This window comes from Lolium rigidum, chromosome 2 (assembly GCF_022539505.1).
Source record: "Lolium rigidum isolate FL_2022 chromosome 2, APGP_CSIRO_Lrig_0.1, whole genome shotgun sequence".
Taxonomy (NCBI): Eukaryota; Viridiplantae; Streptophyta; class Magnoliopsida; order Poales; family Poaceae; genus Lolium; species Lolium rigidum.
Genome location: NC_061509.1, coordinates 254,784,357 through 254,856,445, shown reverse-complemented (window position 1 = coordinate 254,856,445; position 72,089 = coordinate 254,784,357). Strand labels below are relative to the sequence as shown.

General features: G+C 42.0%; 1 long non-coding RNA gene across 2 annotated transcripts; it reads left to right on the top strand.

Moving 5' to 3' along the window:
• Window positions 1-45,742: 45,742 nt before the first annotated feature.
• LOC124693285 lies at window positions 45,743-50,893 on the top strand. 2 transcript variants are annotated; one of them, XR_006999949.1, is made up of 2 exons: window positions 45,743-45,848; window positions 46,416-50,893. It is a non-coding gene; the product is annotated as an uncharacterized LOC124693285 (long non-coding RNA). The 2 variants fall into 2 exon arrangements; XR_006999948.1 differs by having other exon boundaries at window positions 45,743-45,875.
• Window positions 50,894-72,089: the final 21,196 nt, after the last annotated feature.

Here is a 72,089-nt window from a genome sequence, read left to right as displayed (position 1 = left end):
TGATAAAGATACTCAAATGACATGAGCAAGTGATGAACTTGCCTTTCTTGGCTCGCAAGATTATGCGGACAAGGTCTTCGATACGTAATAACTCCAAATTCTGAAATAGCATCATCGTCCGGTAAGGACGATGTTTAAAAGATTGGCAAGGATGCAATAATGCATAAGTATGAGATGCAATTGCTCTAAGCGTGACTTAACCCCGATGATTTAGGATCAGTGAGTTGTAATGATTGGTTCAGGGTGTGTTGCACTTTTAGAGTGATTCACATACCAGGTTCTTATTCAGGTGTGATTACTTGGTATTATAAACTGGTAGATAATAAAGCATAATAATCCATTGAGTACACAAAGAATGATAATTGGCATAATGTTAACAAGTAAAGAATAGTGGTCAGTTTTAGTACTATATGGCATGGTTAATGATTGATTATCATATACTATAAAAGAATAACTTTTGAAGAACATGTACTTTGATAAAGAACAAGTATGGTAATTAGGTTGGTGGGTTGCTATAATTTATTCTGGTTCCAAGTAGTTTTTGGAGTAAGTATAAGATGGATCACAACATAGTTGGATTCATCAGCAACTAGGCTTGATTGGTTTTACTTAAGTATGAGCAACTTAAGCAATTAGTTATACATGGTTGTTATTATGGTGGGTTCATCTTGATGGTGATAGCTAGGTAGGGTTTATAGGTTCTTATAAGCAGGGTTGATGATGGTTCTCGGTTTACTTCAAAAGAATAACCGTTGAAGAACATACTTCTTAAATAATAAGAAGTATATCAATTAGGTTGAGATTGTTTAGGTTTGCTATTTAATTCCCTAAGTAAAGAATGGTTGGTTCTTAGATGGGATGGTTCCTAAGTATTTCACACTAGTAGGGTTTAGTGGAGTATGGTTAGGTAATGCAAGATAATAAGCATGGTTGCTATTTGGGTTCATGACAATGGTGTGATGCTAAGTATGGATAATTAAAGGTGAGGGTTTTGGTAATGGAAGCTAGGGTTTAGATTTGGTTGATCCTACTTGATCAACTAGGTTGAATAGGTATGCATACATTAAATTATTGATAATAGGACTCCTAGATTTTATGTGAACATAGCAAGTATTAATTTGCTAATTATGGTTCTATGAATCAAGAGGAAGTACATGATCTCATGTTATATCTAGTGTTTAGGTTTTGGAAACCATTTAGGGTTCACACATAAAATGGTGGAACTAGGGTTTCATAATAGAATTAGGGTTTTAGTGTTCACATGGAATTATGAAACCATAAGGTTATTTAAAATGGAACTAGGTTTCATAATTACTATTTAGTTCTTAGGTTAAGAACTTCATTATCAAGTTGAAATTATTAATAACTTTGAAATAAAAATAATATTGGATTTGACATTTTATTATTTTTAATGAATTAATAATTAAGAGAATTAATAATTAGGTTTAAATCCTTCTAATAAGGATTTAACAAAATAATAATTAAAGAAAATATTTTATAATGTTTTATTCAACTTCTTACTGGTTTTTATTTATTTTAGAAATTTTTCTTAATTTATGATTTTTAATTGCATTAGGAATAAAAAGAAAAGGCTTAATTATTAAGTTTAAAACAATTAAATTTTTATTAAAAATAAAAGTTTCATATTATATTTTTATTGGATAGAGTTTACTTTTCTAAGTATTTTGATGTCTTATTTATATTTTTCTGAGCTATAACGGATTTTCTATAATTTGGCAAAGTTGCAAGTATTTTCTGGAATTTATAAATGACTAGAATTGCTAAATGTACCCAGACTACTCCTACTCACTACCACTGACCGGTGGACCAACGTCCTCGTTAGGTGCCATGTGGGCTTGACTGGGTCAAAATCGGGTTCATGTCCAGAGAGCTACTGGGCGGCAGGGGATTCGGCATTCGCCGACGATTTCAGTCACGCGAGGTTGGGAGGCTATATGGGTATGACTCAGGGCATCGTGAGGAACATTTTGAGGGTGGCGCCGCCGTTGTTGGGTCGCCGGAACTCGATCGGCGGTGAGGGGCGGCGGTGGTGCTCACAGGTTAGGTGATGCGGAGGTGCTACGGCGTCTAATCGGGCAAAGAGATGCTTCCAGAAGACTCAGAAGCTCACCAGGAATGCGACGGTGGGGTCGGCGAAGCTCGGGGAAGTCCGGCTTGCCGGAATTTGCTGTCGCCGGTGTTGGAGAAGATGAACTCGCCGGCGATGATTCTGACCGCGGCGGCTCGATTCCTCTTGCAGGAAGAACAAGTCGACCATGGCGATTCCAAAGGTAGTCACGGCGAGGCTCGGGGTGATCTCTGTCGACGGCGAGGTTGAACGGCCGGTGACTAGGGTTTCAGTATCGGGAAGAAAATCAAGCAGAGGGGAGAAGAAATTGAGCTAGGGTTCGTCCTGGGATTTATATAGGCGCTTGGACGATCCTCGTCACATCGTCGTTCAAGGAGGAGGCGCCAGCGAGAGGGAGAAGCAGAGCACGTTGTCGTTCTGTCCTCCATGCCGAAGGAGAGGATGAGGACGATCCCCCTCTCGTTGATATTTCAACGAAGGGGTATGGGCTGTTGTTGGGCTGGTGCTTGGGCCGCGCTAGTGAGCTTGTGCTGGGCTATCGAGGTGGGCTGTGACGGCCAGGTGAGCCAGGTAAGGCTCCTTTCTCTCTTTTTCTTTTTATTTTTGTTTTTATTTTTCTGTTTTTATAATTTCTGGTTTGAACTTAATTTGATTTCATTTCATTTTGTAGGTGTTTAACAACTGGAATTTCATGAGGACTAATAAGAAGAACATTTTAATACTGAATTGTTTTTGAATGAGCAATTAATATATATGAACCTTTATTGCAATTTTAGTTAAGCGTGATTTTATGCTCACATTTGAGTTTCCATTTTTCTTGTGAATCCAATCTGTTTGGAAGTATTGGGGTTGATACTTTCAACTTAAAGTATTTCAGAGGTTGTATTAGGACTTGATTTCTATTTGAGAAATTGGTTGTTCACATATGATTTTATGTGAGCATTAAATCTATTAGGGTTTTATGATTTCCATTACAAGCCCCTTGTAAAGTTAACACTATTATTATTATTGAAAGGATCTAGGGTAGGTATTGTTCCATCATGGTTGTTCTTGGCTACCAAGATAAATAGTTGATCACTACACATATGGTTTTAACCATATAATGTAGCACAAGGTTTTTCTTATGTTGAAGAGTTGAAGCATAAGATTTTAATTAGTGAGCAATTCTAGGGTTATAAGCATATTCACCTAATGGCACATGGTTTGGAATTTTAATTGTGGCTTAGTTCATATTATGATCACCATAGTGATACATAAACTAGGGTTGAGGTTTAATTCTAGGTTATCGAGATGAAATGGCACCATATTGCATGTGCTAAGGTTAATCTCCCCTAACCATGATAAGGTGGTGGCTTTATTAACATTTTATGTCCTCCTTTAGTTACTAAGATATTGAGAATTAGTTTTAATTTAATTCCACTATGGTTATCCTTAATCCATTGTTAAAGTAACTAAAGTAGATATGGTTCTTTTTATAGTTAACTTTGGTTCTAATGATGAATAGTTTCTCATCATATAAAGTATAGAGTTTGATTCTACAGGTTTTCTTGTGGTTCTTAAGTGGAGAATAGGTGGAATGTAAATGTGGTAGGATTCTACTTATGATCACTAAGTGATTCACAAGTTCAGGTTGGGATCTAAGCCTAGGGTTTCTTACTAGTTACCTCCCTATGATTTCATGTGGTGAATGATAACTAGTTATCCTATTAGGGTTTAACTTATTCTCACATATCTCAAGAGCATGATCATGGATTAGGCATGATCAACTTGTTCTTAATATCACTATCTCAAGTTCTTAGGGTTTATGATCATCACTCAATTTATAATGATCAAGGTTTGGCTTCCTAAGGATCTCTCATTAAATTGGGTTCTCACTCCCATGATCAAACATTGTCTTGGTCAACTGAGCATAATATCTCCCTTATAGTTTCTTGGGTGGACATGGCTACGGTTGTCTCTATAGATTATATCCCAGGAGAATGCCTGAGATATTATGTTAGGGTTCTACTTAATCAATGATGATATAATCATCTGGTTATAAGAGTAGTTCTCTCCCTCAAATCCAGGTGTTGCCTCAACTAAGAACTTGAGTGTAACACCATAGCTTGACTTCTCTCTTATAGAGGAATGGTTTATTCTAGAGTTTATGGTGTACTTAATATTTCCTTAGGTATCTAGTCTAGGACTCCACTTGTCGAGCTTAATTGGTTTAGTCTCTTCCTCACCTTATCAGTTCATGGATATGGTATTATTCCATGTGATAATAGGTATCTCACCACTCCAAGATGGAATGGTTGTTCCTAATGCTTTAGTTCAATGGTGGTCCTTGATTTTTAAATAGGTCAAGCTTGGGTTGATATGAATGTTCTCTCTCATTTGGGAAGGACTTCAATGCTAACCTAAGGTTATTCTCCAAAGATAATGATGTGGTCGCCAATATCCATGGTTAACATAAATGGGTTCTCTCTCTAGGAAATGTCTTGAATAATATCCTAGGGTTCCTCTTAAAGATGATGATTTGAATACTTGGATGTATATCCAAGGTTTAGCTCAAAGCTTGGCATTGCTTCTCTAAGAATTAACATAGAACTCTCACCACTCTAGGTTTGTATAATAATATGTAATAGAGAAGAATATATATTTCTTAGTTGGAACTCCTTGTCTTGCTTCCAATATTAAAGTAGAATGTATACCATGAGGTTCATGGTAGGATCATAGATTAGTTTGAGACATGGAGAAGATAAGTGAAGAATAGTTTCTCCAATTATTGTTTCTTGATTTCCAAATAGTTGTATGTTCATATGTTATGGCAATGAATTCCATGTTATGATCTTTAATAAGATCAAGTAGTTGATCCATGATTAATAAGTTCTTGTGTTGATTTTAATTCCATTTGATCTAACCCCTTAGATCAAATCATCTCTACCCAAAACAAGGTTTTAGTGAAGTCACATTGAGGTTTATAACGCTTGACTTGATGAGCTACTTCAATTCCACCAAGGTCAAGTGAAACTTCGATATCTTGGATTGTTTTACTTTAAAGCGCGAAAATTCCCCAGATTTTCTATGCATGAATGCAATGCACACATCTGTTTCCTCTATTTTTGTAACCCCAATACCTGGGATATTACAGTCTCTACCCCTTAAACTAAACTTCGTCCTCGAAGTTTGAACTCTCTCACGTTTCGGAGTGTGATTCTGACTTATGCAGACTACGACTTTTCTCGAACTCCGTGGTGATATCACGGGATATAATTGAATATATCCCTTGTCCAGATTCTTCCTGGAATCCATTAGGGTTTGTCTCTGAACATTAGTTTCTTACTCCAGTTCTATGATTTTGCTCTGGAATCTAATAATACTTGTCTCTGAACTATGGCTTCTAACTTTAATTAGTCTTTCAACTCTATAAGCTTGTTTCCTTTCTCATTGAAGATTCAATGATTGGGACTTATTCTGATGCTACTAGTCTCAACTGAAGACTAATTTAACAACATACTCCTAATTGGTAAATAGGTCTTTGTTTTCCCTTACTACTAAAAGTACAATAATGGTACTTAGTAAAGTACTTACCATGGAAATGATCATGATGGTTTATTCCTCTAAGAATGTATTAGACTTATTTAGTCCATCCAATCATGGTTTATAGTTGATAAATATAACTATTTTGGGTTCTTTAGGTTCCATGAAAGGAATCTTTCAAATAGACTTTAGTTTTGGTATAGTCAATCTCCTTCAGTCTTTGGCCTTCTCGAGCTGTATTTGGTCTACGGTATTTTCTTCGTCCAACTTCGTTTACCTAAGTTTACTTGAGCTATCGTACTTCTGAGTAAATATTACTCACTTTCTCAAGTTATAGTCCACTTCTTACTTCCTCGAGGTATGAACCTCGGCTTCGGGTCTGACATCCTCCTGAAAGTAGTGTCAACAATCTTATGAAAATAAGATCGAACTTCCTCTCAGTTCAGACCTTCTTCTACTATCTTGCTCAAAATATTGAGTCATTGTACATCCAACTCAATCTTTACTCTACCCCTTAGAGTTTTCTTATGTTATTCCACTCCTTTTCTTCCAACCATTGGACTTATGGTTAGAATACTGGTCTGGGTCTAACTTATGGTTTATACTTTTCTAAAAGTCTCACGAAGAATGTTTGTGATATATCCACTCAATTGTGGACATTCAATGTGAATCCTTCGACTAAATGATTATAGGTTATTGTTATTTAGCTAACAAAATTTTGTTTGTTCACAACTTCTTGGTATGAATACTCCAATGGTGGACTACTGGGTACCAATTGTGGCTATTTGTTATCTAAAAATGGATTCTATTATAGGTTTTGATCAATTGGATGAGACATCTTTTACTCTATCTTCCAGTATTGATCCTATACCAATTGTGGTCTTCTCATATCAACCATGGTCTTCTTATATCTGCTATGGTTTCATAGGTCATCTTCCTTCCTTCAGAGTTTATTGTTGCAAGAAAATCACTAGCTGACACTATGAATATAGTCTCCTAAGTGATTTCCCATGCATTTCCTCTTCTGTATTTATTATGGATCTGCTTGAGCTTCACCATAATCACCAAATTTCTCACCTTCATGCTTCTTCCGTACTAAAGTACTCCTCTGTTGAGGCTAAGCATGAGTTTTGGGTTGGTACTTCCTTCTGAATATTGTGCTTGCTTCCCACAACTTTGTTTTCTTTATCCGATGAACCTTCCTCTTGTCTTCAGAATCTTTAGAATTCGTCACTTCCTCACACGAATACCATTACCCTCTAGATCTATAGCATCAAGTAAGAACTTGATATTGCAACATGCCTTTGCATATCAAAGTCAAACTTCATGTATGGATCTAGTCAAACAATGAAAATCCAATAAAATTCCAAGAAGATTCAGCTTTGTGTTTATAATACACATCATCATAAGCCTGAATATACTAGTTGAGTAAGACATCTCGAAACATCAGGCTGAGATGTGTAGTATATAACACCACATAATATAGGTTTATATCGTGATACTTAGCACGAATATATGGGAGCTACTATTTGTCTTAACATTTACCTGAATTGCACAATTGCAATGAGATAACTTGAAACAAAGTGGCCTAGGATAGCTAATGTTAACCTAATTTTCTTTGGAATTATTAACTTAGCTTCCTTTTTATTGAGGACTATCACACATGATATGTCTAGTTTCTAACATTGCTACTCTAAACACATAACTATGGAAATATAGTTCATATACTTCCATATGTTCTTACCATATAACTAGGGTTCTGATGTTCTTGACACAGTTCCCATGGTATTGGAACACAAATCTTACTCTATTGTTTCGCGTCTAGCTTCTTATCAAACTCCTCCTAAGTATTTATGATATTCTAGTCCATCACATAACGATTCTCAGGTGAATCATATATGATTTCTATCTCTACCATGTAAGTAGGCATATTTTATTCCTATCTTTCTTCCTTACTTCCCATGATTGACTAATCATGGTCTATACTACCTCACATAACTCAGAGTTATCACTTACTATTAATTGTTTCACACGTCTCGATAATTTTACTTACTTATTACTTATCTGGGTCTATATCTTCTATTAGGATATCTTAATTATCTTCATCACTTGATATTACTCCTATTGCATATCTGAGTAATTCTTATTTAACTATAACATGTGTTGGTACACATCTTCCAATAGGATATCTTCCTTATGGTTGTATCCTCTCTTTGGACTATCATGTGTTGTATACCAACTATGGTCTACTCATCTATTGTTTTAAGGACTGAATGGTATGCTACATACTTGGGATTAGCTAACTAACTTTACTTAGGAAAGTTTGACTTAAGTGTGTCAGGATTATTCTCAAGTGAATATCCATCTCAAGTCATAAGAAGATTTGGTTTAACTAAGACAACTTCCTATAGACACTACCAATCCGATAGGTCTCCTTTAAAGGGTTTTAATCCTAAGGTCAAAGCATTTTCTCTGATACCAACTGTGGTGACCCGGCATACCACTGCATGGTGTAGTATGCAAGTCTGATATAACACCAATGAAACACTGTTCCACTAGTATTATATCGCTCAGAGTGGTACAACAGAAACATATGCGGGTCCAAGGTATGTCTATAGAATTACAACAATGACTCCGTTACATAAGATCATCACAGCCTCCTACTTTACCATGAGGTAAAACTCGCAAATAAACTCCAGAAGAACGACTCGTAGTCTAGTCTTATCACGAACTCTATTTGTAGAGTATTTCAATAGCTATAGAGGCTATGAATAGATTCTAGCTAAATAGGAGCTAGGTTTAGGAAACTAGTTCCTTTCTATTGCTAAGCTAGGTTTGATCCTTGTAGTGTTTGACTCTTCTGTCAGGTTCCCGTCCCTTGAAGTATTTGTTGATCCCTCGGTCTTCGAGTTGCACTGTAGATCCTCCTTCGATGCCTCCATATCTAAGCAGGGGATTTAAGATTGGGATGAGTACGAGCGTACTCAACAAGTTCATTATAGGAAAGAGGTGTTTAATGCACTAGCTACGGCATTAGACCAGAAAGTCTAATACCAATGCAAGTTTTCATAACCATTTCTTCAAAAGGTTGCTTTTATTCGGAAAAACTATGTCCGTCGGCCTTCACCGGTTTACTAGAACTTCATGGAGCTCCTTTCCGGCCGCGTTCGCAGCTCCATATCCCGAACAGGGAGTGACGAGTCACGGTTCTTTACACTCGCAGAGGTGTGTTGCTTTACCCATAAGAGATCTTAACCTTGGTGCCAACCAAGCTGCGCAGCTTGTCCACACTTCCTATGGTGTGAGGCCCGGTATAAGGTCTAGCCAATCATGTTCCTCCGCTACCTCGAACACCCACCCTTTGTTGCATGCCCCGACCCCGGGTCCACGCCGGTCCCATTATTCCCGTAGATTTCAAGGTGGACCCCGACCACGACGACGATGCTCGGGCTCTACCATACACTCCTACGCCGGTAGCCGCAACCCATCATAGACCGCAATACCGTGGGGACTTAGGACTCCCCAGCCTCACCGCTTGCTCCTTCGGGCGACAAGTGTACTACGGACAATGCCGTGGGGACTTAGGACTCCCCAGCCTCACCGCTTGCCCCCTTGGATTACAAGTGTACTACGGTAAAGCGCATCCGTTGATGAACGAGAGGTGGAAACACTTTTTACTATTCCGTCCCACTCTGGATCTTATGGTTAACACGGGTATAACGGCACAAGAATCACTGGACGACATTTGTTGTTTAATCCTAGATGGATATAAACCCTTGCAATGGAACCTCCACCATATCAACACAATCTATGTTTCCATTGCCCACCACATAGTCATATTCATAGTTATGAAAATAGTGGTTTTGGTTTTTATGTAATAGTGATAATCATAGTACTTTGCAAGTAATTTGATAAAGATACTCAAATGACATGAGCAAGTGATGAACTTGCCTTTCTTGACTGCAAGATTATGCAGACAAGGTCTTCGATACGTAATAACTCCAAATTCTGAAATAGCATCATCATCCGGTAAGGATGATGTTTAAAAGATTGGCAAGGATGCAATAATGCATAAGTATGAGATGCAATCGCTCTAAGCGTGACTTAACCCCGATGATTTAGGATCAGTGAGTTGTAATGATTGGTTCAGGTTGTGTTGCACTTTTAGAGTGATTCACATACCAGGTTCTTATTCAGGTGTGATTACTTGGTATTATAAACTGGTAGATAATAAAGCATAATAATCCATTGAGTACACAAAGAATGATAATTGGCATAATGTTAACAAGTAAAGAATAGTGGTCAGTTTTAGTACTATATGGCATGGTTAATGATTGATTATCATATACTTTAAAAGAATAACTTTTGAAGAACATGTACTTTGATAAAGAACAAGTATGGTAATTAGGTTGGTGGGGTGCTATAATTTATTCACGGTTCCAAGTAGTTTTTGGAGTAAGTATAAGATGGATCACAACATAGTTGGATTCATCAGCAACTAGGATTGATTGGTTTTACTTAAGTATGAGCAACTTAAGCAATTAGTTATACATGGTTGTTATTATGGTGGGTTCATCTTGATGGTGATAGCTAGGTAGGGTTTATAGGTTCTTATAAGCAGGGTTGATGATGGTTCTCGATTTACTTCAAAAGAATAACTGTTGAAGAACATACTTCTTAAATAATAAGAAGTATATCAATTAGGTTGAGATTGTTTAGGTTTGCTATTTAATTCCCTAAGTAAAGAATGGTTGGTTCTTAGATGGGATGGTTCCTAAGTATTTCACACTAGTAGGGTTTAGTGGAGTATGGTTAGGTAATGCAAGATAATAAGCATGGTTGCTATTTGGGTTCATCACAATGGTGTGATGCTAAGTATGGATAATTAAAGATGAGGGTTTTGGTAATGGAAGCTAGGGTTTAGATTTGGTTGATCCTACTTGATCAACTAGGTTGAATAGGTATGCATACATTAAATTATTGATGATAGGACTCCTAGATTTTATGTGAACATAGCAAGTATTAATTTGCTAATTATGGTTCTATGAATCAAGAGGAAGTACATGATCTCATGTTATATCTAGTGTTTAGGTTTTGGAAACCATTTAGGGTTCACACATAAAATGGTGGAACTAGGGTTTCATAATAGAATTAGGGTTTTAGTGTTCACATGGAATTATGAAACCATAAGGTTATTTAAAATGGAACTAGGTTTCATAATTACTATTTAGTTCTTAGGTTAAGAACTTCATTATCAAGTTGAAATTATTAATAACTTTGAAATAAAAATAATATTGGATTTGACATTTTATTATTTTTAATGAATTAATAATTAAGAGAATTATTAATTAGGTTTAAATCCTTCTAATAAGGATTTAACAAAATAATAATTAAAGAAAATATTTTATAATGTTTTATTCAACTTCTTACTGGTTTTTATTTATTTTAGAAATTTTTCTTAATTTATGATTTTTAATTGCATTAGGAATAAAAAGAAAAGGCTTAATTATTAAGTTTAAAACAATTAAATTTTTATTAAAAATAAAAGTTTCATATTATATTTTTATTGGATAGAGTTTACTTTTCTAAGAATTTTGATGTCTTATTTATATTTTTCTGAGCTATAACGGATTTTCTATAATTTGGCAAAGTTGCAAGTATTTTCTGGAATTTATAAATGACTAGAATTGCTAAATGTACCCAGACTACTCCTACTCACTACCACTGACCGGTGGACCAACGTCCTCGTTAGGTGCCATGTGGGCTTGACTAGGTCAAAATCGGGTTCATGTCCAGAGAGCTACTGGGCGGCAGGGGATTCGGCATTCGCCGACGATTTCAGTCACGCGAGGTTGGGAGGCTATATGGGAGAAGCAGAGCACGTTGTCGTGCTGTCCTCCATGCCGAAGGAGAGGATGAGGACGATCCCCCTCTCATTGATATTTCAACGAAGGGGTATGGGCTGTTGTTGGGCTGGTGCTTGGGCCACGCTAGTGAGCTTGTGCTGGGCTATCGAGGTGGGCTGTGACGGCCAGGTGAGCCAGGTAAGGCTCCTTTCTCTCTTTTTCTTTTTATTTTTGTTTTTCTTTTTCTGTTTTTATAATTTCTGGTTTGAACTTAATTTGATTTCATTTCATTTTGCAGGTGTTTAACAACTGGAATTTCATGAGGACTAATAAGAAGAACATTTTAATACTGAATTGTTTTTGAATGAGCAATTAATATATATGAACCTTTATTGCAATTTTAGTTAAGCATGATTTTATGCTCACATTTGAGTTTCCATTTTTCTTGTGAATCCAATCTGTTTGGAAGTATTGGGGTTGATACTTTCAACTTAAAGTATTTCAGAGGTTGTATTAGGACTTGATTTCTATTTGAGAAATTGGTTGTTCACATATGATTTTATGTGAGCATTAAATCTATTAGGGTTTTATGATTTCCATTACAAGCCCCTTGTAAAGTTAACACTATTATTATTATTGAAAGGATCTAGGGTAGGTATTGTTCCATCATGGTTGTTCTTGGCTACCAAGATAAATAGTTGATCACTACACATATGGTTTTAACCATATAATGTAGCACAAGGTTTTTCTTATGTTGAAGAATTGAAGCATAAGATTTTAATTAGTGAGCAATTCTAGGGTTATAAGCATATTCACCTAATGGCACATGGTTTGGAATTTTAATTGTGGCTTAGTTCATATTATGATCACCATAGTGATACATAAACTAGGGTTGAGGTTTAATTCTAGGTTATCGAGATGAAATGGCATCATATTGCATGTGCTAAGGTTAATCTCCCCTAACCATGATAAGGTGGTGGCTTTATTAACATTTTATGTCCTCCTTTAGTTACTAAGATATTGAGAATTAGTTTTAATTTAATTCCACTATGGTTATCCTTAATCCATTGTTAAAGTAACTAAAGTAGATATGGTTCTTTTTATAGTTAACTTTGGTTCTAATGATGAATAGTTTCCCATCATATAAAGTATAGAGTTTGATTCTACGAGGTTTTCTTGTGGTTCTTAAGTGGAGAATAGGTGGAATGTAAATGTGGTAGGATTCTACTTATGATCACTAAGTGATTCACAAGTTCGAGGTTGGGATCTAAGCCTAGGGTTTCTTACTAGTTACCTCCCTATGATTTCATGTGGTGAATGATAACTAGTTATCCTATTAGGGTTTAACTTATTCTCACATATCTCAAGAGCATGATCATGGATTAGGCATGATCAACTTGTTCTTAATATCACTATCTCAAGTTCTTAGGGTTTATGATCATCACTCAATTTATAATGATCAAGGTTTGGCTTCCTAAGGATCTCTCATTAAATTGGGTTCTCACTCCCATGATCAAACATTGTCTTGGTCAATCGAGCATAATATCTCCCTTATAGTTTCTTGGGTGGACATGGCTACGGTTGTCTCTATAGATTATATCCCAGGAGAATGCCTGAGATATTATGTTAGGGTTCTACTTAATCAATGATGATATAATCATCTGGTTATAAGAGTAGTTCTCTCCCTCAAATCCAGGTGTTGCCTCAACTAAGAACTTGAGTGTAACACCATAGCTTGACTTCTCTCTTATAGAGGAATGGTTTATTCTAGAGTTTATGGTGTACTTAATATTTTCTTAGGTATCTAGGCTAGGACTCCACTTGTCGAGCTTAATTGGTTTAGTCTCTTCCTCACCTTATCAGTTCATGGATATGGTATTATTCCATGTGATAATAGGTATCTCACCACTCCAAGATGGAATGGTTGTTCCTAATGCTTTAGTTCAATGGTGGTCCTTGATTTTTAAATAGGTCAAGCTTGGGTTGATATGAATGTTCTCTCTCATTTGGGAAGGACTTCAATGCTAACCTAAGGTTATTCTCCAAAGATAATGATGTGGTCGCCAATATCCATGGTTAACATAAATGGGTTCTCTCTCTAGGAAATGTCTTGAATAATATCCTAGGGTTCCTCTTAAAGATGATGATTTGAATACTTGGATGTATATCCAAGGTTTAGCTCAAAGCTTGGCATTGCTTCTCTAAGAATTAACATAGAACTCTCACCACTCTAGGTTTGTATAATAATATGTAATAGAGAAGAATATATATTTCTTAGTTGGAACTCCTTGTCTTGCTTCCAAGATTAAAGTAGAATGTATACCATGAGGTTCATGGTAGGATCATAGATTAGTTTGAGACATGGAGAAGATAAGTGAAGAATAGTTTCTCCAATTATTGTTTCTTGATTTCCAAATAGTTGTATGTTCATATGTTATGGCAATGAATTCCATGTTATGATCTTTAATAAGATCAAGTAGTTGATCCATGATTAATAAGTTCTTGTGTTGATTTTAATTCCATTTGATCTAACCCCTTAGATCAAATCATCTCTACCCAAAACAAGGTTTTAGTGAAGTCACATTGAGGTTTATAACGCTTGACTTGATGAGCTACTTCAATTCCACCAAGGTCAAGTGAAACTTCGATTCTGTGTATTGTTTTACTTTAAAGCGCGAAAATTTCCCAGATTTTCTATGCATGAATGCAATGCACACATCTGTTTCCTCTATTTTTGTAACCCCAATACCTGGGATATTACAATATATGTGTAGATTATGTGTAGATTCCGGTCTCATCGGTCGCGGAAGAAGAGTAGGCAGTACTAAATCACAGTCCTGATGTGAATCTTCGCTCTATACATTGTTGACGATCATGGTTCTTTGCTTATTCCAATGTAGATGACCACGTTTTTGTTCAAACGTCACATGCATATGCCCTTTCCAGAAAACTTGAAGACCAGCCAATGTGTGTACACATGGGAGCCTCGCAAATAGATAGATGCACTTGTATTTTGTGAAGATTTCCGCAAGTCTTGAGATACCACGAAATGTCACGAGACACTTATTTTACACTACGAATGCACCGGCAGCGATGTGAATCGCGTAGAGCCTGTCATACCACAATCTTGTAGACGGGATGATAAAAAGTCTGCGGCGGCGATATAGATCGCGTAGAGCCGAAACAAAACTGACTTCGCATATTAGATCATGATATTATCGGCGGCGACATAAATCGCGTAGAGCCGAGATGACACCAATTGTGAAGATACCATCGGCGGCGACATGACTCGCGTAGAACCAAGACGACACCAATTGTGAAGATACCATCAGCGGCGACATGACTCGCATAGAACCAAGACGACACCAATTGTGAAGACACCATCGGCGACGACATAAATCGTGTAGAGCCAGGACGACACAACTTCAACAGATCGGAATGATCGGCATCCGAGGCGGTGATATGAATCACGTAGAACCACAAGACGCCACAAACCTGTAATACTGAAAAAAGAAACAGGGATGTCGCATGCTACCTCCATGCAATATACTCACCAAGTGGCGCCATTGATTTGTCACTTGAAGAAGGCAGCCGATAGAGATCGGCAGGGGCAAGATGTAGATGTGGGGCGTAGGGTGAACTGGAGTGCAAGTGGATTGAAATTGTGTGTATGATAGTGGCGGCGAAATGATGTATCAACCTGTTGTAAGTGTGTCTAACCCTTCTCTGCGCTCACATCAGGGGACTTTATAATACCGGTGTACGGCCGGCCACGGATGAAGATGAAGAGATAAGTATAACGTGCGCTTCTGCCGCGGCTGTTGGCGAGAACCTTGAGCTGTTCCGCTCGGTGAGGCGCTAGCCGTTTCAATCGATGTGATTATCTTAAACATGTACCGTATACATACGTTCTGCATCTCATGCCCAGGCCTGAGTCCAAAAACGTGTGCATGTTCCAAACTAGCTGGCCAGCTGATACAAATGGCTAACATCTGAATTTCTTTGCTGCCAACTAAATAAACAAATCAACTGTCTGACGCATTGCATGCAGCTGCTGTCATTGCATGCATATCACGGCTGATGGCTTAGCCAAAATCACCTTGCCGTGACACCATTGTCACGTGATTCATTTGCTCCCTCTTGACCACTAAATATTTATATATATAATGCTCAACAAATTTGTATTACTATAATTTTTCTGTCAACAGTGACGTACCTTATGACCAAAACACCATCAAACAGTAGCGAAGCTAAAGTCTGCGAGGATTTTGTTAGCAATACCTGTATTTTTCGATTATGAGATTTGGCAGATGGATGTCAAAACGGCGTTCCTTAATGGAGACATAGAGGAAGAGTTGTATATGGTACAACCCAAAGGTTTTGTCGATCCTAAAAATGCTGACAAGGTGTGCAAACTTCAGTGTTCAATTTATGGACCGAAGCAAGCATCCAGGAGTTGGAACCGACGTTTTGATAAGGTGATCAAAGACTTCGGGTTTATACAGTGCCATGGAGAGGCCTGTATTTACGAGAAACTGAGTGGGAGCTCTGTAGCATTTCTGGTATTATATGTAGATGACATATTATTAATTGGGAATGATATAGAACTATTAAGCAGTGTAAAAAGTTATTTGAATAAAAAAAATTCAATGAAGGACCTTGGTGAAGCAGCATACATATTAGGCATCAAGATTTATAGAGATAGATCAAGACGCCTATTAGCTCTCTCGCATAGTACATACCTGGACAAGATTCTAAAGAAGTTTAGAATGGATGAAAGTAAGAAAGGATTCTTACCGATGTTACCAGGTAAGGTCTTGAGTAAGACTCAAGGTCCGGCTACGGCACAAGAAAGAGAGAGGATGAATCAGATCCCCTATGCCTCGGCAGTAGGTTCTATCATGTATGCCATGCTATGTACTAGACCGGATATAGCACATGCAGTTAGTTTGACTAGCAGATATCAAAGTGATCCGGGAATGCAACACTGGACAGCGGTCAAGAATATCCTGAAGTACTTGAAAAGAACTAAGGATATGTTTCTTTGTTATGGAGGTGATGTAGGGATTCATTGCATTTTTCGATTATGAGATTTGGCAGATGGATGTCAAAACAGCGTTCCTTAATGGAGACATTGGGGAAGAGTTGTATATGGTACAACCCAAAGGTTTTGTCGATCCTAAAAATGCTGACAAAGTATGCAAACTTCAGCGTTCAATTTATGGACTGAAGCAAGCATCGAGAAGTTGGAACCGACGCTTTGATAAGGTGATCAAAGACTTCGGGTTTATACAGTGTCATGGAGAGGCCTGTATTTACAAGAAAGTGAGTGGGAGCTCTGTAGCATTCCTGATATTATATGTAGATGACACATTATTGATTGGGAATGATATAGAAATATTAAGCAGTGTAAAAGGTTATTTGAATAATAGTTTTTCAATGAAAGACCTTGGTGAAGCATCGTATATATTAGGCATCAAGATTTATAGAGATAGATCAAGACGCCTAATAGGGCTATCACAAAGTACATACCTGGACAAGATTCTAAAGAAGTTTAGAATGGACGAAAGTAAGAAAGGATTCTTACCTATGTTACCAGGCAAGGTCTTGAGTAAGACTCAAGGACCGGCTACGGCAGAAGAAAGAGAAAGGATGAGTCAGATCCCCTATGCCTCGACAGTAGGCTCTATCATGTATGCCATGCTATGTACTAGACCAGATATAGCACATGCTGTCAGTTTGACTAGCAGATATCAAAGTGATCCAGGAATGGAACACTGGACAGCGGTCAAGAATATCCTGAAGTACTTGAAAAGAACTAAGGATATGTTTCTTTGTTATGGAGGTGACCAAGAGCTCGTTGTAACCAGTTACACCGATGCAAGTTGGAACACCGATCCCGATGACTCCGGTCTCGGTCGCGGGTACGTGTTTATATTGAATGGTGCTGCAGTAAGCTGGTGCAGCTCGAAGCAGTGCACGGTGACGAAGTCTTCAACAGAATCGGAGTACATAGCGGCTTCAGAGGCTTCATCGGAAGCGGTATGGATGAAGAGGTTCATTGTAGAGCTTGGTGTGGTTCCTAGTGCATTGGACCCACTAGTCATCTATTATGACAACATGGGTGCCATCGCCAATGCACAAGAACCAAGGTCACACAAAAAGCTGAAGCATATCAAGCTGCGTTTTCATTCGATTCGCGAGTACATCGAAGATGGAGAAGTAAAGATTTGCAAAGTACACACTGATCTGAATGTAGCAGATCCGTTGACTAAAGCTCTCCCTAGGGCAAAGCATGAACAGCACCAGAATGCCATGGGTGTTAGGTATCTTACAATGTAATCTAGATTATTGACTCTAGTGCAAGTGGGAGACTGTTGGAGATATGCCCAAGAGGCAATAATAAAGTGGTTATTATATATCTTTGTGATTATGATAAAAGTTTATATACCATGCTATAATTGTATTAACCGAAACATTGATACATGTGTGTTATGTAAACAACAAGGAGTCCCTAGTAAGCCTCTTGTATAACTAGCTTGTTGATTAATAGATGATCATAGTTTCATGATCATGAACATTAGATGTTATTAATAACAATGTTATGTCATTATATGAATGATGTAATGGACACACCCAATTAAGCGTAGCATAAGATCACGTCATTAAGTTATTTGCTATTACCTTTCGATACATAGCTACCTAGTCCTTCGACCATGAGATCATGTAAATCACTTACACCGGAAAGGTACTTTGATTACATCAAACGCCACTGCGTAAATGGGTGGTTATAAAGGTGGGATTAAGTATCCGGAAAGAATGAGTTGAGGCATATGGATCAACAGTGGGATTTGTCCATCCCGATGACGGATAGATATACTCTGGGCCCTCTCGGTGGAATGTCGTCTTATTAGCTTGCAAGCATATGAATGGTTCATAAGAGACTACATACCACGGTACGAGTAAAGAGTACTTGTCAGGAGACGAGGTTGAACAAGGTATAGAGATACCGATGATCAAACCTCGGACAAGTAAAATATCGCGTGACAAAGGGAATCGGTATCGTATGTGAATGGTTCATTCGATCACTAAGTCATCGTTGAATATGTGAGAGCCATTATGGATCTCCAGATCCCGCTATTGGTTATTGGTCGGAGAGAGGTCTCGACCATGTCTACATAGTTCGCGAACCGTAGGGTGACACACTTAAGGTTTGATGTCGTATTAGTAGATATGGAATATGGAATGGAGTTCGAAGTTTTGTTCGGAGTCTCGGATGGGATCCAGGACATCACGAGGAGTTCCGGAATGGTCCGGAGAATAAGATTCATATATAGGAAGTCATTTTATAAGTTTGAAAATGATCCGATGCATTTATGGAAGGTTCTAGAAGGTTCTAGAAAAGTCCGGAAGAAATAACTATGGAAGGTGGAGTCCCGGAGGGACTCCACTAGCATGGCCGGCCAACCCTTAGGGGGAGGAGTCCCAGGTGGACTCCACCTAAGGTGGCCGGCCACCCCACCTCAAGGAAAGGTGGGAGTCCCACCTTGGGTAGGACTCCCCCCTTGAGTAGGTTTCCCACCTTTGGGAAGTTTTGGTGTTGGGGTCTTATTCGAAGACTTGGACTACAACTCTTGGGGCTTCCACCTATATAATGAGGGACAAGGGGAGGGGGTCGGTGCTTGCGTGGGAGTTGACTTGCAACGTCGCCAGAAAGTAGCTTCCTTGTGACGGTAAAGCACACATCCGTTGGGAACCCCAAGAGGAAGGTATGATGAGCACATCCGCAAGTTTTCCCTCAGTAAGAAACCAAGGTTTATCGAACCAGTAGGAGTCAAGAAGCACGTGAAGGTTGTTGGTGGCGGAGTGTAGTGTGGCGCAACACCAGGGATTCCGGCGCCAACGTGGAACCTGCACAACACAACCAAATTACTTTGCCCCAACGTGACAGTGAGGTTGTCAATCTCACCGGCTTGCTGTAACAAAGGATTAGATGTATAGTGTGGATGATGATGTTTGCGGAAAACGATGAGAACGAGTATTGCGATAGATTGTATTTGATGTAAAAGAATGGACCGGGGTCCATAGTTCACTAGTGGTGTCTCTCCCATAAGATAAATAGCATGTTGGGTGAACAAATTATAGTTGGGCAATTGACAAATAAAGAGGGCATGACTGATACGCGTACAGCAAGCGTCCGTTGGGAACCCCAAGAGGAAGGTGTGATGCGTACAGCGGCAAGTTTTCCCTCAGTAAGAAACCAAGGTTTATCGAACCAGTAGGAGTCAAGAAGCACGTTGAAGGTTGATGGCGGCGAGATGTAGTGCGGCGCAATACCAGGGATTCCGGCGCCAACGTGGAACCTGCACAACACAACCAAAGTACTTTGCCCCAACGAAACAGTGAGGTTGTCAATCTCACCGGCTTTACGTAACAAAGGATTAGATGTATAGTGTGGATGATGATTGTTTGCAGAAAACAGTAGAACAAGTATTGCGGTAGATTGTATTCGATTAAAAGAATGGACCGGGGTCCATAGTTCACTAGAGGTGTCTCTCCCATAAGATAAATAGCATGTTGGGTGAACAAATTACAGTTAGGCAATTGACAAATAGAGAGGGCATGACAATGCACATACATGATATGATGAGTATTGTGAGATTTAATTGGGCATTACGACAAAGTACATAGACCGCTATCCGGCATGCATCTATGCCTAAAAAGTCCACCTTCGAGGTTATCATCCGAACCCCTTCCGGTATTAAGTTGAAAACAACGAGACAATTGCATTAAGTATGGTGCGTAATGTAATCAATAACTACATCCTCGGACATAGCATCAATGTTTTATCCCTAGTGGCAACGACACATCCACAACCTTAGAACTTTCATCACTCGTCCCGGATTTAATGGAGGCATGAACCCACTATCGAGCATAAATACTCCCTCTTGGAGTTAAGAGTAAAAACTTGGCCGAGCCTCTACTAATAACGGAGAGCATGCAAGATCATAAACAACACATAGGTAATAGATTGATAATCAACATAACATAGTATTCTCTATCCATCGGATCCCAACAAACACAACATATAGCATTACAGATAGATGATCTTGATCATGTTAGGCAGCTCACAAGATCCGACAATGAAGCACATAAGGAGAAAACAACCATCTAGCTGCTGCTATGGACCCATAGTCCAGGGGTGAACTACTCACTCATCACTCCGGAGGCGACCATGGCGGTGAAGAGTCCTCCGGGAGATGATTCCCCTCTCCGGAAGGGTGCCGGAGGCGATCTCCTGAATCCCCCAAGATGGGATTGGCGGCGGCGGCGTCTCTGGAAGGTTTTCCGTATCGTGGCTCTCGGTACCGGGGGTTTCGCGACAAAGGCTATTTGTAGGCGGAAGGGCAGAGTCGGGAGAGTCACGAGGGGCCCACACACTAGGCCGGCGCGGCCAGGGCTTGGGCCGCGCCGCCCTAGTGTGGCGCCGCCTCGTGGCCCCACTTCGTTAGTCCTCCGGTCTTCTGGAAGCTTCGTGGAAAAATAGGCCCCTGGGCGTTGATTTCGTCCAATTCCGAGAGTATTTCCTTACTAGGATTTCTGAAACCAAAAACAGCGAGAAAACGACAAGCGGCTCTTCGGCATCTCGTTAATAGGTTAGTGCTTGGAAAATGCATAAATATGACATAAAGTATGCATAAAACATGTAGATATCATCAATAATGTGGCATGGAACATAAGAAATTATCGATACGTCGGAGACGTATCAGCATCCCCAAGCTTAGTTTCTGCTCGTCCCGAGCGAGTAAACGATAACAAAGATAATTTCCGGAGTGACATGCCATCATAACCTTGATCATACTATTGTAAGCATATGTAATGAATGCAGCGATCCAAACAATGTAAATGACATGAGTAAACAAATGAATCATAAAGCAAAGACTTTTCATGAATAGTACTTCAAGACAAGCATCAATAAGTCTTGCATAAGAGTTAACTCATAAAGCAATAATTCAAAGTAAAGGTATTGAAGCAACACAAAGGAAGATGAAGTTTCAGCGGTTGCTTTCAACTTTTAACATGTATATCTCATGGATATTGTCAACATAGAGTAATATAACAAGTGCAATATGCAAGTATGTAGGAATCAATGCACAGTTCACACAAGTGTTTGCTTCTTGAGGTGGAGAGAGATAGGTGAACTGACTCAACATAAAAGTAAAAGAAATGTCCTTCAAAGAGGAAAGCATCGATTGCTATATTTGTGCTAGAGCTTTGGTTTTGAAAACAAGAAACAATTTTGTCAACGGTAGTAATAAAGCATATGTGTTATGTAAATTATATCCTACAAGTTGCAAGCCTCATGCATAGTATACTAATAGTGCCCGCACCTTGTCCTAATTAGCTCCGATTACCTGGATTATCATCGCAATGCACATGTTTTAACCAAGTGTCACAAAGGGGTACCTCTATGCCGCATGTACAAAGGTCTAAGGAGAAAGCTCACATCGGATTTCTCGCTATTGATTATTCTCAACTTAGACATCCATACCGGGACAACATAGACAACATATAATGGACTCCTCTTTTATGCATAAGCATGTAGCAACAATTAATTTTATCATATGAGATTGAGGATATTTGTCCAAAACTGAAACTTCCACCATGGATCATGGCTTTAGTTAGCGGCCCAATGTTCTTCTCTAACATTATGCATGCTCTAACTATTTTAGTGGTAAATCTCCCTTACTTCAGACAAGACGAACATGCATAGCAACTCACATGATATTCAACAAAGAGTAGTTGATGGCGTCCCCGGGAACATGGTTATCGCACAACAAGCAACTTAATAAGAGATAAAGTGCATAAGTACATATTCAATACCACAATAGTTTTTAGGCTATTTGTCCCATGAGCTATATATTGTAAAGGTGAAGAATGGAAATTTTAAAGGTAGCACTCAAGCAATTTACTTTGGAATGGCGGAGAAATACCATGTAGTAGGTAGGTATGGTGGACACAAATGGCATAGTGGTTGGCTCAAGGATTTTGGATGCATGAGAAGTATTCCCTCTCGATACAAGGTTTAGGCTAGCAAGGTTATTTGAAACAAACACAAGGATGAAGCGGTGCAGCAAAACTCACATAAAAGACATATTGTAAACATTATAAGACTCCGTCTTCCTTGTTGTTCAAACTCAATACTAGAAATTATCTAGACCTTAGAGAGACCAATTATGCAAACCAAATTTTAGCATGCTCTATGTATTTCTTCATTAATAGGTGCAAAGTATATGATGCAAGAGCTTAAACATGAGCACAACAATTGCCAAGTATCACATTATCCAAGACATTTTAGCAATTACTACATGTATCATTTTCCAATTCCAACCATATAACAATTTAACGAAGAAGAAACTTTCGCCATGAATACTATGAGTAAAGCCTAAGGACATACTTGTCCATATGCAACAGTGGAGCGTGTCTCTCTCCCACACAATGAATGCTAGGATCCATTTTATTCAAACAAAACAAAAACAAAAACAAACGAGACGCTCCAAGCAAAGTACATAAGATGTGATGGAATAAAAATATAGTTTCACTAGAGGAACCCGATAATGTTGTCGATGAAGAAGGGGATGCCTTGGGCATCCCGATGTCTACGTTCCCCCTCCTTTCACGTAGACGGTGTTGGGCCTCCAAGAGCGAGAGGTTTGTAGAACAGCGAGCAAGTTTTCCCTTAAGTGGATCACCCAAGGTTTATCGAACTCGGGGAGGAAGAGGTCAAAGATATCCCTCTCATGCAACCCTGCAACCACAAAGCAAGAAGTCTCTTGTGTCCCCAACACACCAAATAGGTGCACTAGTTCGGCGAAGAGATAGTGAAATACAGGTGGTATGAATATATATGAGCAGTAGCAACGGTGCTAGAAAATAACTTGTTGGCGTGTAGTTGATGGTGGTAGTATTGCAGCAGTAGTAACACAGTGAAACAGTAAACAAGCAGTAGTGACGCAGCAGTATTTAGGAACAAGGCCTAGGGATTACACTTTCACTAGTGGATACTCTCAACATTGATCACATAACAGAATAGATAAATGCATACTCTACACTTTTGTTGGATGATGAACGCATTGCGTAGGATTACACGAACCCTCAATGCCGGAGTTAACAAGCTCCACAATTTGTTCATATTTAAGTAACCTTATAGTGTAAGATAGATCAACAGATTAAACCAAGTACTAACATAGCATGCACACTGTCACCTTCATGCATATGTAGGAGGCATAGATCACATCAATATTATCATAGCAATAGTTAACTTTGCAATCTACAAGAGATCATGATCATAGCATAAACCAAGTACTAACACGGTGCACACACTGGTCACCTTTACACACGTGCGGGAGGAATAAAACTACTTTAATAACATTGCTAGAGTAGCACATAGATAAATTGTGATACAAAACTCATATGAATCTCAATCATGTAAAGCAGCTCATGAGATTATTGTATTGAGGTACATGGGAGAGATGAACCACATAGCTACCGGTACGGCCCCGAGCCTCGATGGAGAACTACTCCCTCCTCATGGGAGCAGCAGCGGTGATGAAGATGGCGGTGGAGATGGCAGCGGTGTCGATGGAGAAGCCTTCCGGGGCACTTCCCCGCTCCGGCAGCGTGCCGGAACGGAGATCCTGTCCCCCGGATCTTGGCTTCGCGATGGCGGCGGCTCCGGAAGGTTTACGTGGGTTTCGTCGAACGCCCCGGGGTTTTCGCGACGGAGGCTTTTTATAGGCGAAGAGGCGGCGCGGAGGGCTGAAGGGGTGCCCACACCATAGGGTGGCGCGGGCCCCCCCGGCCGCGCCGGCCTAGGGTTTGGTGGGCCTGTGCCCCCTCCTCGGTGGTTCTCGTGTGTTCCGGATGCTTCCGGGCAAAATAGGAACACAGGCGTTGATTTCGTCCGATTCGAGAATATTTCGTTACTAGGATTTACGAAACCAAAAACGAGCAGAAAACGAGAGCGGCACTTCGGCATCTTGTTAATAGGTTAGTTCCGGAAAATGCACGAATATGACATAAAGTGTGCATAAAACATGTAGATAACATCAATAATGTGGCATGGAACATAAGAAATTATCGATACGTCGGAGACGTATCGGCATCCCCAAGCTTAGTTCCGCTCGTCCCGAGCGAGGTAAAACGATAACACGGATAATTTACGGAGTGACATGCCATCATAATCTTGATCATACTATTTGTAAAGCATATGTAGTGAATGCAGCGATCAAAACAATATATATGACATGAGTAAACAAGTGAATCATAAAGCAAAGACTTTTCATGAATAGCACTTCAAGACAAGCATCAATAAGTCTTGCATAAGAGTTAACTCATAAAGCAACAATTCATAGTAAAAGCATTGAAGCAACACAAAAGAAGATTAAGTTTCAGCGGTTGCTTTCAACTTGTAACATGTATATCTCATGGATATTGTCAACATAGAGTAATATAATAAGTGCAATAAGCAAATATGTAGGAATCAATGCATAGTTCACACAAGTGTTTGCTTCTTGAGATGGAGAGAAATAGGTGAACTGACTCAACATTGAAAGTAAAAGAATGGTCCTCATAGAGGAAAAGCATCGATTGCTATATTTGTGCTAGAGCTTTGATTTTGAAAACATGAAACAATTTTGTCAACGGTAGTAATAAAGCATATGCATCATGTAAATTATATCTTATAAGTTGCAAGCCTCATGCATAGTGTACCAATAGTGCCCGCACCTTGTCCTAATTAGCTTGGACTACCGGATCATCACAATGCACTGTTTTTACCAAGTGTCACAAAGGGGTACCTCTATGCCGCCTGTACAAATGTCTAAGGAGAAAGCTCGCATTGGATTTCTCGCTATTGATTATTCTTCAACTTAGACATCCATACCGGGACAACATAGACAACAGATAATGGACTCCTCTTTTATGCATAAGCATGTGACAACAATTAATAATTTTCTCATTTGAGATTGAGGATATGTGTCCAAAACTGAAACTTCCACCATGGATCATGGCTTTAGTTAGCGGCCCAATGTTCTTCTCTAACATATGCATGCTTAACCATAAGGTGGTAGATCTCTCTTACTTCGGACAAGACGGACATGCATAGCAACTCACATGAAATTCAACAATGAATAGTTGATGGCGTCCCCGAGTGAACATGGTTATCGCACAACAAGCAACTTAATAAGAGATAAAGTGCATAATTACATATTCAATACCACAATAGTTTTTAAGCTATTTGTCCCATGAGCTATATATTGCAAAGGTGAAGAATGGAATTTTAAAGGTAGCACTCAAGCAATTTACTTTGGGATGGCGGAAAATACCATGTAGTAGGTAGGTATGGTGGACACAAATGGCATAGTGGTTGGCTCAAGGATTTTGGATGCATGAGAAGTATTCCCTCTCGATACAAGGTTTAGGCTAGCAAGGTTTATTTGAAACAAACACAAGGATGAACCGGTGCAGCAAAACTCACATAAAAGACATATTGTAAACATTATAAGAATCTACATCGTCTTCCTTGTTGTTCAAACTCAATACTAGAAATTATCTAGACCTTAGAGAAACCAAATATGCAAACCAGATTTTAGCATGCTCTATGTATTTCTTCATTAATGGGTGCAAAGCATATGATGCAAGAGCTTAATCATGAGCACAACAATTGCCAAGTATCACATTACCCAAGACATTTATAGCAATTACTACATGTATCATTTTCCAATTCCAACCATATAACAATTTAACGAAGGAGAAACTTCGCCATGAATACTATGAGTAGAAACCAAGGACATACTTGTCCATATGCTACAGCAGAGCGTGTCTCTCTCCCATAAAGTGAATGCTAGGATCCATTTTATTCAAACAAAACAACAACAAAAAAAAAACAAAAACAAACCGACGCTCCAAGAAAAAGCACATAAGATGTGATGGAATAAAAATATAGTTTCAGGGAAGGAACCTGATAATGTTGTCGATGAAGAAGGGGATGCCTTGGGCATCCCCAAGCTTAGATGCTTGAGTCTTCTTGAAATATGCAGGGATGAACCACCGGGGCATCCCCAAGCTTAGACTTTTTCACTCTTCTTGATCATAGTATATCATCCTCCTCTCTTGACCCTTGAAAACTTCCTCCACATCAAACTCGAAACAAACTCATTAGAGGGTTAGTGCACAATATAAATTGACATATTCAGAGGTGACACAATCATTCTTAACACTTCTGGACATTGCATAATGCTACTGGACATTAGTGGATCAAAGAAATTCATCCAACATAGCAAAAGAGGCAATGCGAAATAAAAGGCAGAATCTGTCAAAACAGAACAGTTCGTATTGACGAATTTTAAAATGGCACCAGACTTGCTCAAATGAAAATGCCCAAATTGAATGAAAGTTGCGTACATATCTGAGGATCACTCACGTAAATTGGCATAATTTTCTGAGTTACCTACAGAGAATTTTGCCCAGATTCGTGACAGCAAGAAAACAGTTTCTGCGCAGTAATCCAAATCTAGTATTGACTTTACTATCAAAGACTTTACTTGGCACAACAAAACACAAAACTAAGATAAGGAGAGGTTGCTACAGTAGTAAACAACTTCCAAGACACAAATATAAAACAAAGTACTGTAGCAAAATAACACATGGGTTATCTCCCAAGAAGTTCTTTTCTTTATAGCCATTAAGATGGGCTCAGCAGTTTTAATGATGCACTCGCAAGAAATAGTAGTTGAAGCAAAAGAGAGCATCAAGAGGCAAATTCAAAACACATTTAAGTCTAACATGCTTCCTATGCATAGGAATCTTGTAAATAAACAAGTTCATGAAAAGCAAAGTAACAAGCATAGGAAGATAAAACAAGTATAGCTTCACAAATTTCAGCACATAGAGAGGTGTTTTAGTAACATGAAAATTTCTACAACCATATTTTCCTCTCTCATAATAACTTTCAGTAGTATCATGAGCAAACTCAACAATATAACCATCACATAAAGCATTCTTATCATGAGTCTCATGCATAAAATTATTACTACTCCCAACATAAGCATAATCAATTTTATTAGTTGTAGTGGGAGCAAATTCAACAAAGTAGCTATCATATATAGGAAGTATATTGTAATCATAATCAAATTTATCCTCCATAACAGGTGGTACCAAAAGACTACTATCATTATAATCATCATAAATAGGAGGTAGAGTATCATCAAAGTAAATTTTCTCCTCAATGCTTGCGGGACTAAAAAGATCATGCTCATCAAAACCAGCTTCCCCAAGCTTAGAATTTTCCATATCATTAGCAACAATGGTGTTCAAAGTGTTCATATTAATATGTTCCATGGGTTTTTTAATTTTCAGATCAAACCATCCATGTCTTAAATCAGGAAATAGAGTAAAAAGCTCATTGTTGTCCATTATGCCAAACTAGTGTAAACAAGAAACAAAAAGATGCAATTGCAGGATCTAAAGGAAATAGCTTCGAGTACTTACAACGCCGGAAAATAGCTTAGTAGCCGAGATACGGAGTGTGAGTACCTTTTACCTTTCCTCCCCGGCAACGGCGCCAGAAAAGTGCTTGATGTCTACGTTCCCCCTCCTTTCCTGTAGACAGTGTTGGGCCTCCAAGAGCGAGAGGTTTGTAGAACAGCAGCAAGTTTTCCCTTAAGTGGATCACCCAAGGTTTATCGAACTCAGGGAGGAAGAGGTCAAAGATATCCCTCTCATGCAACCCTGCAACCACAAAGCAAGAAGTCTCTTGTGTCCCCAACATACCAAATAGGTGCACTAGTTCGGCGAAGAGATAGTGAAAAACAGGTGGTATGAATATATATGAGCAGTAGCAACGGTGCCAGAAAATAACTTGTTGGCGTGTAGTTGATGGTGGTAGTATTGCAGCAGTAGTAACACGGTGAAACAAGAAACAAGCGATGAGTGACGCAGCGAGTATTTAGGAACAAGGCCTAGGGATTACACTTTCACTAGTGGACACTCTCAACATTGATCACATAACAGAATAGATAAATGCATACTCTACACTTTTGTTGGATGATGAACGCATTGCGTAGGATTACACGAACCCTCAATGCCGGAGTTAACAAGCTCCACAATTTGTTCATATTTAAGTAACCTTATAGTGTAAGATAGATCAACGGATTAAACCAAGTACTAACATAGCATGCACACTCGTCACCTTCATGCATATGTAGGAGGCATAGATCACATCAATATTATCATAGCAATAGTTAACTTCGCAATCTACAAGAGATCATGATCATAGCATAAACCAAGTACTAACACGGTGCACACACTCGTCACCTTTACACACGTGCAGGAGGAATAAAACTACTTTAATAACATTGCTAGAGTAGCACATAGATAAATTGTGATACAAAACTCATATGAATCTCAATCATGTAAAGCAGCTCATGAGATTATTGTATTGAGGTACATGGGAGAGATGAACCACATAGCTACCGGTACAGCCCCGAGCCTCGATGGAGAACTACTCCTCCTCATGGGAGAAGCAGCGGTGATGAAGATGGCGGTGGAGATGGCAGCGGTGTCGATGGAGAAGCCTTCCGGGGGCACTTCCCCGCTCCGGCAGCGTGCCGGAACAGAGATCCTGTCCCCCAGATCTTGGCTTCGCGATGGCGGCGGCTCTGGAAGGTTTCTGTGGGTTTCGTCGAACGCCCCAGGGTTTTCGCGACGGAGGCTTTTTATAGGCGAAGAGGCGGCGCAGGAGGGCTGAAGGGGTGCCCACACCATAGGGTGGCGCGGGCCCCCCCCTGGCCGCGCCGGCCTAGGGTTTGGTGGGCCTGTGCCCCCTCCCTGGTGGTTCTCGTGTGTTCTGGATGCTTCCGGGCAAAATAGGAACCTGGGCGTTGATTTCGTCCGATTCCGAGAATATTTCGTTACTAGGATTTCTGAAACCAAAAACAGCGAGAAAATAGGAACCGGCACTTCGGCATCTTGTTAATAGGTTAGTTCCAGAAAATGCACGAATATGACATAAAGTGTGCATAAAACATGTAGATAACATCAATAATGTGGCATGGAACATAAGAAATTATCGATACGTCGGAGACGTATCACATCCCCAAGCTTAGACGCTTGAGTCTTCTTGATATATGCAGGGGTGAACCACCGGGGCATCCCAAGCTTAGAGCTTTCACTCTCCATGATCATATTGTATCATTCTTCTCTCTTGATCCTTGAAAACTTCCTCCACACCAAACTCAAAACAACTCATTAGAGGGTTAGTGCACAATCAAAATTTACATGTTCATAGGTGACACAATCATTCTTAACACTTCTGGACATTGCACAAAGCTACTGAAAGTCAATGGAATCGAAAAATCCATCAAGCATGGCAAAACAGGCAATGCGAAATAAAAGGCAGAATCTGTCAAAACAGAACAGTTCATAAAGATGAATTTTATTGAGGCACCAGACTTGCTCAAATGAAAATGCTAAAATTGAATGAAAGTTGCGTACATATCTGAGGATCACTCACGTAAATTGGCATAATTTTCTGAGTTACCTATAGAGAATTAGGCCCAGATTCGTGACAAAGAAAGAAATCTGTTTCTCGCGAGTAATCCAAATCTAGTATGAACCTTACTATCAACGACTTTACTTGGCACAACAATGCACAAAACTAAGATAAGAAGAGGTTGCTACAGTAGTAACAACTTCCAAGACTCAAATATAAAATAAAAGTACTGTAGTAAAAACATGGGTTGTCTCCCATAAGCGCTTTTCTTAACGCCTTTCAGCCTAGGCGCGAAAGTGTGTATCAAGTATTATCAAGAGATGGTGTATCAACCTTACCTTGGGCTTTGCCCTTACCTTTCTTGTTCTTTTTCTTACCCTTTGATTTAGGGAATATATGTCTTCCCCCTGGTGTAGAGGTGAATTTCAGTGGTGCCTTCTCCCATATCTATGACTCGCTCCCAATAGTTTCAGCAGAGATCTTCCAAGTGTGATTTGTCCTGTTCCTACACATTCAATAACAAGATAATCAATGGATATTGTTCTTCCAAGAATGGTTGTATGCACACCTGCGGCTATTCCCTTAGGGATTATAACAGAGTTATCAATAAGAGTTATTCCTTCTCCCCCTTCGACGAATCCCCAAAGTTTCAAAGATTCATGAATACTCTTAGGCATAAGACAAAATTCAGACATAATATCACAATTGGCATGAAGAGTTTGATCACCGATAGCAATTTTAACAGTAGGATCCCATAATGAAGGTTCAGAGTTCACTAAAACTTGTTCAAGACGGTTACGAACATAGCGATAGTTGTCATTCAAGCGAGATGCACTTATCTCAAGAGTGTTTAATCTATTATAAATGTTAATAAGGGCTGAATCAAAGTTATTAGCTGAATCATGTGATGCAACCAATTTTTTTATGGCATTAAAAGCTTGATCCCCATTGCAATGAAGGAAATCTCCTCCCACTAAAGCATCCAAGGCATATCTATAGCGAATCATAAGACCAAAATAAAAGTTACTAAGGAGCAAACTTAGAGTCATTTGAGGTTCAGCTTTACGATAAGAAGTAAAAATTCTGGACCAAGCATCTTTAAAACTCTCCTCATCCCCTTGTTTAAAAGTGAAGACTAATTCTTCAGGTGAAGAAGTAACAAGTGCAGAACTAGACATGGTAACAAAAGTAAAATGCAAGTAACTAATTTTTTTGTGTTTTTGATATAGCAAACAAGATAGTAAATAAAGTAAAACTAGCAACTAATTTTTGTGTGTTTTGATTTAGTGCAGCAAACAAAGTAGTAAATAAAATAAAGCAAGACAAAAACAAAGTAAAGAGATTGCGATGTGGAGACTCCCCTTGCAGCGTGTCTTGATCTCCCCGGCAACGGCGCCAGAAAACAAGCTGTTGACGTGGGAGTTGAAAATCTTTGCGGTGTAACTTTTCTTCGTTCCCCGGCAACGGCGCCAGAAAACAGTCTTGATACGCGTACAACACGCGTCCTTTGGGAAACCCAAGAGGAAGGTGTGATGTGTACAGCGGCAAGTTTTCCCTCAGTAAGAAACCAAGGTTTATCGAACCAGTAGGAGTCAAGAAGCACGTTGAAGGTTAATGGCGGCGAGATGTAGTGCGGCGCAACACCAGTGATTCCGGCGCCAACGTGGAACCTGCACAACACAACCAAAGTACTTTGCCCCAACGAAACAGTGAGGTTGTCAATCTCACCGGCTTGCTGTAACAAAGGATTAGATGTATAGTGTGGATGATGATTGTTTGCAGAAAGCAGTAGAACAAGTATTGCGGTAGATTGTATTCGATTAAAAGAATGGACCGGGGTCCACAGTTCACTAGAGGTGTCTCTCCCATAAGATAAATAGCATGTTGGGTGAACAAATTACAGTTAGGCAATTGGCAAATAGAGAGGGCATGACAATGCACATACATGATATGATGAGTATTGTGAGATTTAATTGGGCATTACGACAAAGTACATAGACCGCTATCCAGCATGCATCTATGCCTAAAAAGTCCACCTTCAGGTTATCATCCGAACCCCTTCCAAGTATTAAGTTGCAAACAACAAACAATTGCATTAAGTATGGTGCGTAATGTAATCAATAACTACATCCTCGGACATAGCATCAATGTTTTATCCCTAGTGGCAACAAGCACATCCACAACCTTAGAACTTTCCGTCACCTGTCCCGCATTTAATGGAGGCATGAACCCACTATCGAGCATAAATACTCCCTCTTGGAGTTAAGAGTAAAAACTTGGCCAGAGCCTCTACTAATAACGGAGAGCATGCAAGATCATAAACAACACATAGGTAATAGATTGATAATCAACATAACATAGTATTCTCTATCCATCGGATCCCAACAAACACAACATATAGCATTACAGATAGATGATCTTAATCATGTTAGGCAGCTCACAAGATCCGACAATGAAGCACATAAGGAGAAGACAACCATCTAGCTACTGCTATGGACCCATAGTCCAGGGGTGAACTACTCACTCATCACTCCGGAGGCGACCATGGCGGTGAAGAGTCCTCCGGGAGATGATTCCCCTCTCCGGCAGGGTGCCGGAGGTGATCTCCTGAATCCCCCGAGATGGGATTGGCGGCGGCGGCGTCTCCGGAAGGTTTTCCGTATCGTGGCTCTCGCATCGGGGGTTTCGCGACGAAGGCTATTTGTAGGCGGAAGGGCAGAGTCGGGAGAGTCACGAGGGGCCCACACGCTAGGCCGGCGCGGCCAGGGCTTGGGCCGCGCCGCCCTAGTGTGGCGCCGCCTCGTGGACCCACTTCGTTAGTCCTCCGGTCTTCTGGAAGCTTCGTGGAAAAATAGGCCCCTGGCGTTGATTTCGTCCAATTCCGAGAATATTTCCTTACTAGGATTTCTGAAACCAAAAACAGCAGAAAACAAGAATCGGCTCTTCGGCATCTCGTTAATAGGTTAGTGCCGGAAAATGCATAAATATGACATAAAGTATGCATAAAACATGTAGATATCATCAATAATGTGGCATGGAACATAAGAAATTATCGATACGTCGGAGACGTATCAATGACCATGCACATACATGTTATGATGAGTAGTGTGAGATTTAATTGGGCATTACGACAAAGTACATAGACCGCTATCCAGCATGCATCTATGCCTAAAAAGTCCACCTTCAGGTTATCATCCGAACCCCCTCCAGTATTAAGTTGCAAAGAACAGACAATTGCATTAAGTATGGTGCGTAATGTAATCAACAAATACATCCTTAGATATAGCATTGATGTTTTATCCCTAGTGGCAACAAGCACATCCACAACCTTAGAACTTTCCGTCACCTGTCCCGCATTTAATGGAGGCATGAACCCACTATCGAGCATAATTACTCCCTCTTGGAGTTACAAGTAACGACTTGGCCGCAGCCTCTACTAATAACGGAGAGCATGCAAGATCATAAACAACACATAGATGATAGATTGATAATCAACATAGCATAGTATTCCATATTCATCGGATCCCAACAAACGCAACATGTAGCATTACAAATAGATGATCTTGATCATGTTAGGCAGCTCACAAGATCCAATAATGATAGCACAATGAGGAGAAGACGACCATCTAGCTACTGCTATGGACCCATAGTCCAGGGGTGAACTACTCACACATCACTCCGGAGGCAACCATGGCGGTGAAGAGTCCACCGGGAGATGATTCCCCTCTCCGGCGAGGTGCCGGAGGCGATCTCCCGAATCCCCCGAGATGGGATTGGCGGCGGCGGCGTCTCTGGAAGGTTTTCCGTATCGTGGCTCTCGGTACTGGAGTTATTATCGACGAAGGCTTCTTATAGTCGGAGAGGTAGGTTTAGGGGCGACGCGAGGGGCCCACACAACAGGGCCGCGCGGCCAGGGCCTGGGCCGCGCCACCTCGTCGCCCCACTTCGTTTCCCTTTCGGACTTCTGGAAGCTTCGTGGAAAAATAAGATCCTGGCGTTGATTTCTTCCAATTCCGAGAATATTTCCTTACTAGGATTTCTGAAACCAAAAACAGCAGAAAATAGCAACTGGCTCTTCGGCATCTTGTTAATAGGGTAGTGCCGGAAAATGCATAAATATGACATAAAGTATGTATAAAACATGTGTGTATCATCATAAAACAAGCATGGAACATAAGAAATTATCGATACGTTGGAGACGTATCAACATCCCCAAGCTTAGTTCCTACTCGTCCCGAGTAGGTAAACGATAACAAAGATAATTTCTGAAGTGACATGCCATCATAATCTTGATCAATACTATTGTAAGCACATGTAATGAATGCAGCGATTCGAAGCAATGGTAAATACAATGAGTAAACAATTGAATCATATAGCAAAGACTTTTCATGAATAGTACTTTCAAGACAAGCATCAATAAGTCTTGCATAAGAGTTAACTCATAAAGCAATAAATTCAAAGTAAAGGTATTGAAGCATCACAAAGGAAGATTAAGTTTCAGCGGTTGCTTTCAACTTGTAACATGTATATCTCATGGATAGTTGTCAACATAAAGTAATATAATAAGTGCAATATGCAAGTATGTAGGAATCAATGCACAGTTAACACAAGTTTTTGCTTCTAAGATAGAAGGAAATGGGTAAACTGACTCAACATAAAAGTAGAAGAATGGCCCTTCGCAGAGGGAAGCATTGATTGCTATATTTGTGCTAGAGCTTTTATTTTAAAAACAAGAAACAATTTTGTCAATGGTAGTAATAAAGCATATGTATTATGCATAAGACATCTTATAAGTTGCAAGCCTCATGCATAGTATACCAATAGTGCCCGCACCTTGTCCTAATTAGCTTGGATTTACATGGATTATCATTGCATAACATATGTTTCAACCAAGTGTCACAAAGGGGTACCTCTATGTCGCCTGTACAAAGGTCTAAGGAGAAAGTTCGCATTAGATTTCTCGCTTTTGATTATTCTCAACTTAGACATCCATACCGGGACAACATAGACAACAGATAATGGAATCCTCTTTAATGCATAAGCATTCAACAACAGATAATATTCTCATATGAGATTGAGGATTGTTGTCCAAACTGAAACTTCCACCATGGATCATGGCTTTAGTTAGCGGCCCAATGCTCTTCTCTAACAATATGCATACTCAAACCATTTGATCATGATAAATCACCCTTACTTCAGACAAGACGAACATGCATAGCGACTCACATGGTATTCAACAAAGAAATAGTTGATGGCGTCCCCAGGAACATGGTTATCGCTCAACAAGCAACTTAATAAGAAATAATATACATAAGTACATATTCAATACCACAATAGTTTTTAGGCTATTTGTCCCATGAGCTATATATTGCAAAGACAAAGAATGGAATTTTAAAGGTAGCACTCAAGCAATTTACTTTGGAATGGCGGAGAAATACCATGTAGTAGGTAGATATGGTGGACACAAGTGGCATAGTTTTTGGCTCAAGGATTTTGGATGCACGAGAAGTAATCCCTCTCAATACAAGGCTTAGGCTAGCAAGGTTATTTGAAACAAACACAAGTATGAACCGGTACAACAAAACTCACATAAAAACATCTTGCAAGCATTATAAGACTCTACACCGTCTTCCTTGTTGTTCAACCCTTACTAGAAAATATCTATACCTTAGAGAGACCAATCATGCAAACCAAATTTTAGCAAGCTCTATGTATTTCTTCACTAATAAGTGCAAAGTATATGATGCAAGAGCTTAAACATGAGCACAACAATTGCCAAGTATCACATTATTCAAGATATTATACCAATTACCACATGTAGCATTTCCCGTTTCCAACCATATAACAATTAACGAAGAAGTTTCAACCTTCGCCATGAACACTATGAGTAAAGCCAAGGACATATTTGTCCATATGCAACAGCAGAGCGTGTCTCTCTCCCACACAGTGAATGCTAGGATCCAACTTTATTCAAACAAAACAAAAACAAAAACATACAGACTCTCCAAGTAAAGCACATAAGATGTGACGGAATAAAAATATAGTTTCACTAGAGGAACCTGATAATGTTATCGATGAACAAGGGGATGCCTTGGGCATCCCCAAGCTTAGATGCTTGAGTCTTCTTGAAATATGCAGGGATGAACCACGGGGGCATCCCCAAGCTTAGAGCTTTCACTCTCCTTGATCATATTGTATCATCCTCCTCTCTTGATCCTTGAAAACTTCCTCCACACCAAACTCAAAACAAACTCATTAGAGGGTTAGTGCATAATAAAAAATTCACATATTCAGAGGTGACACAATCATTCTTAACACTTCTGGACATTGCACAAAGCTACTGAAAGTTAATGGAACAAAGAAATCCATCAAGCATAGCAAAACAGGCAATGCGAAATAAAAGGCAGAATCTGTCAAAACAGAACAGTACGTAAAGACAAATTTTTCTGGGGCACTAAACTTGCTCAGATGAAAATGCTCAAATTTAATGAAAGTTGTGTACATATCAGAGGATCACGCACGTAAATTGGCATATTTTTCTGAGTTACCTACAGATGAGGCGACTCAATTTCGTGACAGTAAGAAATCTATTACCGCGCAGCAATCCAAATCTAGTATCAACTCTACTATCAAAGACTTTACTTGGCACAACAATGCAACAAAATTAAGATAAGGAGAGGTTGCTACAGTAGTAACAACTTCCAAGACTCAAATATAAAATAAAAATACTGTAGTAAAATCATGGGTTGTCTCCCATAAGCGCTTTTCTTTAACGCCTTTCAGCTAGGCGCGGAAAGTGTGTATCAAGTATTATCAAGAGATGAAGCATCAACATCATAATTGGTTCTAATAATAGAATCAAAAAGTAACTTCATTCTCTTTCTAGGGAAGTGTTCCATACCTTTCTTGAGAGGAAATTGATATTTAATATTGCCTTCCTTCATATCAATAATAGCACCAACAGTTCGAAGAAAAGGTCTTCCCAAAATAATGGGACAAGATGCATTGCATTCAATATCCAAGACAACAAAATCAACGGGGACAAGGTTATTGTTAACCGTAATGCGAACATTATCAATCCTCCCCAAAGGTTTCTTTGTAGAATTATCAGCAAGATTAACATCCAAATAACAATTTTTCAATGGTGGCAAGTCAAGCATATTATAGATTTTCTAGGCATAACGGAAATACTTGCACCAAGATCACATAAAGCATTACAATCAAAATTATTGACCTTCATCTTAATGATGGGCTCCCAACCATCCTCTAACTTCCTAGGAATAGAAGTTTCAAGTTTTAGTTTCTCTTCTCTAGCTTTTATGAGAGCATTTATAATATGTTTTGTAAAGGCCAAATTTATAGCACTAGCATTAGGACTTTTAGCAAGTTTTTGTAAGAACTTTATAACTTCAGAGATGTGGCAATAATCAAAATCTAAACCATTATAATCTTAAGCAATGGGATCATTGTCCCCAACATTTGAAAAAATTTCAGCAGTTTTATCACAAACAGTTTCAGCAGTTTTAGCAGTTTCAGGCAGTTTTGCACACTTTGCATTAGGAGTAGAAACATTGCTAACACCAATTATTTTACCATTGATAGTAGGGGGTGTAGCAACATGTGAAGCATTAGCATTACTAGTGGTGGTAATAGTCCAAACTTTTAGCTACATTATTCTCTTTAGCATTTTCTTCTTTTCCCCACCTAGCATGCAATTCAGCCATCAATCTAATATTTTCATTAATTCGAACTTGTATGGCGTTTGATGTAGTAACAATTTTATTATCAATATCCTCAGGTTTAGCAGACATTTTATTAATTAAAGAAGATTGTGACGCAGACATGTATGAGATTCGATTTTAAGCATTTGAAAGCTTAGTTTGCAAACCCGAAATCTCCATATTCAAATTTTCAAGTTGATTCCCTATATTTTTCAACAAGGCAGATTGTTCATTCATAGTTTTAGTAAACAATTGATTTTGCTCATATTGTGATTGCATAAAGCTCTTAGTAGATCTTTCAATTTCTAACATCTTTTCCTCATTTGGCGAAACATATCTACCATAAGAATTACCATGACTATTACCACTAGCAGGATATGGCCTATAGTTGTTACCAGAATTATCCCTATAAGTATGGTTGTTGAAATTATTATTTTTAATGAAGTTCACATCAACATGCTCTTCTTGAGCAACCAATGAAGCTAAAGGAACATTATTAGGATCAACATTAGATCTACCATTCACAAGCATAGACATAATATCATCAATCTTATCACTCAAGGAGGAGGTTTCTTCAACAGAATTTACCTTCTTACCTTGTGGAGCTCTTTCCGTGTGCCATTCAGAGTAATTAATCATCATATTATCAAGAAGCTTTGTTGCGGCGCCTAGAGTGATGGACATAAAGGTACCTCCAGCAGCTGAATCCAATAAGTTCCGCGAAGAAAAATTCAGTCCTACATAAAAGGTTTGGATGATCATCCAAGTAGTCAGTCCATGGGTTGGGCAATTTTTAACCAAAGCTTTCATTCTTTCCCATGCTTGGGCAACATGCTCATTATCCAATTGCTTAAAATTCATTATGCTACTTCTCAAAGATATAATTTTAGCAGGAGGATAATATCTACCAATGAAAGCATCCTTACATTTAGTCCATGAATCAATACTATTATTGGGCAGAGATAGCAACCAATCTTTAGCTCTTCATCTTAGTGAGAAAGGAAACAATTTTAATTTTATAATGTCACCATCTACATCCTTATACTTTTGCATTTCACATAGTTCAACAAAATTATTAAGATGGGCAGCAGCATCATTAGAACTAACACCAGAAAATTGCTCTCTCATAACAAGATTCAGTAAAGCGGGTTTAATTTCAAAGAATTCTGCTTGTAGTAGCAGGTGGAGCAATATGTGTGCATAAGAAATCATTATTATTTGTGTTTGTGAAGTCACACAACTTAGTATTTTCAGGAGTACCCATTTTAGCAATAGTAAATAAAGCAAACTAGATAAAGTAAATGCAAGTAACTAAATTTTTTTTTTGTGTTTTTGATATAGAGAACGCAAGCAAGATAATAAATAAAGTAAAGCAAGTAACTAATTTTTTTGTATTTTGATATAATGAACAAACTAAACAGTAAATAAAATAAGTAAAGCAAGACAAAAACAAAGTAAAGAGATTGGAAGTAGGAGACTCCCCCTGCAGCGTGTCTTGATCTCCCCGGCAACGGCGCCAGAAAAAGAGCTGCTTGCGTGGGAGTTGACTTGCAACGTCGCCAGAAAGTAGCTTCCTTGTGACGGTAAAGCACACGTTCATTGGGAACCCCAAGAGGAAGGTATGATGAGCACAACAGCAAGTTTTCCCTCAGTAAGAAACCAAGGTTTATCGAACCAGTAGGAGTCAAGAAGCATGTGAAGGTTGTTGGTGGCGGAGTGTAGTGCGGCGCAACACCGGGGATTCCGGCGCCAACGTGGAACCTGCACAACACAACCAAATTACTTTGCCCCAACGTGACAGTGAGGTTGTCAATCTCACCGGCTTGCTGTAACAAAGGATTAGATGTATAGTGTGGATGATGATGTTTGCAGAAAACAGTAGAACGAGTATTGCAGTAGATTGTATTTGATGTAAAAGAATGGACCGGGGTCCATAGTTCACTAGTGGTGTCTCTCCCATAAGATAAATAGCATGTTGGGTGAACAAATTACAGTTGGGCAATTGACAAATAAAGAGGGCATGGCCATGCATATACATGTTATGATGAGTAGTGTGAGATTTAATTGGGCATTACGACAAAGTACATAGACCGCTATCCAGCATGCATCTATGCCTAAAAAGTCCACCTTCAGGTTATCATCCGAACCCCCTCCAGTATTAAGTTGCAAACAACAGACAATTGCATTAAGTATGGTGCGTAATGTAATCAACAAATACATCCTTAGACATAGCATTGATGTTTTATCCCTAGTGGAAACAACACATCCACAACCTTAGAACTTTCTATCACTGTCCCAGATTTAATGGAGGCATGAACCCACTATCGAGCATAATTACTCCCTCTTGGAGTTACAAGTAGCGACTTGGCCAGAGCCTCTACTAATAACAGAGAGCATGCAAGATCATAAACAACACATATATGATAGATTGATAATCAACATAGCATAGTATTCCATATTCATCGGATCCCAACAAATGCAACATGTAGCATTACAAATAGATGATCTTGATCATGTTAGGTAGCTCACAAGATCCAACAATGATAGCACAATGAGGAGAAGACGACCATCTAGCTACTGCTATGGACCCATAGTCCAGGGGTGAACTACTCACACATCACTCCGGAGGCGACCATGGCGGTGAAGAGTCCTCCGGGAGATGATTCCCCTCTCCGGCAGGGTGCCGGAGGCGATCTCCTGAATCCCCCGAGATGGGATTGGCGGCGGCGGCGTCTCTGGAAGGTTTTCCGTATCGTGGCTCTCGGTACTGGAGTTATTATTGACGAAGGCTTCTTATAGTCGGAGAGGTAGGTTTAGGGACGACGCGAGGGGCCCACACAACAAGGCCGCGCGGCCAGGGCCTGGGCCGCGCCGCCCTGGCGTGTCGCCGCCTCGTCGCCCCACTTCGTTTCCCTTTCGGACTTCTGGAAGCTTCGTGGAAAAATAAGATCCTGGGCGTTGATTTCGTCCAATTCCGAGAATATTTCTTTACTAGGATTTCTGAAACCAAAAACAGCAAAAAACAGCAACTGGCTCTTCGGCATCTTGTTAATAGGTTAGTGCCGGAAAATGCATAAATATGACATAAAGTATGTATAAAACATGTGTGTATCATCATAAAACAAGCATGGAAAATAAGAAATTATCGATACGTTGGAGACGTATCAGCCGGCCACCCTAAGCCATAGTTGGCCGCACCCCCTTGAGGCCGGCGCCCCCTCTCCCCAAACCCTATACGCCCCTCCTCCATCACCTCTCCCGCATACGATTAGCGAAGCTCAACCGGAGATCTCCATCGATACCGCCACCACGCCGTCGTGCTGCCGGGATTCCAAGGAGGATCTACTACTTCCGCTGCCCGCTGGAACGGGGAAAAGGACGTCGTCTTCATCAACACCGAACGTGTGACCAAGTACGGAGGTGCTGCCCGATTGTGGCACCGTCAAGATCTTCTACGCGCTTTTGAAAGCGGCAAGTGATCATCTTCTGCAACAACGAGATCTAATCTCGTAGGCTTTGGAACTCTTCAAGGGTTAGTCTCGTTCATCCCCTCGTTGCTACCGTCTTCTAGATTGCATCTTGGCTTGGATTGCGTTCTCGCGGTAGGAAAAGTTTTGTTTTCTATGCTATGAATACCATCACATTTTATACCATTCGTTGACATAGACTTAGATACCTCTCAAAATACATTTTTCAACACCTATGTTTTATGCAAAATAAAAAGCTATAGCACATGAGTGATCCCTGCTTCCCTCTGTGCAGGGCTTATCTTTTACTTTTATGTTGAGTCTTCAACTTCTTACTTTATGCACCACTAAGAGAGCATAGTTGTCATTCTGATTATAATGTGCATAGTCCCAAAACTTATTATTGATTGATTCATGATTATGATAATTGCTTGTTCTCAAATTATTTGTATCTTGTCACCTTCTAAACTTTAAAGGTGTCCTAGCATTTATGTTTTGCTATTCCATAAGGGACAAGCTGAATACCACTTTGCTATGTTTTTGCGATGCCCATAAACAAATTTCAATGCATTATTATTCATGATCTTTTGTTTGAGTTATTTATCTTGCTATTAGTTGCTAAGTTCTATTCAATTATATCTATCATGCGTATGTTTAGAGTACTTTGATCCTAGCTCGCAATACTTTTACAATAACTTGATCAAGATTGTGTTGCCTGCATGTCACCTCAAAAATTATTCTTTTATCACTTACCTACTCGAGGACGAGCGGGAGTTAAGCTTCGGGATGCTGATACATTGGAAATGTATCTATAATTTTTGATGTTCCATGCTTGTTTTACACCAATTTCCATATGTTTCGTTCGCACTTCGTGGCACTTTTATACATTTTCCAGCACTAACCTATTGACAAGATGCCACAGTGCCAGTTCCCTATTTTCTGCTGTTTTTGCTTTCAGAAAAGTTGTAAGGAAATATTCTCAGAATTGGATGAAACAAAAGCCGAAGTGCCTATTTTACCGAAAGGAAGACGGAGTCCAGAGGAGAGACGGAGGGGGCCCAGGAGCCTGCCAGGCCATGCATTGGCGCGGCCCAGCCCCTGACAGGGCCAAGGGGTGGTGTGGGGCCACCCGGAACCCCACCGACCTATCTCCTCCGCCTATATAAAGCCTTCGACACAAAAACCTTGAAGACCAGAGTCTCCTTCCACGAAAAGTTCCGTTGCTGCCGCCATCGTCCAGACAAGTTTCGGGGGTTAGAAGTTCCTATTCCGACACCCTGCCGGGATGGGGATTGACCCCTGGAGCCATCTCCATCGAGTCCACCGCCTCTACTGCGACTCCATGATGGTTCGTGAGTAGTTTCCCCCTAGACTACGGTTCTCGGGCTGTAGCTAGTTGGAACTCTCTCTCCCATGTACTTTAATACAATGATCTCATGAGCTGCCTTACATGATTGAGATCCATATGATGTAATTAGTGTTGTGTTTGTTGAGATCCGATAAATTGTGGAATTTTGACCAGATTGTTCTTCATATTATTATACTACTGTTACTTAAGATCTTGCATGTTCTCCAGTACTTGTGATTACCCTGATCAAGTAGTTTCCTGTATCTCCAAGGGGGAGTATTTATGCTCGATAGTGGGTTCATGCCTCTAATTTTCTGGAAGAGTGACAATAACTTCTAAGATTGTAGATGTGTTGTTGCTACTAGGGAGAAAATAACAATGTTTTATCCAAGGGTAATTCTATTCTTTACTTTACACACATTGCTTAATGCGATTATCTGTTGCTTGCAACTTAATACTGGAAGGGGTTCGGATGATAACCTGAAGGTGGATTATTGGTCATAGACGTAGTTGGATTACGTTCTATGTATCATGTTGTAATGCCCAATTAAATACTACAATAACTTTATCTTATCATAGCATGCATTGTCATGCCCTCACAATTATCAATTTCCCAACTGTAATTTATTCACCCAACACATGTTATTTGGAGAGTTGCCACTAGTGTAGATAGCTGGGAACTCTGGTCCTTCTGTCATCATCATTGATCTAAAGTCCACTACGCACTGAAATACTTTCCGGTGCCATCTCCTCTGCGTTACTGCTACTGCTACTGTGTTACTATTGCTCCCACATTACTACTGCTTTCACATCACCCCTGTTACTAGTGCTTTTCCAGGTGCATCTGAATTGACAACTCCGTTGTTAAGACTTATACGTATTTTTTACCCCCCCTTGTGTTGAATCAATAAATTTGGGTTTTACTTCCCTCAAATACTGTTGCGATCCCCTATACCTGTGGGTTATCACTTGACACCTCAAGCAGTGAGTCACTTGTGTGCTGTGGAGCATGCACAGCTCCAGGGACTTGTCCCTTTGGTGGACAGGCTTGAGCATATCCTGTGCTTGGTCTATGTGTGGCTTGGGACTTGATCCCCTGCATGTTTGTACTGTTGGCTCGGTTTGTTTCCTGGTTTCTGTGGATCAGATCAACTTGGTGACATTTATCATGGCTATGGTCATTTTATTTGATTCCCCAAGTAGCATTGCCACTTGGCATCATTTTCTCTTCTTTTGTTTATTATCTGTGCAGGAATTCAACATTGAGCAAGGATTTGAGAAAAAACATGAAATGATCTGTGAAGCTATATTATAGGATAAAATTATATACTTGTAGTTTTCCTTTTATTTTGTTTTCATGTTCATTTAAGAACAATATCATTGTAATATTCTGGAATATTGTAAAGACATTGTAAATGTGTGTAAATATCAATAAAGCTCAAAGTTTTCCTTATGAGCTTTATGTATGTGTGTTCATCCAAATTTGGTTTGATATTGTATGAATCTTATATGTATTTGAATTATGAAATATCATTTCAATTATATTATGGTTTCTTATATTCACGTATTATTCATAATTTAAATTTCAAATCCAAATTCAATCTCATTCCAAAACCCTAGATTCAAAAGAGGTCATGCCGAAATTCATCGCACTCTCGTTACACTAAACTCTAGTTGCAACGAGAGAGAAACCTCGACCCCCCTTAGGTTTTATGCAGTTAAGCGCGAAAATTTCCCTCGTTTTGCTATGCAATGCACAACGCCTTTTTAAATCTACCCCGCGTGTGTCCTAAGTCCTAGGATGTTACATCCGACAGCCGACGCGGACTCTCCAAAACAATGCCTCTAGGAAGGGAGTGACGTAGCCGCCGCCATCGCCCGCCAGGGAACCCTGAGCTAAGGATTTCTCCCGCAGAGCCAAAGCCCCTCGCGGGTGCAGATGGAGTTCCACAACAAGCGCCCCCAAGGAGGAAGCGACGTCGGTGTCCGGAACACCTCCCACCAAGCAAGGGAAAAAACCAACAAACCAGGACACCGAGGTGCCTAGCTCGCCGGAGCATCGCACGCCGTACATAGCCTCCACATCGCCGCCCACCAAACCACCTCTCGAAGCAGCGGCAGTGGCACCTCAAGCCACAACCGTTGCGTCTCTACCTCTTGGGAGACCAACCAATCTCCACCACCACAGCACATCAACCCGGGGCCACCGCCCCGGCATCCACTCCATGCCACCACGCAGCGGCGCATCCGCAGCACCCGGCCATGCCACGGCGCTGATGCCACAACATGCACCACCGTCGCTCTGCAGCAAGCACCCGCCAAGAAACAACCCTGCACCAAACCGGCTACGCCCAGGCCCTCAAGCAGCACACCTAGCCGCACCACCATGGGAGACAACGACTGCAGCACAACCAGCCCCGGCTTCCTCACGCTGACGACCCGACTCCGTTCCGCGAGCCGAAGAAGACGGCCCAGATCCAGCCTCCACGCGCGCCATCTCTGATTTGAAAATTGTGAGAAGAATACTTTTCAGGAGTTAGTCAAGCAACATCTCAGTACCATATTTAGTCAAAATTTCGGAAACACTATTATCTAAATAGAGTACGGCTGTTGCGATCGCTGGCTTTTCAGCCATTTGCCGGCGCTGTATGGGCATGTGGGGCCTGTGTAGATTTGTAGGTGGCGGCCGTTCAAGACTTGGGCGGTTCCGCATGGTCGGTGTGCGGCGGGCCAGATTTGGGCCCCTCGAGCAGCCTCTCCTCTCCTCTGAGACGCCTACTCTCTCTTCCCGTCGTGCCCGTCGTCGCCTACTCTCTCTTCCCGTCTCTCCGCATCAGAGCCCATCACCGCCTCCAGTCACCGGCTACCACAACAGGCTGCTATCCCTGACCGGATCCATGCTTGGATTCCAGAGCACTGGGAGGACTTCCTCGAGCTATGGAGGCCGTGCAGTATACGAGTCGAGTGGGAGCTAGATGCCCTCAGGCAAGGGGCTCCGTGGAGGACCGACCTGGCTTGCGGCGGGCCCCGATGACAAGGGCGGCCGAGGGCTGCTGTATGCAATGAGAGAGGGCTTGGCGGGGCTTCCGTGGTCGTGACTCGATCGGTGGAGGGTTGCATCCATCGGCGGGGCGGGAGGGGTAAACCTAGGTTCTTCGTTGGGGAGGTGGGCCAGGGTTGGAGGTGGCGGGGTAAAGGAAGGATAGAGGTGAAAAGGCGGCGGCGCGAGTGGTCCACAGCGCTTCCGGCCAGCGAGCCACGAGGGCGGCATCTCCACCTGAGAATGGCGTTTGGTCGTCCAGGTAGGCTTCACAAGAGTTGAGTTGGAGGTACTTGGGCTAATTGCTCCACCTTATATTCTTTTCAGAACATGGGTGTATGTGAACCCACTTTTTGAAAAGTTCCGTTTGTGATTCCAAAACATGTTTTAAAAATCGAAACACAAAATGATTTCCCAGATGATCTCAAATATGTGCCCTGGGCACGAGTTTCGTGACGAAAAAACTTTTTATTTTGTCTCGGTAAAAAAGTGAAATTTTTCAGCGCTATATAGCAGTATATGTGTGACGTATTTTGTCTTTTTTAGATTCTGAAATAAAAAAGTGGTTTCTCCGCGAAAACTTTCTACGCACACATGGAACATGCGTACGTACCCCGATATATTTTTTTCAGAATTTTTTCACATTTCGAAAATGCATTTCCAACCTGGGTTCACGTGCACCCGGGTTCAAACCGGACTTTTCCTGGAAGCATGCTACTATTGTATATTCAGAGTTGGATGTACTTGGTCTAATTGCTTCACTTTCTGCTCCTTTGGTATATATTCAGAGAACGTAAAATCCTGATTTGATTTATTTTCTTTGATGCAGCCTACTGTTGTGTTTGCTTCTGTGAGAAGAAATCCAGTTTGGTTGCAGTCCTTGGGAAATCCTAATTAGCGTCGGCTCAATAAATTTCAAAGGAAATAAGACAAAAAGTTCAGGTTTGGGAGGTTTAAAAAATCACTGCAAACCTGGTTTAGAAGGGTGTCTTTTCCTTTAAGTTGACTTAAGTAGGCAACAATCATATATACAAGTCGATCGCATATATTGATCTCAAAAGCAAAGCAACGGCAAGGCTGAACCTCATGGAGTGACCGCTTGAAGCCAAGAAGACTTGGGTGCACCTTGATGTAAGTTCAGTCCAATCACTTAGAATAAGTTCAGTCCAATCACTTAGAATAAGTTCAGTCCAATCACTTGGAATAGCATTTTGTCTGTGTTAGTTTCACAACAAAAGATAAACATGCAATGTGCCTCCTAGAGATCTCATGCCATATTGATGTGCACACACCTGCTTAAGCACTAAAATTGGAGACATTTGAATTGAATGATATAGCAGAAAAGGGAGGAAAGATTCAGAAATCTTTTTTTAGAATTCTTCCTTCCCTTAAGAGATTTCAGTTAATTGTGAATGTGTCACATTTCATTGGTATGCAGAAATCATCACTCATTCACATCTTTATGTAACACATTCTATTGTCAAACTATGGTAAATAGGTCCACTATAATTTCAATACTGAAAATCTATTCAGGTTCAAATTTCCTATGACATTTGTTTTCTAATGTTTAGCTTGCTGGTATTTCCATTCACCAGTTCATGTACATGATGTACGTTGTCTACCTTGAAGTTTCTTCAACATACTGTATCACACTTCTTGCACGTACATATAGGTAGGTTTTGCTCTGTAAGCTTTTAGATTCCAAGTCTATTTGCTACTTTTGTATATATCATTAACTATCAACCAACTTATTTGAGGACTATAAGTTTGTAATTAGATAATTTACTATATATATTTGGGAAGAATTGTCTTAAAAAATTAGATCACATAGTGTTTTGTAGAACACTGCTGCAGTTGGAAGCTGATTCATTCTTCAGTAGACGTGTTCTTCAAAAACTGATCTGGATATGATTCTTAGTATGTCATGTTTCATGAACCAATTTGTGTCTTTATTTCATAAGAAACTTGGATTTCGTTATAATTACTTGAATCATACTGCAGACAGACAATTAGATTGTATCCAAAGCTTGCTTGCTATCTAAAAATCGTCTATTGTTAGCTCAATGTCACTTTGCTTATACATAGACAGATGGAAATGTTGGAATTTAATTTTTACAACTGTATATTTTATTTTCATGTTAATTTTTGTGTCATAAAGTCATTTCTGAGTGCATACTCGTGTCTGCAACTACAGTTTTGTTTAAGAGATTTCTTCAATGTTAGACACATCATTTATGTTGTTTCACATAATTGCATTTCATGTACTGAAAGGCTTTAAGATACTATCATACTTTTGGTGTAAACATCATTCAATTTTTGGTCAAAGTAAGTTCTCTCTCAAAAAATGTGATGAACCTTTGGTGTGAGTGTTCTAGCATAGCCAATCGTTACTATGTAATGAATGGATGATGCTATACTATGAAAAAAAAAGTTAAATTTGTCGTAAAAAACATTAAGGACACAACTATGTTGACTGTTTACCACACTGATGCATCGACTTGCACATTAAAATCGAAGCAATGTTACTAGACTGCATGTCTCTTCCCTCCCTCCGTGTCTTCTTCTGCTCTTAATTTTTTCAGGTGGGTGTTACTCAGTTTGGTCGACATGTTCTCTTTTAGTATCACTAGGAAAATGATCATGATATTTGCATCTATTTCAGGTGACTTTTCTGTCACACAAGCTTTCCGTTTTTCCTTTTTTTTGGTTAAATGTAGTTTTCTGAAAGCAATTGGAATAGAGTTGGATATGAAAGGCACATTGTATGGAAAATTTGTTTACACATTGACTGACCGGAGCATGTAGAATTTACTCATATTATTTTTTTGCGGGGAAATTTAATCATATCATTAAATTTGAAATATTATGGAAGCCAATTTTATCACCGAGTAGCCACTAAAGTGGATATAACGCTGCTTATTCCTTTGTATGGAAAGCGGTGGCCGGTCTGCCAATTCAGTAAACATTAGCTCCACCTTTTTTTGGAAGGTTGACACAGAGAAATCATACAGTCATACACTATTGAAAAGGTAATATGGCACTCCTTCTGATCTCTCAATTAAGCTCCTTATTTATCTAGGCTGGGCACGGAATATGTCATCTTACATTCATGCAAATCACGAAGTATTATTATTTTTAGATAAGCTATATTCAAGTTGCTCCATGTGGTAGGATATTAGAGTAGTTCATGCTATTGAAGTGGTATTTGCATGTTAGCACATGTGTTTCCAGCCTCACAGGCAATTTGGTCATGTGGACACTCCCCCGTAACCTGACAGTTATTGTTTCCGAACTATCAAAGTAAGATAATTGGTTGCAGAACAAGCTCATTTCCAGCCCTTCAATGGTTTTAGCTGTGTTTGGTTCATATAGGCTTGGTAAAGGTAGTCATGCTGGGAAGTCCTTCGCATTTGTTGACAAGTATGGACAGTGGGGACAACTTACCTACGGAATACTTGGCTAATCATTTTCCTTTTATAATTCTTTTTTATGTTAGATATGACACATGTACTATTGCACCAAATACGATTGTTGTGGAAACACCATTTTGTGCTTGGGAAGCTCAGCTATGTAACCTGGCAAATTTATTTCTCCCCACAAGGCATAGTTTGTTATCTAGGCGGAGGCAAATTAATTACTTCACTTGCTCTTATTTTTTGTTTGTGATCTCAAATGGTTACATACCATATGTAGGCTGCACTTGGATACCTCATAGCCAGAGAGTTCAAAATATTATTTTAAATAGGTCTTATGAACTCGATATCACTCAAATCAGTTATATTCCTTTAATATGTGTTATGATTAACAAAGCAAATTGAGAAATGCATGTTTTTGTTTCTTCGATTTTGGCACAGTGAAATTTTATCTCTAAGCTGATATTATCACAATTCTTCTCCTTTGCAATGTCGCTGGTTCTGCTCATGCACTGCCATCCAATGCAGGTATTCTCAGGAATCACAAGCGGCAGAATTTTATTTCAAGGTTCTATGATCCTGCAAATACCACAAAGGGTCGGATTGACTGTAAAATTAGTGGGGCGCCATCTATTGTAGCTTATTTGCCAACTCAATAGTCTTCTTAAACTAGCTTAGTAGTTGATTTCACTAGGATTTTACATTTTGTACCGTATGATATTAATCTTTATTAGGGAGTACCCATTCATGCTTTCCAATTATTCCTTGTGTTTTACTTTTTGACTTTCGACTAATCCTTAGATGCCTTATATTTTGGGAGGAAGGGAGTAGTATCCGGTCCAACTTCTCTTGGTCAACAAAATTTGGTTTCATAATTATAGGAATTGGTTCCATAGCCAACGTTGGACTCAATGGAGCTATTTTACAAATATTATCCCATGGATTTATTGGAGCTATACTTTTTTTTTCTTGGCAGGAACGGCTTCTAATAGATGTAGTGATTTGCGGAGTGTGCCTTTTAGTTTTGTGGTTTAGGTGTCAAGCCCTCGACATTTGTAGATGGCCATCTTGCTAAGATGTCTAGGGATCGTCACTTCAAAGGTTTGTGGCAAGGTTCTTCTCTCATTGTTTTTCTTTGTTGTTGGATTGCCCCTTGTCTGTTTTATTGGGGTTCTTTGTTTCAGTTTTCTTGGTGCAGCTGCGCCCGCCACCTCACACACGAAGTCAAACGGAACCTACGAGATCCGGTGAGGATAGCATGAGTATTTCGTGAGCACATTGGCGGTGACTTCCCTCAGAAAATCCAGCTCGGAAACACCGCTGGAGATGTCTAGCGCGTGGAGCTCGTGGAGTGGAGGGGCCGTGTCTACGTCGACTATGGCTAGGAAAGCTTTGCTGACACAAACGGAGTGGCTCAAGGAAATGCCCTGATCTTCACCTGCATCAGCGACTACGGCCGTGATGGATGCGAGAGGACAGCGGAAGACATCCAGTAGGTCGCCTTCTCAAAGAGGTGAACTGCAAGAAGTGAAGCGTTGTTGATAGGGTGACCTCTTTCATTTGCTTATTGTTATGTTGAACTGGTGTCGTTACTAAGCATCCTAGACGCTGTCAAGCCAACCTGAGTGGTGTGCCGGTGGTTGGGGTCTGCTGTCAATATTAATGACATAAGGTTATCACATAAATTGGTTCTTCATTCATCCCTAACTTTTTGTACCCACATAAAACCTTTGCTCTCTCTACCAGTACATAGCATCCAACAAATCATGGATGCTATGTTTTTTATTGGGTCTTTCGTTGATCTTCATGTTGCACTTTCGTTTTATTTGAGGCAGAAGAAACTTTAGCTCTAGCGCTCACTGCAATCAATTAGAAAGCTAGGTAGCAACCTTCACTGGCTGCTTTTATATATATATACTTACCGTGTAGAAAATGTACATTGTCTACACAAGGGGACTAGAGTAGATGAGCAAAGCCAATAAAAACCTGAGCAAGTAAAGGCATCACATAAAGTTAGAACGCACAGATAAGCAAATGTATGTTGCCGCAACTGCACATTCATTACAACCAGCAGAACAGGAACACAGATAGCCATGCCAACTAGAGAATTGTAGATCACCTTGAAAACACAGACATCCATGCCTTCAAGAGCATTGCAGATCACCACGACATCCGTTATATCCACAAAACACAGTGACCCGTTCAACGTACTAAAGCCGTCTTCCAAACTTTACCACAACAGTCACCTCTTTTTAGCTGCTTGCCACACTGAAACGCAACGATAGAACAAACACGTCCAGCTACGGCTACATCACAACGCTCACTAAGCCACCCCAAGACTAGGCTGTGCAACAACGTGAAACAGGCGGCGCGGCGAAGCGCGCTCGTCCTTCTAGTACTAGTATACTACCATCAACGGGAAGCTACACGGGAATTCAAAATTGCAACCCCAATGTTTAAACAAAAAATTACTAACATCACTCAGAGATACTAAGAAATCAGCACCTAGCCAATTTAGTCTAGGATTCTAAGTGCAAATCCTGACGCATACAGCAAAAGTTCTTCCATCTTCATTGCAAGATTCAGTGGTAGGAGACTCAGACAATTCAGTAGCAATGTGGCATGAGCTAAGTTTGTAGTACGTACAGCGCAATATTCAGTATACGTGGTAAGAGCATGTCTAACAGGCCCCGTATTTCGCTGCCCCGTATAACGCTCGCATTTCGCCCCGTATCAAAAAATTGCTAACGGAAGAGCCATTCCATCTAGCAGACCCCGTATTTCGCCCCGTATTTTCAAAAATAAAAACCCCGGGAAGTCCATCTTCATTGATCATACTACGGATCATACATACATTGCGATCATACTACATCTATCCTACATCTACTCGTCAAGGATGACGAAGGGGATGAACGCGATGGAGGCCGCCTCCTCCTGCGCCTCCCGCGCCTCGAACTCCCGGACGGCGGCGATGGCCGCCGCCTTCTCCTCTGCCCCCCGGCAGCGTCGGACGGACTGCAGCGCTGCACGTCAACCACGGCTCCAGCACTTGTTTCGTCCGCACGCATTGTACCCACCGCAAGAAAGTCCGCCGCAAGCAGATCCGCCGCCCACGATGACCGGGATTTGTTCTGCGCACCAATTGGTAGTATAGCTTGGTAAGACCTCCGCTTCTGCCTCCCCCGCCCCCTAATCGATTCGGTTCCCGTAATTTATTGGAGTTTGCAGGTACGAAATAGTCCTCAATGTCTGGTCGTAGCGGGTACACCGGCGAGGGTGGGGATTCGATCATGTCGTGGCCACGTTCTACTTCTCCTACCTCGTCGGAAGTGCAGGTATCTAGCTTCAGCTCTCTGTACTACCGTTGAATTTGAAGTGCCACCATGGCCTGTTGGAGTGATTTCAGTTGTTCTTTTTTCCATTATTGTTACAGTTAGCCAGGCAAGCCGATGATCCATGGTACATTGCATACCAGGATGAATCAACCCAGTGGTGTAGCCAGAGGATGGATTTGGAGGAGAAGGTGGCCAATTTAGGTGATGAATTGGCCCGTAAAAACCTGATGATATTCGAGCTGAAGCGTATTATGGAGGAAGAAAAGAAGAATTCAGAGCTTATTCGCAAGGAGAAATTGAGAGTTGAGACAGATCTTGCCGTATTTGATCAAGTGGTAGAAAATCTAGAACATGAACTTAAAGTGATGGGAGAGGAGAAAAGTAGATTCATCTGGGCAGTTTTATTAGGTGTCATCCCTATCCTAGCAGTTATGTGGTTCTGGTAGACGATTTAGTATAGAATTGTTATTCAGTAGATGGCTCTAACCACTGTATTTTGTTGTGGCTCTAAGTACTGTATTTTGGCGTACAATTTCCTAGCTGTGCTAAGTAATGCGCACGATAATTTTAGCATGCATGAACATTTTATAAAAGTGAAGTGATCCCAAAAGTGAAAGCATGTACCAGCCTCCGGATCAAATACATATCAATATCTTCCCAATCAAGTTGGGATAGAATTCAAAGCATACATACGGATGTACATGGACACATCAAGAACGTGGAGAAGCTTTTTTTGAGACGGAGGTAGTAGTTCGAATTTTTTTATCCCAATTGGAAATTGAAAAATACAAATTTATCATAATTTATCCCAATTTGCGGCGTCGAACACGGCCGCGCAGCGATGGGCAAGAAAGGCCGACACGACGGGCGGCTGAGGGGTGGTCATCTGCGCCATCCGCCGTTGAAGCGATGTTATCGGCGATGGCTTCAATGTTCGTGGCATCGATGACCACTGTCGGAACCGCCGCTGTCTTGGTGTACTTCATCAGCGACGGATCTGCGGAGGGCTTTGCAGCGCGGTTGTAGACGATGGCTTCAATCGTCTTGGCATCGATTCGCACTCTCCGCACCGAAAGTGAGACATCAACAGGCTCCGACATTGAAGGCTGGGTCTGCGCCGTCGAAGCGATGTTGTAGGCGATGGCTTCAATGTTCGTGGCATCGATGACAACTGTCGGCACATCCGCCGTCTTGTTGTCCTTCATCAGCAACGGATCTGAGGAGGGCAATGGAAGTGAGACATCAACAGCCTCCGACATTGAATGCTGGATCAGCGCCGTCGAAGCGATGTTGTAGGCGATGGCTTCAATGTTCGTGGCATCGATGACCACTGTTGGCACGGCCGCCGTCTTGTTGTCCTTCATCAACAATGGATCTGAGGAGGGAAACGGAAGTGAGACATCAACAGACTCCGACATTGAATGCTGGATCTGCGCCGTCGAAGCGATGTTGTAGGCGATGGCTTCAATGTTCGTGGCATCGATGACCACTGTCGGCACGGCCGCCGTCTTGGGGTTCTTCATCATTCAACAGATCTGAGAAGAGAAACGAAAGTGAGACAGAGAGAGACATTTCAACTATTTCGACGGTTAGATCCTCACCGGCACTCTTAGATCCGCGCCGCCGCACGCCACCGCACGCAAGGTTAGATCCGCGCCGCCGCACGCCGCCGCACGCACGGTTAGATCCGCGCCGCCGCGACCGCCGGAGTAAGAGAGGAAAGAGGAGAGAGGAAGATGCGACTGGAATATGCGACTGCCAGGGTTGGTAGGTATGTGCTCTGTTCTTGTCTCCGTATGCGTCCATCGTGGTAGAGAGAGATATACAGGCCGTCCGATCATAAATGATCGAACGGTGCAAGCGTTCGTTGAGTTTTCAACCAACCAAGATCCGTGTGACATACATCTCGACCAATCGAGAGATCAGCCGGTGAGTACAAGTTAGGAAAGCTGAGTAGAACTAAGAGGGGGAAAAGTGAGGAAATGTTTATCGGAAGGGCAAAACCGAGTAGGACCGAGTAAAACAAGTGGGCCCGGAGGGGGAAAACTGAGTAACACTAAGTAAAACAGGGGCACCCAAATAATAAAGGGACTAAGGGAAATGGAAGCTTTTGGCATAAAAATTGTAAAATTGTGTTATTTGAACAATATATTACGTTTTGGCCGACTAGATATTGTTTGCAATTCAAAGATACACAAGTGTGACGAATTTGGACTCATCTGGACAAAGTTTGTAAGCATAGTGGGTATTTGGGAGGTGTATTGAGCAGAAAGCCCTGCATCTTCATACCTAGTAGCTCATGGACTAGGAAGTGGTTTAGAAGCTTTTGGCATAAAAACTTCATATCTCTATATTTCCTTTTCCATTATTATTTCTCTAGGTTGTAGGTAACATAACAAGACTCCATGGGAAGGTTCCACCATGTTTTGAATTATTTTGAATTAAACCCTAAACCCTAAAACCCTAAAACCCTAAACCCTAGAGAAAATGATAAATGTGGCTTAAATGTGGCATACAAATTGTTCATACAAATTCAAATTGTTGAACACAAAGGGATCCCCAATACAAAGAGAACCCCAATACAAATTGTTCATACTAATTCAAATTGTTCATACAAATTAAAATTGTTCAACACAAAGGCATCCCCAATACAAAGGGAACCCCAATACAAATTGTTCAACACAAAGGGATCCCCAATAAAAAGGGAACCCCAATACAAATTGTTCATACAAATTCAAATTGTTCAACACAAAGGCATCCCCAATACAAAGGGAACCCCAATACAAATTGTTCATACAAATTCAAATTAGTTGTTCAGAATAAAATCTTTCTCTTGCTCCTGGTGTGACTCACTGGGGCCACCACCTTACTCCGGGTAACCCTACCAGGGATATTACCGGTGTCTACCTTCCTTTTGCCCTCTTTCTTGTTCTTCTTCTTCTGCGAAGCTTGTGCTTTTTCTTCTGCCATCATCTCTTTGAAGTGAGCACTAGTCTGGGCCATACCACTTTCCAAGCAATCTCGATTATATTGTTCCCTCTCCTCTGGACTCATCGATTGAAGCAGCTCTACATCCATCTGTTTCCTCTGCTCTCGATCCATCGGTTCAAGCAGCTCTACATCCATCTGTTCCCTCTGCTCTCGATCCATCGGTTCAATCTCCTCATGTTCAATTGCTGCATCAATCTCCTCTGCATTTGCTGCTTCAATCTCCTCATGTTGAACTCGTTGCTTCAATCTCAAGTTGAATTGCTGCTTCATTCTCCTCTCGCATTTGCTCGCTCCCGCCCGATCTTCCATTCCAAAAGCTGGGTCAACTGGATTTTTACAAAGCCTAGCAATGTGTCCAGGGATTCCACAACGTTTGCACTTACGTTTTCGAATCGGCGCACCACCCTCTGCACTAGCTCTGATCCTATTCTTCCTCGGCCTACCTGCCGGTCTAGTCAATACTCGGAGAGTACAGTTTGAAGCCTGGATCGACTTTCATCCATTGGTCTTTTCCCAACAAGGTAGGAACATTCATAGCATATGCAGCCCTAAATTTGGCAACAGAGAAATACTCGACACATACCGATCAACTTCACCATCTTCACCCCCTATAACACTCATGAAAAACAATGCGTGCATGCGGGGTATCCCACGGATCTGCCATCCCCTACAATGGCATGTCCTATCAACCAAACTCACTGGATACCTCCACTGCTCGTTTTACTCGTCGGTGTAGGTTACCTCAGCCTCCATTCCTTTTCCGACGCATTGCATCCTCAATTGTTTTGCCCTGTCATGCAAAGACTTAATCAAAGATGGGAGCATGAGATGGCCAGCATATTTTGTGGATGCAATTCTTTGACGCAGATCGATCTTTATCATGATCATCTGCCTAATCTTATCAAATATTTGCCACATCATAAGCCCTTTCAATGACTTGACCTTTGAATTGAAACTCTCCGCAAGGTTACTTGTTACATAGTCTACCTTGCAAATTTCATTGAATTGGCTTCTTGACCACACCCTACCATGATGTTCATCCAAGTACTCCTTCACCCCAGGTTTTTGTTTATACAACGCATCCAAATGAAACAGATGCTTCCTAGAGCTGCATGTGTATGAAGCTGGCCATAGGTTGTCAGTAAAAACTTTACCCTTGAATTTCTTTGTAAAATTCCGTACCAAGTGTCGCATACATTCCCTATGCTCCACTCCGGGGAATACTGCTTCTACCGCACTCTCCAAACCTTTGCAAGCGTCTGTGTGGATAACAAGTCCTGGTGGATGACCTATAAGGTCGCGCAAATTCTGCAGAAACCAAGTCCAACTTTCCTCTGACTCAACCTCCAAAACTCCATAAGCAACAGGGAACATCCAATTATGTCCAACAACTGCACTAGCAGCAACTAGCTGTCCTTTAAACCTGCCATGAAGAGTTGTTGCATCCACGGCCAAATAAGGCCTGCAACCGTCCAAAAAGCCTTTCCAGCAAGCTTTGAAACAAACAAAAGCCCTTCTAAAACATTCCTTGTGCATTACCTTCCCGCTTTTTAATTTGTAGGGAGAACTGTATGCTTGTCTATCGCTACTACACTACCTGGACTAGCCATCTCAACTTCAGCTTTGAAAGTGTAAAGCAACTGAAAGCTTTCATTCCATGGACCATTGATCTTGTCAAGAGCCATTTCCTTTGCATAGAACATCCTCATGTAAGGTACTTTCATTTTAAACTTCTCAACCATCTTTTTCTGGAGTGTTGTTGGACCAAGTGAAGGAGTTTCTCTCAGCCAATCTAGGATTATATCTGCCAACCACCTAGTCTTCGCTAGCTTTGTTTTCAGCTCTGGCTCTCCCGCTAGAGGTGGACAAGAATGGACGTGCTCATTCTTCTTTATCTGAAACATAATGATAAGGGATGTCAGTAATAGATAACAAATTTTACACCGTGATCTAAAATACACAACTGGTTGGCGTAGTACCTGAACCAAGCTGCTTCTGCGCATTGTGGATGCATGCAGCCTCCACCTACACCTCTTGTATGGGCATTTAACTGTGAACCTACCTAGCTCACTTTTAATAACCTCATAATTATTCTTAGAGAGAATGCAATATGTAGTAATTGCATTACGGCAGTCCATCATCGTTTGAAACACGGTGCCTTCTGCAAGCTGAGGATCCTCCCTGTTCCACTCAATTGTTGGCAAGTCATCACCTTCGTAATCGGCTAAAACGAGGCTATCATTGTTCTCATTCTTCTCTTCATCATCAGTGTCATCAAATCTGGCACCAAAAGCAATATCTTCCATGTATTGATCCTTCATTGCCCTGCTATCGCATCGATCTACCAATTCAGGAAACATCAACTCATCCTCATCATCTTGAGGAGACTGATCCTCAATGTCTGCATCGTCCTCAACATCGACCGTACGAACGATCAGGCTACCACTAGCACTGGGGACAGATGGTGCTGCTGTGGACCTACAAGGAGCGCCGCGGCGCACACTATTAGCAGAGGCAGCAGCAGTAGAGAGACATGATGCCCGACCACCTGATGATGCCCTAGCACCAGATGATGCCTGGCCCCTGTCCACATGGATGCGAATTTTACCGAACCAGCAAGAAGCATTCAAAGCAAAAAAGAATTCCCAAATCGTCTTCGGAAATTAGTGGAACAAATCTTCGCTCCGGGCTATTGAAATATTCGAAATAAACTGCATCGAAAGAGCTCCAGGTGTACTTATCGTAGATGTTAGCTTTGAAATCCCTCAACGAGATGGTGGTTGCAACCACCGCAGGGAAGTTAAACCCATTCTTATAGCGTTTAGAACCACGCGTAAAGCTAGAATCCAGCCTAACCACCAGCCGAAAAGCCAACGCTGGATCCATCCTATTCGAAAAGCAACGCAGTTAGTTGAGCAACAACGATTGGCGCTCAAAAACTGCCTACTGTTAATTCACATAGGCAGACGATGCTTACCCAGATGGAATCCATGCGTTAAATCCCTCCGATTTCCAATCTTCTCCACGGCTAACGGGATTAGGCGGCACACCAGACGGAAATACAAAGAGGACAGGGGTAGATCCAGATCTGGTGGAGGCGGAGCCCTCTCCGCCTCCCGGGGGTGGTGGTGGGGGCGGGTCCGGCTCGCCGGCGGACGACGCCATAAGGTAGGTGGGCAGGACGGTGTGGCGGTGGACGGGCGGTGTGTGAGCTCCTCCAGTCTCGGGCGGGGGGGGGGGAAGCTTTGGGTTAGCTCTTCCAGTCAACAGTCAACACATTTCGAAAGCAACGGTCAAGTCAAAACCACCGCGGCTCCCTAGCCGTCACCGGTAGCGGAAGGCCTCTGACCAGACGGTAACCCTCCCGTCCGAGCGTCTGCGAGGGGTTTCAAACTAGAGGGAGGGGAAAACTGAGGAAAAGTTAAGAGGCTGGGGAAAACTGAGTACAACTAACGAACCAGGGGCACGAAAATAGAAATCCCAACATAGTATGTTCGGATGGACACCCAGGATATGTTTTAGAATGTTTTTACATGTTGAAATATATTTAAAGTGCATTTTTCATAATACGTGCATTTGAACCTATGAGCCAAAACATCATGTGAGGCTATAGTTGGCTATTTAAAACTTTGGTTAGGATGCGCTCTCTAATGAATTCCCTGAAATTAACAAGTAATATTTAATACAAGTTTTACGGTGGTTGGCATTTTTAATAACCTTCCATCGACTCCGATCCGACGGTGGAAAAAAGACGGAACCAAACTGACGGAACCAAAAATATGGGACCGGAACCAAAATCTGTAGGACCGGAACATCCATTATATTTTTATGAAAAGTATAAATAAAGAGTGTCCTTTTAAATGGCTGAACCATCTGATAAAATTGCACAAATCGTAAAGCAACAAAAACACAAATCTTAAAGTGAGGGACTAAATTACTCATCATCTCCATTGTCGCTCGCTCTCATCCTCTGTCACTCTCGCTCTCTCAAGTCTCAAGTCCCTCTGCGTGTCTCTCTCAGGCGACCCTCGCTCCCTCAACTCCCTTCGATGTCTCTCTGGCGACCCCCGCGTCATAGGGGAAGTGGCCGTGACTTTGTTCCGACCGCCGCATCCATGAATTCGTCCCAGTCACCACTGATGGCACAGATTCCCGCAACTTCTCCAGCCAACGCTCATCTCCCTCCCATAGTTGCCAGGTTCGGGGTCGGTGCCGCTGACATAGGCATCCCCAATGGGCCTGCCGAAGATAGTACCCGGGGTTTACCGAAGGCCCACTACACGAAGAATAAGGAGACTCGGAAGCCCAAAGATACTATTAAGGAAAGCTAGAGTTGTAATAGGAAGGGTTGTATGTAATCTTACGGGATGGGTTAGAAATCCTCCCGGACTCTGTAAACTTGTGTATTACGAATCCCTCGGCTCCAACTTGTATATAAGGGGGAGTCGAGGGACAAAGAGAGGATCGAATCATAGTTGAGCAAACCCTAGTTTATTTCGTCGAGCACTTTTCGGCTGATAACCTTCGAGATCTACTTGCCCTCTACATTACACGAAACCCTAGTCTACTATTCATAGGCATTGACAAGTTAATACCTTGTCAATTGGCGCCGTCTGTGGGAATTTAGAGGCGACAAGGAGCTGATCTCGATGGCACGTTCAGAATCGTCGACTTCATCGGCAGCGAGCAACATCATGGATAGAGGTAAACAGATCGAAACTGGCCTCGTCGATTTTGTACCTCACCCGCCCTCCCGTTTGGATGCATATACATATCCGGAGGAGCCCATGGAGATGACGTTCGGAAGTTTCCACTTTCGCGTCGGGAAGGAAGGAAGTTATCGTCTCGAAATTCCGACCTTCCCGAGGTTTCCCGTGGAGCATACTGAATCTTCGAGCTCGGCATCATCGGTCGAGTCAGGCGACGAAGAAACATCTTCGCCACGCTTCATCAGCATCAAGGCAAGCGAAAAACTCGCCAAGATCTTCAGCGACATGTCTTTCAAGTCGTCTGCGGACTCCTATATAAGCAGCGATTCTGAAAGCGTCGACAGCTTCGACTTCATCGACAAATCTACCACCATTGGAAAGGTCTTCACCAATCTCTATGATGGTGTCACCGAATCCAGCAAGGCGCAGAATTCAAACTATCATCAAATCTACGCCATCGGAGAAGCAAGTCGTGATCAGGAGGAAACGTCGGAGGCTTTCGATGATCTGGGAAATCCATACGTCGATCCCTCTGACTTAAGGCGAGGATTGGGCAGCAAATACGTTGGGCCTACACCACGTGTGAGCGTTCAGTTGCCACAAGCAGCATGGGATAGAGCCGCAAGAGCTATGGATGGTTCAGAACCAATGGCAACAACCGCCACGGTCGAGGAATTGCAGGCATACCAATATAGACTCGCTCGAGCTGGAAGGGAATTGGAAAAACAAACAGAGGCTCTAAACAGGAGAAGGGAGGCAGCTTCCGCGTCAAGCAGGCGAAGGGCAGACCTCATTCGACATTCAGGAACTTCGGGAGATAGTCACAGAGAAGCTCGGAACAGGGCAAGATCAAGGCTGCAAAACATACCCGAAGCAGAAAGAGAAAATCTAGTTCAAAACCTCGACATGTCCTTTATGTCGATAGACACAAGAGGAAACATTATTCCCAAAACACCGGAAGCCGGGTATATGGCGACACAAGCTTATATCCTCGCATCCAGGCCACCTCCTGGAGATCCAAGGGAAGCACTATATAACATGGCCATGGCAGGTGTTGGAGCCATGGGAACAGCGTTTGCATCGACGCCTCCCGAAGGATCAGCAAGGCAAAATAGTCCACGACCTGCGGTTGCAGCAGCAGCTCCCGAGAGAACAGGCGAAGCAAGGGACACAGAGGCCCAGGCAAGGGTAGACAGAGCACGGCAACATAGAAGGGAACATCGACACTCTCCAGACCTAGCTGAGGAGGATATGTGCGGACTACCATGCTTTACTAGAAGGGTCCGAAAAACTCGGGTGCCCTCAGGGTTCAAGCTACCCGACAATTTCAAGAAATTCGACGGATTGCAAGATCCTGAGGATTGGTTGGTAGATTACCTCGAGACAGTGAAGCTAATCGGCGGTACAAGGGCGACGGCAATGCAGAGTATTCAGGTACACTTGAGTGGAGCCGCAAGATCTTGGATAAAGAAGCTCCCAGTAGGTTCCATCGACAACTGGGCTGATTTCGAGGATATATTCATCAAGAATTTTCGGTCCACCTGCAAAAAGCCTGCGACACTCGAGGAGCTGAGATCATGTCGACAGAAACATGATGAATCAATGAGGAAGTACATCCAACGATGGAACATCATCAAAAACTCGGCAGAAAACATATCTGACGAGAGAGCTATAGACGCGTTCGTCGCAGGAGTCCGGCGAGGAGATTTCGTGGAGGATCTGGGGAGAACCAACCCAAAAACAGTATCAGCGTTGATGGAAATAGCAAACAAATGGGCAGATGGTGAAGACGCTGTGCACAACAAGCGACACAGGTCACCAGAGGAGGACCGCAGTCGAAACTATCAGGGCATGCGACGATTTTCTCGATTCTCGAGTTATGATCCACCTAGTCAAATTTCGGCTGGGTTTCGATCGGGCGCTGGAGGAAGCAACAGAGACAATTATCAACGAAGCAGTGAGCAGCGAAGCGACAACAGAGATGATTCGCGGAATAACAGACCAAACAATGGACCTAGGAGGCCCTTTGTGACTCCCGAGGATATGATGAACGGTCCATGCCAGATGCACTTCTTCGTCGACAACAACGGGGTAAGGCAGTCAGGACATCTACAGAAAGATTGTCGGAACTTTCAAGCAATGATGAGGGTTGCCGCGCAAGCTCATGCTCAGGCAGCAAGTCGAAATCCCCAGGGACCTAGGAGTGAGATCCACTTGCCACCTCCTCCCGCAATCGCAGAAGAAAATCGGCACCAGCTCAGAATTGCGGCAGCACCAGCACCACCACCATATGTCGACCCCAACTCACACGGAGCGGTCTCGATGATTCAGAAAGGCAGACCATCCAATAGAGCTCAGAAAGTAATCTCGCGGCAGGTGTTCATGGCAGAGAAGATGCCTCCACCAACAGTCGAGTATCTCAATTGGTCGGGACAGGACATCGGTTTCACAATTGCGGATCACCCGCAGCAAGTTCCTCGACCAGGGCAGTCAGCACTTATTCTGCCAGCAGTGATCGCAGGATTCGACGTATCGCGAGTTTTCATCGACGGAGGAAGCAGTCTAAACCTTATGTACGCAGATACACTAAGAAAGATGAACATATCCTTGGCGAACCTCAAACCAACGGATACGAGATTTCATGGCATCACACCAGATAAGCCAAGTTACCCACTGGGAAGGATTAATCTTGATGTTCAGTTCGGTACTCGAGAGAATTACAGGATCGAAAGGTTGGAGTTCGAAGTCGTGGATTTCCCATCACAGTATCATGCTCTATTGGGGCGCCCAGCGTACGCTAGGTTCATGGCAGTACCACATTACACATACCTGTTGTGGAGGATGCCTGGACCAAAGGGGCCAATCACGATTAAAGGAAGCTTTTCGCTTTCCGATAAATGTGATAAGGATTTTCATCGGCTCTCAGAAACCTTCGGGATGCAAGCAGAATATATGGAGTCGCAGCTCACGACAGATTACGACGTACTACCAGATGTGGGGAGGCCTAGCAAGGATTCAACCTTCAACACAGCAAAGGATTCCAAGGAAGTACAGATCCACCCGACAGACCCGAAGAAAACGATGTCCATCGCAAATAACATGGACCTCGCATAGGAAAGCGCGCTCGTCGAGTTCCTCCGTGAGCACTGGAAAATCTTCGCATGGTGTCCAGCTGACATGCCAGGAGTACCCAGGGAACTTGCCGAGCACCACCTACACGTGGATCCAATCGCGAAACCAATCAAACAACCTCTGCGGCGTTTTTCGGAACCAAACCGCAAGGCTATGCTGTCGGAAATTAACAGACTCAGGGAAGCAGGTTTTATCAAAGAAATACATACAGAGGCCACATGGGTAGCTAACCCAGTGTTGGTGCCGAAGAAAAACACGAAGGTCCTTCGCATGTGCGTCGACTTCACGTGTCTCAATAAACATTGTCCAAAGGATCACTTTCCCCTCCCAAGGATCGATCAAATCATCGACTCCACGGCAGGATGTGAACGTCTTTCCTTCCTGGATGCTTATTCTGGTTATAACCAGATCAGATTGAAAGAAGATGATGAGGTGAAAACAGCGTTCATCACCCCTTACGGCGTGTTCTGCTATCGAACAATGCCCTTCGGGTTGAAAAACGCGGGAGCAACATATCAACGGATGATGCAAAAGTACCTAGCAGAGCAGATAGGGAAAAATGTACAAGTATACATCGACGATGTCGTCATAACATCCAAAAAAGGCGACACCCTAATTGAGGACCTGAAGGAAACTTTCGACAACCTCGACAAGTTCTGCCTCAAGCTGAACCCGACAAAATGCTCTTTCAGCGTTCCTGCAGGAGAGCTGCTCGGGTTCCTAGTATCAGCAAGAGGGATTGAAGCAAACCCCGAAAAAATACAAGCCATCGTAACGATGAGGAAGCCAACGAAGTTGAAAGAAGTACAGCAGTTAACCGGGCGAGTCGCAGCTTTAAGCAGATTCGTCGCCAGGTTAGGAGAAAAGGCGTTACCATTTTACGCCTTGATCAAACAAGGAGACAAGTTCCAGTGGAACGAAGAAGCGGACAGAGCTTTTGAGGACCTCAAGCGCAAAATCTCGACACCCCCAATCTTGGTGGCGCCAAAAGAGAAGGAGCCGCTGTTGCTGTATATTGCGGCTACACCTCAAGTGGTAAGCACGGTACTTGTCGTCGAAAGAGAGGAAGAAGGAAAACTCCATGGAGTGCAGAGGCCAGTATACTTCGTCAGCGAGGTATTATCGCCTTCAAAACAGAGGTACCCTCAGTACCAAAAGCTAGCGTATGGAGTGTTCACAACCGCACGAAAATTGCGGCACTATTTTTCGGCACACCCGATCATAGTGGTCAATGAGGCTCCTTTGTCAAACATACTCAACAATCCAGAAGCTACAGGTCGTGTCTCCCTTTGGGGAATAGAACTTTCCCCTCGGGACATCACGTATGAAAAAAGAAAAGCAATCAAGTCGCAGATCTTACCAGACTTCATCGCAGAGTGGATGGAGCTGCAAAATACAGGACCACCGGATTTATCGAGAACTTGGACCATGAACTTCGACGGGTCCAAGAGATTGGAGGGAGCTGGTGCAGGCGTGATACTGATATCACCTGAAGGCGACAAGTTAAAGTACGTCCTGAGGATGACGTTCCCAAACGCGTCCAACAATGAGGCAGAATACGAAGCCCTCATACACGGGATGAAGATGGCGAAAGCCTGTGGTGCAACTCGGCTAAAAATCTTTGGCGACTCGCAGTTGGTGGTTCAGCAAGTCATGAACCAATGCGACGCAGTCAATGATAGCATGATAGCATACAAGGAAGTCTACAACAAGCTCGAGAAGCTGTTCGATGGATGCGAAGTAAAACACATCAGCAGACTGAGCAACGACGAAGCCGACGTTCTCGCAAACATCGGGTCGCAATGCCTTGTCAGCCGCGTTCCACGATCCCGGATCGATCGACCCGGATCGAGGATCGGGAACGACAGCGGGTCGACCTGATTCGTGGCCGGATCACGACCCCGTTTGATTGATGTTGAGCACGGCAGTTGCAAGGCGGCGAGTACATGACAGGCATGCCGCCGCAGTTTCCGCCCGCACGCAGTCTGTCTCCGTCCTGCCATGTACGCCGGCGGCTGAGCGACGATCTCAGTCTCACGGCGCCGTCGCATTGCGGCCGGCCCTGCTCCGTTCCTCCGTCGCCGCCTGGTCGCCTGGAATTCACTAGGGGAGGTCGGGCTCTGACCGTGGGAGGCAGCGCTGGACTCTGTCACCGGAATAGACGAAGGAATTTGGGAATTTGTTTGGTGCTTCGTCTTCCTGGAGAAGAAGTACGGAAGGGATGAGTTTCCTGTGAATACTAGTCAACTGACGTGGTGGTGGGCTGATGGGCTGACTTGCTGACCGGATCGACCCAAAATTAAATGGATCCCGACCCGCGTACCAAATTGGCGTACCAGAGATGTATACTCCATGTCGATCCTTGTTCGCTAGGATGTCGATCCTCGATCCTCGACCCCGTTCGTCGATCCGCACGATCCGGATCGCTGGTAACTATGCTCCCTCCACCATCTCTCCCGGCGATCTCTTGCCAACAACCATGGAGTGGAAAAAAAATCTGTTTACGCTGCTTGATCTCATCGACTCACGCGAGGTCAGGGAGGTTGCTCTCCATAGCAATAAATTTCATCGCGCAGTAGGGATCTTTGTTCTCATCCAGGTCGGACAACAGCAGCTCACCCCGGCCGCCGCGATGGAGTGGGAGGGGCCGCAACTTCTCCCAGGACACCGCGTCCACCCCAGGACGCAGATTAGCCCCGGCCGTCGCCGCATCCGCGACTTCGCCCCGGCCGCCGAAGTCGCTGCAGCTTCTGCCTCCCCCTCGACCTACCTCTACTGTGCGTCCTCCTCGTTCGTCGTCACCGGCTCGGCTTCCCTGCTGTGGTCGATGGACGCCCTGATCTTTGACGGCGACGGCGTCATACTGTAGTCGGAGCAAGCAGGAGTACAAAGACGGCTTCATGCACTTAGGCTCTGTCGGGGCAGCAACGGAGGGGAAAGTTACCTTCTGTTCTTATTCGAAGTGCTCCGGCGGCGGACGAATCGTGGGAAGAAACGCACGAGCTCCTAGTATACAGAGACAATGAATTTTACCTATGCATCTATTCTAAGAGCCTTTGATGATATTTTTATCCGATTCTGATTTGATGAATTGACTCCTGGAACGTCCATTTAGAATAGTTGTAGTACTACACAAGTTACAGAAAATTTATCACCGATTTTAATCAACGGTTACAAAAAATTAGATTAGACGGAACCTAGATTTGATTAGACGGAACCTAAGTTCCGTAAAAGAGCAATATTTAATTGTAAGCACAAATTTTAATTTGAGAAATTGGCATGCGCTCTTGTATACATCACATGAAACTAAGTACATTGATGTAAGGATACCAAATAAGCAGAACGTATGTGTGCTAAGTAGAATCTATGGAAATTTTATGTTCATCATCAATTACTATGCGACATGATATTTCAGTACCAAAGTGCAAAGGATGCACATGCTTTGAACTTATTACTGAGCAGGCCTTCAAGACACATTGATTATTTGCCAACAATTGAAATTATATTCTAGAACTTTCTATAATTATACACAATAGTCACCACAAAGATATCTGGTCTAGTGTACGGTGTAATAATCTCTATATAATTTTTGAGGATATTAAAAATATATGCATGAACAAACATACATGTACGCAAATACATCTATACTATTATTTATGCAACCATTAAAAATCATCTCAAGGAAAATTTAATTACAATATATAATTCAAACATAACACCACCAAACTTCAGTGATCTACATAAAAATGAATAAAAAATAACACTATAACTAATATTCTGATACATTGTGATGGGTTAACTATGGCATCCAAATAATAGAAGTTCATACTTATTTGGACTATAGTTTAATGCAAATAAGTACAAATGTTTATTATAAAAATATATGTTACAATTTTCTCGGGATTCAAAACTTATTTGGACCAGTCGTGGTGGTAGCACAAATAATTAATTAAACCATGATCCAGATTTTGAGTTGCGACGAGATCATCATGTATGTAACATCTAAGTGTTGCATGCATGGTTCCTTGACTTCACTAATATCACGACCATCTAGTTTAAGTTAAACAATTAAACTAACGCCGCCTAAGTTAGAAAAGACCCCCGAGGAGACTGGATTAGAAAAGTAATTTCCTGGATCCCATAAAACCCCCTTTTCTTAACCCCTCCTCCTCCATTCCTCGCCACAAGGCCACCCGCACCCGAAGGCGCGCAACCAGAGCGATGGCGTTCTCGCTGGGCCGTGCTGCAGGTGCTGGCCTCCGTCGGAGCACGACGGCCGCGGGGGGGTCGAGCAGCACGTTCCGTTGGAGCGCGAAGCCCGTCGAGGGACACGGCGGCGGACTCCGTCCGAGCCCGACGACGCTGGTTGGATCAAACACTGGGAGCTTCTGCAGCGCGCGATTCCGCCCATCCTTAGGATCTCCGATTTGGTAGTTCCCTCTCACTCTCTTCGAATTCGAATTGTAAAATAGCCTATTGTTTTGCTCGTGGATTTCGACGACTAATGCCGAATTCGACATCGAGGTTTACACCGTTGCTTTCTGGACAAGCGTAGAATATGTGGTTTCAGAGTTGTTTGGGTCAGGCCTACCCGGGATTTTATCAGATACACAAACAACTACTGCTAGTTTATGTTTCTGGTTGTGACATGGTCAGCGTGTTTCGCTTAATTACCGTGAATAAAATAGAGAATGCTAGACCTATGAGATGATTGTTAGTTGTGACGGACGAGGCTTACAGGAGGACGTGGAGTAAATGGGTTGGTTCATTTCCATAACCCACATTGATTTCAGGGATGTAGTGCTTTGTTCAGGAAAGATTATATATGCAGTACCCGGCCTGATGTTGTTATTGCACTACTTCGTGTAGGTAAACTCTGGTTTTCGTGGACCGAGATTGTGTATGTTCCCCTTGTTTTACCTTTGGTTCACGGAGCTTCATTTCTGCTTAGGCTAGTTGATGGAAGTTTAGAAGAGGTATTTGTTTATTTTGGCACCTGGGAATGAATATGAGGGACTTGAGCGCGAGTTCTCTGGGTCAGTGGTTTTCGTTTTCCTTTCCCGTTGTGTGTCCTGATAGTGGTATATGCCCTTTTTCTTTTTAAAAAATTGTTTTAACTTTGTCTAAATCTAGATGTATGTAGGCACTGTTTAGTATTGAGATACATTCAAATTTAGGCGAAGTTAAGATATGTTTCATGGGACGGAGGGAGTAGCTTGGTTTTCCTTCTTATTTTTCTCAGGGTTGTTTTGTCTGTTTAGTACCCTCACACCCCCCTGATTTCCTGCTACTTTTAGTTTAGTTTTGTCTTGTCCTAAATTTGCTGGTTGATGGTGAAATGTGGCCAGACTTCTTTGAAGCATGAATTTTGTGAATAATTCATTGTTGTTACAACGTTGCTACACTACGCTCATACTGATATTTATTTGTGTTACAGCCTTTTCAGGAAGTCAATGACCATTTCGAAGGATGGTCAGCGGAAAAGTTGATCTACGCAAGAACAATTATTGATTCCAAGCTTGCCGATGTAAATTCAAAATTTCTCACTCTTTCATTTTCTCTATTGTGACATTTATCCTAATAGCTCTGTGAATTTTTCACAGAAGGGCCTGAAGGTCCTCAGCACTGGCAGAGATGCCCACCAGGAGTCGATGATGAAGACTGTGTCCAACCAGCTCAACCTCATTCAAGTGGACGTCTCTCATAATAAAGAACAAGAAAGGAGAGCTCACTGCTATCAATATTGGGAATGCAGACTCTGTAAGTTGTTTTCTTCAAAAAATGCAGTATGTTGTTTATATTGAGTACTACTGTCAACCCTGAAGTGTTGTTTGAAATGCAGCAACCTTATGTCAGTGCTGACGATCCTGCTGACGGTCGAGGAGGTGTATCCCATGTTACCAGTAAGTCCAGTGAACCTCCCCTCACCCTACCCGTTGCTGTTAACTGATCATCGAAGTGTAGTTCTCTGCAACTTTAGCCACAAGATCTCATAGACTAAAGTTGCAGGCATGTGGGCAACCCATCGTTTGGTAATTCAGACTTTGTTTGATTGTTATCAGATGGGCACAGAACTGAATTGTATATTGACTAAAAAATCATGTTTTTTCTATGAATTGGAGAATATCAGAATACACTATTTTCTAAGCTTTTCTTTTTTACATTGCAGGTCATCGTAGCTTGGGTCAACAGCATTCTGTAGGATGGGAAGACCGTGCTCAACGTGATCAATCCATACAGAAGTTGCTATTCTCATGCAGTTGACAGTTGTAGATATGCTTTGAGACATCTGGCACAGTTCTTGCACATGGTACACGGTTTTATGGTTGAGATATCGATCAGTCCTTACAGAACTTGCTAGTCTGGTGCAGTTGATACTTGATAGTTGTGGATATGCTTTGAGACATCTGGCGCAGTTCTTGCACATGGTACACGGTTTTATGCTTGAGTCCTTACAGAACCAGATCAACCTCGGTACCATTGGTGATAATGGTCTTTTGGTATCAAAACATATCTGCAACTCCCCTGTGTTTATTATGTTGATCGTAATCTCACACACTTAATTGGATGCAAGGGTTTCATAGCGCTAGCTAGAGTACCGGCCGAGATCGTGAGCACTTGAAAGAAGAATAAGTAGATTTGGACATGCGGTGAGTCTTTTTGTTGAGATCAAATGGCTGCATTTCATTAATCACCTGCCAACGGAGTGACACATCTCGAGCTGCACCGGCATAAGCCGTCTAGCCGACACCACGACGCCAGTGTTGACGCTGTCGGCGTACAAGGCACGCGGCCGTGCGTGCGATCGTCCAAGCCGCAGTGTTGCCGCCTTGCCGGCCAGCACCTCCGGAACAGCGTGGCCACGCCATTGGCGGACGACTCCAGGCGCTGCAGGGTGCGCACGTTCTGAGTCCCTTCAGAGCGCCTGCGCTGCAATTCGAGCCGCTGCTAGCCTGCTACTGGTCGTGCAGCATAATCCAAACAAGAGTGCTCTCCGGCGGAGTCGCATCGTGGGTGTCGTCAATGGTAGACCCTATGTTCTTTTCTTCGATTGCTAGTTTATCGCACTTTCTGACACATCACCAGCCACGCGTAGCAATACTGCCTCGCAGACAGATGAATGTATGACTGCTGCTTTTTGCGTCACTCTCTCCAGCAGAGCTTGGGTTTAGGAAGGAGCAGCCGAGCAGTAATCAGATCAGAACTAGTTTGTGCGCATTCAGTACTAGGTTCGAGAATTGAAAATTTGGTCACTCCAAGTAATTTCCTTAGGTGTGCCAGTAGACATGGAATTTAGAGCTTAAAATTTGGTCTAGCTGCAGAGCTTAAAAATATAGTTAACTGTATTTAGTTGTAGTTCAGACTTCAGACATCTCTATCAAGTCCATAACTGTTCATTATCACCTTTCTATTTTTTTTTTCTGGTTTGTCAAGTACCACATGGCAGTGTAGTTCAGCTTTTATATGTATCTCTGATTATCTTGATCAGTTTCACATTGTGATTATACCATACATGACACAGATATCAACGCACTTAAACACATCTCTGTGCTGCTTCCTGTCATACAAACAGGTGATCCTTGCCCCCTTGGCACCGCATCTCTGCCGGTGCCCGATGGATCTGGCGGCTATCACCTGCTTGATCACTCCAGCATGCCCGGAGCAAGAATGGACGTTGTCATAGCAGCAGAGGGAAGGGGCGAAGAAGTAAAAGGGGCGCATCTGCATTCCCACGTTCAACCACGCACAGCCGTACAAGGTGACACTGATTCTAGGTGGAAACATGCATGTTTTTCTCTTTCTAAGACAATCTTAATGCACACCTTCTGTTGGTCCATTGTTATATACTGGCATAATATTGTACACCATGGTTAATGAAACAGGGGGGAAACTCCTTTTATGTAAAAAATAAACCAGATTAGGCTCTCAACTGTCCATTGTATGTTTAGCTTGCTGCTTACCAATCACCATGTTTTAATAGCTACATCTGAATTGCCCCTTTAAAATTTTAATGATAAGGGCTTACACTATCCTTAATATGGTAAGTAAACCTTGGGCCGTTCGAGCAAGAGAGCATGTTATGGACACCACCACACCTTTCGGAGCAAAACTCACTACATAATATCATGCCATTTGCCATGAAATTGAATCGAACAGATATTTACCTTCTTCTGCAGGATCAAACCTCTCCACTTTGGCCAAGGTGTTCTTTACTCTCTGTTTGTCACCGCATGTTTCTTATTTGATTTTCATCCTGAGCAGATAGTCCTGGAACAAACAGCTGAGCATGGTCTCTGCAACCTAGTAACTCCTGTACAGACTCTTGGAAAGCTGTCACCCAAGCTGTTCCCGAGTGGTCTTCAATCTATACTTGTAGTCGCACTCATCAGACTCCTTGTCACATTTTTCACAGCACGACAAGCCATAGGTCCCCTTTCTTACTTTCCTTATTGCATCGCATGTCACATTCCTTGGTAGGGGCAAGCTGTGTAGCAGAAGTTGTCGCTCTTGATGAAGAATATAATGGAGGCTTTCACTGTAACCCAATCAGGTTTGTCATGCATTTTCAATACCTTCATCCGTGATTTGAGCTACTGTCTTCCGGATCTTGTTCCTTAACGCCAGATCACATCCCTGGATATGAACTGAGTATAAGCATCCCTTCCTTCACTGTTGAACAATTGACTCTGAGTATGAGCTTCAGAGATATCAGGGTCAACGAAGAGTTGAGTCGAAGAAATTGTGCCAACAGACTTGCCACTGAAATCACGTCCTATCGTTCCCCCAAGTTTGGGAGCCGATTTGTACCTATCGCTGGCATGCCGCCGCATGAAAATCTGCACCAGCTTCTGTGGCGTGCAGTCGTGCTAATCTAGTCATTGGGTCATGGCAATCACCATCGATGGGTAGCAGTCGTGGCTGG